Below are 72089 nucleotides of genomic sequence, written 5' to 3'. Positions count from 1 at the left end.
CTACAGCAGACTAAAAATGTTAAAAAAATTCTCAGATTATGAATCACTACAGTAATTTGTTCAAATAACTATGCAACATGTATCATAATTCTTAGATCTGAAATCTACAATCATCATTGGCATTTGTAGATCGTGTGAAGACCTTCGCAGGTCTGAATGAAAGTACACACTCAACATTTATTATGCTCATTGTCAAATAAAGTGCTGCATCAGGAAGTTTTTTGGAATGGAAGGTAACCTGTGTAACTGTGATGATGATATAGTAGTTTAAAAAAGAATGTATATTTTGAAAAGCCAGATGTCCTGCATATATAATAACTGAGCTGTGAGTGTCTCCCAAATCACTTCTTGGGGTGATTGACGCTCATATGCCAGGGCTACCCACATCCTCACACCAGCAGGGGGCAGTGTGTCCTCCTATCACTACTAGGGGTTCTAACTTCCCTACACCATGGATCTCCACATCATCACACCAGCAGGGGGCAGCAGGTCCTCCTATCACTTCTAGGGGTGACTAGAAGTTTATACACATCAAAAAACCTGGAGGAGGTCCATGTGTCCCATCTATATCACACCAATAGGAGCCATCACAAACTACTAGGAGTGACCGACTGTCCCATGTCCTTGGCCCCCCCATACATCACCTACAGTAGATGTGAGGCTCCAAGGTGGCAGACTTTTAGGACTGATAAAAGTCCAGAGCCTTGGATTGTGATGGTTAGGCCTGTTCTCACTGTCTTACTGTGCATCTAAACTGTTATTATACATACGTCCAAATTACATGGAGCTCAACTGCTGAATAACATACTGTATAAGCCTGGGGGTTTCTGGACTCTCCATGCTCATGCTCGGCTATCCTCACTCTGCCCCTTCTTTACATGGATCTATTCCATTAGGCAACTGGCCAAACGAGGCATTTGTCCTGGGTATTCATTCTTGAACGCAGGGCTACCCAGCCTCTTTGAGCTGTTCTGCATTCTTGACATCCAGGATCTGCAAGAATTGCATACCCCATGCTTATGGACTTGCTGTTGGAGAAGCTGACACCCTTGCTGGTTCAGCTGGATACCTCTCCTTTGCCTGCTGTACCCTGTCCTCCATCAAAACAAGAATCCAGACTCAAGTTCTCTCCCGGGTACCTATCCCAGCAACTGCTTCCAGTGAGAGCACACTGAGAGCTGTGGGAAGTTTAGTAACACCACGAGGTCAAGGGTTGGAGTGCATGGTCGCTTTCCTCTCCCGGACAAACTGGGTGCATCAAAGGAAACAGTGCAGGTTACCTTTCGGTAGAGGCGGTCTTGCCACCTCCCACATCTCCTGGCTGTTTTGCTAAGTGGTTTGGAAAGGGTTCCATTAATTCTCCTTTCCAACCCACATACCTTTCACTTATTGTAGCTCAGCAGCAGATTGCCCCAAGCACCATACGCTCCCCAACTTGCACACCTCCACTTATACTGACCAAGCCCTATCCGAGTCTGATAGTTATGACTCGGAGCAATGTTTTGGGCATCATAGCTTGGGGAGGTATGCCAGTAGGGGTCACGGCTGCACCAGTGCTGCTTGCTGCTAGGATATCCCTCAGCGCAGACGCCATTCACTGGCTGCATCACCATTATGTGGTAGTGGTTGCAGGTGTAGGCACCAGTCCCATTTATGTTCACACACGTGAGCCATAGGTGGTCTATGTATATACACGTACTCCCAATGCTCCTCATCCTCATCAAGCAGTGGACATAGCTGCTACCAAAGTATGTAACCCCATAGACAGCAGCATGCATCTCCTGTCGCTCCACCTCTGGTGATTGCCAGTGGACCTCAAGAGATTGTGCCACCAGTCGCTACACCCTAGGTCTTCACACCTACTGGTGAGTTAACTTCTTTTAATTCTTGGAAAAAAATCTTCTAGTGATGGTAGTAATGTAACCCTAAAGGTGGTTATAGCCAGCATGGAAGCAGATGCTTCTGTGCCTACCTACAAAAACTTTTGATAATTGGATTCAGGCCTTCGCTGTGCTTTCTAGTGACATTGCACAGTAGGAGGCCAGAATGTGCTTAGGACCTCTTCATCTAACTAGACATGATCTATACAGTCCATAAATTACATCTAAATTGAGTTTAAGTGCCGTCTAGGTGAGTTGGGTGTCAAAAGCAAAAGATGTTTAACTTTAGTTAATAGTGGCACAGAAACCGCAGTTGCTTTTGCTCTCATGTGCCGACTCTGGTTTTTAAACCGCGTTGGCTTCGAAACCAACGGGATTCATGCTGGTTGCCTGACAAAGGGCACTGAAAGCTCCCATTGGCCAATGGGGGAACTATTCCTGGGTATTTATTCTTGAATGCAGAACTAGTCCATCCTCTTTGTACTGTTCCATCCCTTTTATTAGCTTGGCCTATGGAAGAATCTTGATCCTCTCGCTCTTGACGTTAAAAACCTGACCAATTTTCTATTATATGCCCAAGCAGAGACAGGGCCTTGGCATTCAAGGTGACAAGGGTCATTTGGTACTTTATGTTGTTTTAAATAAAGCAGTGGCCATCCCCTACATTTATTGATGTCTTGTTTATTCAGCATGGGGTGAAGACATAATACCATGTGTTAACTACATTAGTACGACCAATCCATGGCTGAGATGCCATTAGATATACATCCACCTTACATTGAGCTGAGAATTCATTGTAGTATCAAAGCAGTTCAAGATCATGATTAATAGAATATAATCACGAGTAAAGATTCTTTCAATAAGAAAATGTCATCTATTCGAGGTATCAGCAAGTTATGTTACTCCAGGCAGCTGGATCAGAGTCAAAATAACTGATAGTGTGATTTAATTCCACAATGTTGTGGTGATATGTGACCCAGAGAGCTACACCCATCGTAAGGAATCCTGAAGATAAAAAAAATGTGATAATTAAGGTTTCAGGCACCGGAAAATGAATTATAATATAGAAATGACAACTTCTTTAGAGGCAAATTACAAAAACGACAAAACTTTAGCAAGCAGATAGTCGTTCCATTCCACTCTTTAACCTTGTAGATGCGTTACAGAAGCTTTATTCCAAAAGAGGTCACAGGACTCCAGTTTTTGTGATCAGAGAGGTCATTGCAGTAAAAGAAGCTCTAAAAAGTGTGAAAGGGAACCATTATAAAAAATAACATAAGACAAAAACACTAATTACGCAACAAATCTATGGTTTCAACTAATTCTTGTGGCTAAAGCTTAAATCCCCCCCCCCCCCGAATTAGTGGTCTACTCCCCATCAATCCATTCGACAAATGTACAAGAGCCACTTAGAAGAGCGGTCTGCCTTCTACAAACATAACCATGTCTCATACCTAAAAGTGTGGTCCAGTTGGTTGGAATACCTTAAATCTACAGGCACAACCATCGTAATTCCTAATTTCCCCTTCTTGACCTACTTCCTGCCATATTCCCTCTCACCCTCATCCTAGCCCTTTTAGGTTGTCCATCCCTGTCTATCCTAAATTATTACTTACCCTCTTTACTATAATGGGTGCGGACACTATTCGAGGACTTTACTCCACTTCTTCCACTTCCTCCATCTACGAATATTAATGTGTTTCTTACTACCCAATACTAGTTCTCCTGGATATAACCCTTAAGCTCAATTCAGACTTCCGTGTGGACAAACATGAACCGTGACCCGGAAGCCAAGTGGAAATGGGAAGGGTGAGCTCTGCACGTTAATGGAAGCCATAGTATACGGCTGACATATACTGACGTGTAAATGGGGCATTATATTGAATTTCAACTGCATGCATCATTACGTAGACCAAGTATGTGGATACATTGTAATTGTTTTTCAACAATTTTGTTTATTGTTGTTTTATCTCATTCAAAAATATTACGAAAAATATTTAAAATAAATAAATAACAATGGAAAATTTATAGAAAAGAAGAATCAGCAAAACAAGAAAAAATATGTCAGGCATCTGTTAGGGAATGGACAATAGGATGGAAACAGAATGGACATAGATGGACAGTGGGGCCTAAACCTAGACCCACTTAGCTGTGCATGACATTCTCTTCTTATTCCAAAGTGAAAACACAGAGACAAAAACAGGACTAACAAACACAGAAGAATGGTGATACAAATATTGGTCAAAACCAAGAGGACAATGTGGTACAGAATCAAGAGACAGATGGATGGTGAGAAGTCAAGCAAGGGACAGGAGATCAGAAATACAGAAAAATACAGAAATAAATATGTCAGGCTGCTATCAGGGAATTGACAATAGGATGGACAGTGAGCCATAAATTTAGACCTACTTAGCTGTGCATGACATTCTCTTTTTGTGCCAAAGTGAAAACACAGAGATAAAAACAGGACTAACAAACACAGAAGAATGGTGATACAAATATTGGTCAAAACCAAGAGGACAATGTGGTACATAATCAAGAGACAGATGGATGGTGAGAAGTCAAGCAAGGGTCAGGAGATCAAAGAAACAGAAATACAGAAGAAGATATCAAGCTTCAAAAAAGACTTACAGCAAACACTGGGAAGTGCCAGAAAAAACTCCTATGAGATATCAGAGTCCCAGTCCATAAGGTGATTGGACATGCCCTTTGACATCCAGACAAACCAAACTAGCAGTGGAGGAATGTGAATAGAGGAGGCATCTGTGCATCATAGCTAGATTAACTGATTGCAGCCCAGAACAAAGTCAGCAGGAGACAGACAGATGTAGTGGAAATTAATGAAGACATCCAGGTGAAATAAAGCAGTGTTCAGACTGGTGCAGGACAGAATGCCAACTAAGTAAAAAATCACAGTCAGCATTGATTCTTCTGCAGTACTTTACGGCAGAGTATGGCACTGAAGCCCGAACAGGCACAGATGTTACAACTGAAAATTGTAAATGATACATCGCCCATTGAGTTTTTAATGTCAGGAGCAGAAGTATAATCAATGAGCAATCGGTCTTGGTACCCTTAATCAGCAGCAATAATTCACATGATGCTGAAATCCCACACACTCTTCTGTAACTATAAATTATTTCGGGTTAGCAGCAGAAGATCTTGCCGACCCAATGCCGATTTTGTTCTGTGTGTCTCCGGCATGAAACCTTTTAATGTTCCTAAAATCATAGATTTTGGGGAAAGGAAAGGAGGCGGAATTCACCCCCCTCACTGTATTTTGCGGGTCTCTGTTGAAAAATAATCTATTGTCCTATTAGAAAAAGAAAAATGAAAGAAAATAGGATTTTTCACATATTTTACTTCCAATCTTTTCTGAATCGGATTTGGTGACGTTATGACTGGAGGCATCAGATTTCTCCCGCAGGATTTTATAGAGTGACCTTTATCCTTATAAAAATATTATTGTCAAACCTTACAGCGAAAAGTGGTGAAGCAGCCGAGGGAGGAGCCGAATGAACATATATCATCTTATACATAGACATATACTCATACCCGCACATACACTTACATATCCATGAACGTATAGAAAATACAGTTAACATACAACAACATATACATAAATACAATATAAACTTCTAATACAGGCGGTTCCCTTTCTTAAGGACACCTGACTTACAGGCGACCCCTAGTTACAGACGGATCCATCTGTCCCTGTGACCTCTGGTTAAGTCTCTGGATGCTTTACTATAGTTCCAGGCAGCAATGATGAGCTGTAAGGTGTCTGTAATGAAGCTTTACTGATAATCCTTCGTCCAATTACAACAAAAAATGTCAAAACCCCAATTGTCACTGGGCCAAAAACAAAATGTTTGTCTGGAACTACAATAGTAAAATATACAGTTTTGACTTACATACAGATTCAACTTAAGAACAAACCTACGGAACTTATCTTGTACGTATCCCGGGACTGCGTAGCCCCCTGTAGTATACATCCAGTCAGGCTCCTGTGGTATATAGCCAGCCCCTGTAGTATTCTGCCAGCCCCATGTTGTATACAGCCAGCCCCCTGTACGGACCTAAGGAACCTATCTTGTACGTAACCCTGGGACTGCGCGTATATGATATCCATTAACCCCAAGGGATTCCCATGAAAAAAAACGGCCAATAAGTTGAGCAACTTATTCAAATTTAAAAGAAAAATACTGATATTGTTGTTAGTATTGTCCTAATATTTCATATCTGCATCAGTTTCTTTCTCTTTCCTTGGTGTCCTCTCCCGGCGCCCCTCCCCTGTGTACCATTCTCTATGGACCTCACTACACCTGTTCTTCAGGTATGCAGCCCATTGGCTTCTGCCCTGGTAAGGAGAGTATATAAGGCAGGAGATGTGTGTGTATGACATATCCCGGGCAGCCTGCAGGTATGTTATCTGGTGTGCGCTGTATAGATGTAGCAGAGCCCAAGTGTAATGATTACCCAGCACAAGCCAGGGGGAGAAAACTACGCAGCCTGTAGCTTTACATGGGACTGCACTAACTGGGCACCTGTAGCTTTACATGGGACTGCACTATATGGGCACTTGTAGCTTTACCTGGGACTGCACTAACTGGGCTCCTGTAGCTTTACCTGGGACTGCACTAACTGGGCTCCTGTAGCTTTACATGGGACTGCACTAACTGGGCGCCTGTAGCTTTACATGGGACTGCACTAACTGGGCTCTGCTACATTTGTACATGTCACATCTAATATAGATTTTCCTTCAGTTATTCCTTAAACTGTAATATAGAGTAATGATATTTTAGTTAAATCCTGTATTTATGATATAAAAATATTGTTGTCAGGTTTTTTTTTTGTCTTGTACATTTTTTTTTGCAGTTGTTCTTCTTATATTTTACAATTATGTGTGTGTATTTTTTATCTGTCGCAAGAATTTTTTTTTTCAGGGTGGGTTTGGGGTTAATTTTGAAGTCCTATAGAAATATGCTTAAAACCCATCCTAGTTCTTTTCAGTGTTTGCTACAATGTGTCAGTGCATCACATCCTCTTGTTTTGTTTACACATTGGAACCCATCATCAGAAATTGACCTAATAAACCACTACCAGTAGGTTGCTGAGCACCTTCCAGGTTGTGTTTGTTTCCTAACCCAGTGTAGTGACATCACCCAAAAAATCAACTTTGAAGTGACATGTAAATTGGTTGTATAAGAGATTTTAACGCTGAAGTCAAGCTCTCCCTTCCTCAGAAAGCCCCTCCATTGTCATTGATGGTCCTGCATCCAGAGACATCACTACCCAGATCTCCAGAAGTCGGGTGCATGATGTCAATCCCAATGGAGGAGGAGTTCAGATCTCCCAAACTTCACTTCAGTGTTATAATCTCCGCCTCCTTGACTTTATACAACTAATTTACATCTCACTTCAAAGTTGAGTTTCCGGATGATGCCATCAACATGGGCCATGAAAGAAACAAAAACTACAAGGTGTTACACTGCCTGATAATATACTGGTAGTGGTTTATTAGGTCAGTTGCTGATGACAGGTTCCCTATCAGTACCAGTCCTGACTAGAGATGAGCAGTCCCTATGGTCAAGTTTGAGTTTAAGAAATGGGTTCGGCCGCCTGACTCGGACACACTGGTGGACCGGTGTCTGAACAGCCAATGAGGCAAATTGCTGACCCCAGCAACCTTCCATGGCTATGATTGGTCAGGGGGTATGAATCTGACCAATCATACCCATCGCTAGTTGCTAAGGGCCTTGGCTGTTTGGACACCAATCCGGCAATAAGTCCGGGTCAGACGGCCGATCCCAACCCTCAGGTCCGCTTATCTATAGTCCTGACTATTGGTCACAGTGAGAAAGTCTGTAAAAGAGACTGTGCTGAGATTATTCTACTACAATGAAAACTGTTGTAAAAAATTCCAAAATGGGCTGTTATTTTTTTGTGTTTTTCTATGTTGCCCACTTATGGCTATCGACATTTATTACCAGTTGAAGATCGAGGGTCAAATTGAGGAGTTGAGGAATTTTGATGGAATTTGATAAATCAGTGAATCAACTTTTTTAATCAATTTCCATTGGTCATCATTGACCAAATTGTAAAAAACCATTAGACCCCCCCCAGAAAACTTAGTCCTCATGCCCAAAAAATTGCTTTTACATGTGTGCTAGCTGTTGTTTCTACGACTAGCACACATCCCCATGTATTTCTATGGACTCCTGCACATGGTTTCCACAGCTCCGTGTAACAGCCTACAGCCCACCAGCCAAATTCATAGCAGGTCCTATTCTATCCTGTGTTTGTGGCTCAAGCCACAGTCTTTATTGGGGTCCTTGTCAAGTGAGTGGACCTGATGATCACTGTTATCCTAAAGTATTGCTGCAGCTCCTTGCATCATATTTAACTATGATGCTTGGAATCCCATCTCCGCCATCGTGTTCGGTCCCTGAAGTCCGGCCATGACTTAGCCCAGGATGCAGATTGTGTGTTTTAGCCCCCTAAAATAAATAAAAAAATAAAAACACACAAAAAACCTTAATGTGCTATAAAGGGAAAGATATCTGAATGCTGGGGTTGGCCACTTTATGTCATTTTTTTTGTAATGTGTGTGTAAGTGTATGTGGGGGGGGGGGTATGAGGTAATTTATCAATATACATCTAGTAATAGTTCTATTCTGATTTCTTGATATGTAAAGTGAAGCCTCCTGTCTTTTAAAACAGCTGCAGATGGAAGGTCCTAAGTGTCCATGACCAATCTACCTTCCAGGACTAGAGATGAGCGAGTATACTCGTCCGAGTATTTGGTACTCGAAACGGCTCGTTGCTCGGACGAGTACTTCGGCCGCTCGAGAAAATGCTCGAGTCAAGGCAAATTGTCTAAGTTAGCAGATGTATGGAAACATCTGCAATGTGTTCTTCACACATAATGGGGGGCATTTACTAAGGGCCCGATTCGCGGTTTCCCGACTTGTTACCCGAATATTTCCGATTTGCGACGATTTTCCCTGTATTGCCCCGGGTTTTTGGCGCACGCAATCGGATTGTGGCGAATCGGCGCTGGCATGCACGCAACGGAAATCTGGGAGTGTGGCCGAGCGAAAACCCGACGGATTCGGAAAAACCGCCGCATTTATAAAAAAAAATGTGTCACGGAGCTTGCACTTACATTCACTCAGCCCGGCTCGGTGAACTCCAGCGTATTCCGATGCTTTTCAGAGCAGCAGCGCCACCTGGTGGACTTTGGAGGAACTACCTTAATGAATCCCGCCAGGACCCGAATCCACTGCAGAGAACGCACCACTGGATCGCGAATGGACCGGGTAAGTAATCTGCCCCATTGTTCTTCACATACTATTGTGAATAACACCGTTCTGCACTGGTGTCTTCCGATAAGTTAGCAGATGTACGGAAACATCTGCAATGTGTTCTTCAGTGAAGAATAGATTGCAGATGTTTGCATACATCTGCTAACTTATTAGAAGACATTCTTTCTCAATAAAATAACACATTTTATTCCTGAACCATGGTCCCCTTGAAAAATGCTCGGGTCTCCCATTGACTTCAATGGGGTTCGTTATTCGAGACGAGCACTCGAGCATCGGGAAAACTTTGTCTCGAATAACGAGCACCCGAGCATTTTAGTGCTCGCTCATCTCTATCCAGGACCTTATAATCGTATACATAAATACAATTATAAGTCCTGGAAGGTAGATTGGTCATGGATAACTTAAGATCACATGTCTCCATCTGTGTCATGTCAGTAATTGCAGCTGATGAGATAAAAGACATTTCTGAACCAGGGACTTTACTTTACATATCAAGTTAGCGGAGCAGAACTTTACATAGATGTATATTGTTAAATCACTTAAAATCCTGCCTCACACATAACTGAAAACTGGAGGTATAGTAGCCAATCCCTTTATCCATAAAGGTACCTCACCATGTTCAGGCATTAGGCATAGTCTTTTTTACTTTTAGACTTCTTTCACATGGTCAGTATGTGATCAGTATTTTCCATCAGTATTCAAAGCAAAAAACAGAAAACTTCTCAGAGGAAAGATGATGAAAAGATCGGAATTTCCGGTTTACAAATAGACCCATAATTGCAGTTGGGGCTTGGTGATCGGGTTCTGCTGTGCTACCCTGACGTATTGCCAGATTAGGGGAACAGTCTGGTCAATCATGGCTACCGGCAATCGGCGTTCATTTGTCGAATTGACTGTTTGGCTGGCGATTTGTCTGGGTCGCACGGTTGCAACTGCATTGAAACTAGTGGTCCTGTCATCTCTACTTACAAATACTGATGTAAAATACTTAACAAACACTGAATGGGGCAGATTTACTTACCCGGTCCATTCGCGATCCAGCGGCGTTCTCTGTGGTGGATTCGGGTCCGGCCGGGATTCATCAAGGCAGTTCCTCCGACGTCCACCGGGTGGCGCTGCTGCGCTGAAGTTCCCCGGAACACTATGGAATACACTGAGCCGGGCTGAGAGAAGGTAAGTGCAAGCTCCGCGACACATTTTTTTTTTTAAATGCGGCGTTTTTTCCGAATCCGCCGGGTTTGCGTTCGGCCACGCCCCCCAATTTCCGTTGCGTGCATGCCAGCGCCGATGCGCCACAATCCGATTGCGTGCACCAAAATCCCGAGGCAATTCAGGGGAAATCGGCGCAAATCGGAAATATTCGGGTAACACGTCGGGAAAACGTGAATCGGGCCCTTAGTAAATGACCCCCATTGTGTGAAAGTGGACTTGGGCTACATGCACATAAATGTTGTTCTAATGTATGTGCCATCTGTTTTTAATACGGTTGACAATATGTCCTTCAGTACCATGGAAATGCACATGTACGTGTTTTTCATAGATCCGCTGTAGAATACTCAAAGCAGGTCCTGCCTGTGTATCCAGTTTGGACCTCCCCATAAAAGTCTATGAGAACGTGAAACATATCAGTAGTTTGCCGGCTCAGGTTCATGGAAAGCAGATGAGCCTATGGATAACTGTTAGGGATGAGCAGACCCGCAATGTTCAGGTCTGTGCCCACATGATGGGTGTTCCGGAAACGAAAACTGGACTTAAGCAAGGAGTCCGAGTTGGGATCCATTGTGTAAAATGGTACCAGCAAAATTTCCTCCATTCAAATGCCGGAGCCACAATCACAAGATCTACGACGTCTATGAAAATGGCGGCACTGCTGGGATCATTAAAAGGGTCCCACCCATGATTTGTTCCAGCAGGTGGTACCGGTGGGGATGAGTACACCAGTGGGCGTGAACCTAGACTTGACCCAAACTTTCAGGATCCAGTTCAGCCAAACTTAGTGAACACAAACCCAAAGTGTCTGCTCATCCCTACTCACTGTCGGTGGTCCTCCCTTCCAACCTGTAGGTCTCCAGTTCAAATCCCATCACTGACAAACTAAAAGAAAAGGATATCAACACATAGATCTTGTATGAGGAGGACGACTGTCCAGTCCACTGATGGGAAACTACCTGGGTTATGGGATAAGAGAGAAACCGGACATCCCAAGAACAGAACCGCGTCCTTCTCCCCTCCCGTAGGACCGATGTAATATGTATCACACAGGGAGGTGATTGTAGGGAACGCTCCACTATCAGATCAATGTTTTACAACCTGTTAAGGAAAAGATAAAAAAAATATAACCCATTAGTTTCCCATCAATGATTAACTAGTTGTTTGCCGTAGAAAGTTTTATAGATAATAGAGGCTTTGTATCATGGGGTATTTTTGTGCTTGGTTGTAATTAATTGAGTAATCATCATCATAAACCCATCAGATGTGTAACTTTTAGGGCCAGTTTGGTCGAGGGAGCTAACAAACTAAATTTAAGCAGTCTTACATTATTACAGGAGAAGAGCCAAGTGTGGCAGGTCCCATTGCTGGTTGGTGTCTATGCATTACATAAATGGTGTACGGTTACAGCGGGTGCCATATTATCCCTTATATTACATCAAAATCCATCATGATAACCCAGGGGCACTAACTTTAACATACAGGCACCGTGATTGTGGTCATTTTCTTAAATAGGGCAGCACTGTGGCTCAGTGGTAAGCGCTACAGCCTTGCAGCACTGGGGTCCAGGGTTCAAGTCCCACCAAGGGTCAACATCTGCAAAGAGTTTGTATGTTCATTCCGTGTTTGCATGGGTTTACTTCGGGTCCTCCAGTTTCCTCCCACACTCCAAAACATAGTGGTAGGTGATTAGATTGTGAGCCCCATGGGGACAGGGACTGATTTGACAAGCTCTGTGCAGCGCAGCGTAATCTGTGTGCGCTATATAAATAAAGGAAATATTATTCTTATATTTGTTATCCATGGCCTCCTTCCTCCTCAAGTCAACTTTTATTGATCATGCTAATCGATTCCATAAATTATGCTAAGGAGCCATGGGGGCATTATCAGAGCCCATTCGTGCTGTAACTTTCCCCCATCACTGTGTATATACTCGAGTATAAGCCAACCCAAGTATAAGCCGAGGCCCCTAATTTTACCACAAAAATCTAATAAAACATATATTTTTTTTCTCGAGTATAAATCGAGTTTGGGTTTTCAGCACATTTTCTTGTGCTGAAAAACTAGGCTTATACTCGAGTATATATGGCAGGCAGAGGAGGAAGAGAGAAGTGCTGAGGAAGCAGCTTGAGGGGGGGGGGGCAATGTAACAGCTTGTTAAGCCTTTTTATGGTGGCCCTTCTGGCTTTTTTGATGCAACTTTTAAAAGTTGGTTTGAGAATGAAGGAGGCCATGGATAACACATAGAAGGACATTTCCACAGTTCCGGTGCCTGGATCTATGAGAAAGTGTCCGCGGTTTGTCATGATGGTTTTTGATGGTAGATTTCCTTTAATAGAACAGAAGCATCGGAACCGTTTCAAACTCAGATCTGCTGCAGCTTTGGATGTGTATGGAGAACACAAATTAATTGATCATAGTTAATATAAAACTTTATAATAGGTATTAATGTCTTGCCCTCCTCTCTCGGCAGCCATGGGTACGGTGACGGTCCTGCAGCTGTGGGCCCTCCTGGCCTTCCTATGTGGTGAGTACATACAGTTATTATACAATATCTCTCAGTTGATAATAAATCTGTCATCCAGTCCATGTCAAATATTAGTCTATGCCTCACGCCTCCTTCTGTCCACAAATAGCGCCCCCTCGTAGTGCAGGAACAATGCTGGTCCTATGAAATCTACAGATAAGAGCTGAACTCAGGACGGCAATAAACTATTAATGATACAAAAGGGAAAATGACGGATCTGATTCCTCAGCAAGTAATGCCTGAGGGGCCTATATTCTATGTTATGTTTGAAAAATGGCTTCCATCTTGATAGCGGCCATATTGGATCAGGGGCAAATTCTGTCCAATAGGCAGATGGTCATGTAACATATCAAAGAAGATCAGAATTATCTCAGAAACCAATTACAACAATCAGATTTACAATATCTCTTTGGTTGTAAAGTTCTCAACACAGAAATTTGCATCAACAACCAGGGAAGTGAACCCCCCCATAACATTGGACACATCTTTTATTAAAATCTATACAATAGTGGTAGTGGTAAAGTGTGATGTATGATGTGGGCACAAGTTTGACTTCAAAGTTTATTTCTTCCCTGTTTCTTTTGTTGTTTTCACTAATCTTGTGTCCATTGAATTCGTATTTTGAATTTTAAATTTTTTGTCCATGAGCACCTCTCCTGCAGACCCCTGTATAACTCAATGGGAGAGATTCATTTAGACTAGTGTTATAATGCCAGCTTTAAAACGCCTTCCTCCGGCGGTTTGGCGTCCACATATACACTAAGAGGCTCCAATCGCTTAGTGAATATGGGCTTAAACTTCACCAGTTCCGATATTTAGACCAGATCTGAAATTGTTGCTAGTTTTCTGGAGACTATAGTAACCATAAATACTGGCTGGCACTAGCTCTGGGCATACCAGGGGTCCAAAGCTGCTGGGGGGCCACATGAAGCTTTATAAAAAATAACCATGAGGGGGCTGTAAATAAAATAACCATGAGGGGACTGATTGGTACAATGTACTAGGGAATATTTTAGGGAATAGGAAACTGTTTTAGTTTCGGAATTTTTAATTCCGCCACGTGATCTCACTGCAAAGGGGTCCACTGAGGCTCTGTCGCCCAGGGGCCTACTGAAACCTGGAGCCGATCCTGCATGAAGGCCCAGTCCGCCCTCCACTTGCCCCGCTCCCCACCCAGTCTCGTCTACAACATGCCACGCACGGGTCGGAGAAACTCTGAAAACGGAAGAGAGAGGTAGATTCACATGGTTTGAAAGCCATAATGAATCTATCCTGGTGAGTAGACCCCCTAGGTAAAAGTTGCTCCTGCTGAATAATATATCACTTAGTTATATTAGTACAGTTTAGTTTCTCTTCAGCTTCTTCTTTTCCTTGGTTACTTATATCACTCTACATATTGGGGCACATTTACTTACCCGTCCATGCACGTTCCCCCATCCGGAATGTCTGCCGGAATGCACATCTGCCGCGGTTCATTGAGATCATGCGCCCGATATCCTGCATGTGCCACTTCCCTGCTCAGGTCCACCAGAGTTCACCATCTTCATCCCGGTGTATGTAAGTGCATGGCTAGCGACACAATATTTAAGTTAAATCCTGCGGTTTGTCTGAATCCGTCAGATCGTCCTACGGCCGCCGCCCAATTTGTGTCGCATGAAAGGTGCCAAAATCTGATCACGTGCAACACAATCACCTGCTAAATCCCTGTCCCAATGGCGCGATCCCCCAAAACCCGACGGGAATGCGGGTGCGGGACCCTTAGTAAATAAGCCAATTATGTGTTAGCTGTGGTTTCTGGAATTATAGGATTAGGCTAAGAGAGGTCACTTGGTTTTACCCGATTAAACTACTACCCCCCTTCAGGTAGGGGTATGAAATGTCCTTTTTTCAAATTCCCTTTTCTTTGTTAACTCTCACCCATTTACCTTAAAAAAAGAATAACTCTGTAATTATGTGATAATGAGCCAAAAATAGTCTTATTTGTCTGAGATAAGGCCAGTTAACCTAAATATTAGTTTTTCCCAGCCCCTCCAGTTTATTATGCCTAAAAATTTTAAATGGTACCATCTGTATCACTCATCTAGATCATATATGAGTAGCACAGTCATATCACTGCCTATATACTGTAATTATACCATCTATAGCTCCCATGTTGTTACCCCTTTACTCCTACTCTGATGCAGTACTTGGTGCTCGGCTTTGGCTTGGGACATATGCATACATTACTAGAAGGCTGCTATGTACCCTGCAGTTATTAGGATCATAGGAGACTTCTAGGGAAATGATCGGATTGTTGTCTCTTGAGATATTTTAGATTTGGCCGCCATTCACTGTTTCCGAGCAATGAAGCAGAACCAGATCTGAGAGTCTTATCACCAGGTTCATTGAAGGGTGAAGTGAATATTTGCTTAGCAAGTTACAGATAGAGTAAAACCTCTATGTAGCTTGTGCTTCAGAAGTTAAAGGGAACCTGTCACCATGCGACCCATTTTTAGCACTTCCTCCAGTCTCCACAGAGCATAGTACATACACTGCCAAAGAGTTTTTGTATATAAAAATAGGCTACATTCACCGTGCCGTTGCCCGCTATACCGTAGCAGGGCGGGCACACAGCAGTGACGGGGAGCGGAAGAGGGGAGAGCGCCGCTCGCCCCCGCCCCTCTCCATAGAAGTATACGTCGCATGGCACCGTATTCCCGAGAAAGATAGTACATTTCCTATCTTTCTACGGGGTACGGAGTGGTACAGTGCTGCATGTGTGGGGCACCATACCGTTCCCGTTGGGCACAGTGCGCCCATTCCATCTATGGGGGACGTATATCACCCCCCATACGGCACTGTGAATGTAGCCTTATATAGGACTTTCCATGCAATGGGCTCATGACTAGGCATTAGGAACCTGGAAGTGGCTGTAATGGAGTAGTCCCACCCCACCCCCCTTGGGATACCGCTCCTTCATGTGTCCTTTTCAAATATATGAAAATGCCCATCACTTGACTTAGTGACACCCCCAGTCTGACCCCTCGTCGCTCCGTCAGACTAATGGAGCAGAAACCTGCACATGACCATTCTGCTCTATTAATCTCTATGGACCTATGGATCTCCGACAGCCCCATAGAGATTAATGAAGCAGAACGGTTATGCGTGGCCATCTTCTCCATTAGTATAACGGAGAGACGAGGGGTCCGTCAGAGGAACGCAGACCCCATTGTTTTTGTGATCTGTGGGGGTCTCATCGCTAAGACCCACACAGTTCAGCAAGTTAGGCCCTATCCACAGAACTTGTATTCGTGGTTAAACGCCTTTAAAGTCTATTCTGCCAGGGAGGTGTGTATACCGTACCCGCACTTATATTCAATATAAAAGTGGTAGCCTGAAGATCCCTTGATGAAGCTACATATTTGTTGAGGACAGTAACGCATGAAATGCAACTGCAGGGATATTTTATGGCTTCCCATTACCTGTGCTCTGTGCAAAGTCAATGCAGTTTTATCTTATGTCACATTGAAAACAGCTACACAAAATTTCTTTATTTCACCTTAGGCAAAAAATGTTCAGTCTGGTTACAACGCCAGCTACTTCAATTGAGTAATTACACGGCAAGATTCTGGGCGGGGGGAGTTGGGGAGACAAGGCTTTCGGCAAAATATAAAGATTTGTAGAGATGAGACATAATGTTGCTAGTTTGTAAAAAAAAAAAAAACACCTTCGTAAAGTTCATGAAAGTTTACTGGCTGTAGCCCATACACACTGGCCCAACCCCACGTAGCTCTGCCTAATGCCGGCTCTACCCTGTGTTGGTTCACTTAGCCTTTGGCCTTGCCTACCCTTCATGCCTCTCCACACCAAGTAAAGGGGGAAATAATTACTGGCTATAACAATAAACCCCCCACATCTCCGGCACCACAGGAGGCTCCAGCCTCTTGCTGTATGCAGCAGAAGGGCTGCACCAGAGTATGATTCTACACCGGGGCCCACCTGGAGTAGAATGACATTGCAGCCTATGAACTTCCGCTTATGAAAGTTTGCTGGCTGTAGCTCATACACATGGGCTCATCCCCACATGGCTATGACCTAAGTTGGTTCACTCTGCCAATGGCCGTGACCCCCCTTCATGCCTCTACACTCCAAGTAAAGCTGGAAATAATTGTAATTAGTGGCTATAACAATATTCGCCCCATTTTCCGGCACCAACAGATACATCAGGAGGCTCTAACCTCTTGTTGTATGCAGCAGATGGGCTGCACTGGAGTACGATTCTACACCGGGCCCACCTGGAGTAGAATTACACCACAGCCTATGGACTTCCGCTTATGAAAGTTTGCTGACCGAAACATCCCATGCCGGTCCATTACACCTTTGTCCACACCCCCCCTCATGCCCCTCCACACCAAATAAAGGGGGAAATAATTACAATTACTATCTATCCGACAATAATTTTGATTATTTCAGGGATTTTATGCCTCAAAACCAGCCTACAAGCCCTGATCAATATCCCCTATTATTGTTTCTGAATACCGGCTTTCCAACACTGACAGTGGGTAATCCCCATGATCTGCTGTGCTAAGCCTTTTCAGTGATTGTATGACAATGTATGAGTGATTGAAATCTCTACAAATTAATACACAATATTGAGTGATTTGTAGCTGTATATAGACAAGAATTTAACTTATCTCGCATGGTGTTTGTATAATCTTTACACCCTTCATTCCTCTGTATGTATAAATACATTACTTTTTAAATATTTTCACTTTGTGTACTCAGGGTTGTCCCTCGAAGCCAAATCCCTTTGGTTAACTGAGCACAACACTAAGACCAAGCTTAAATTATATTTGCTGTACCCGTGTCCTCAAAGAAAATCAAACAAACACTCCTAAATTGACCCAACTCTTGATTTGTCGGTAAAGTATTCAATATGGAATGGCAAACCCATTAATTACAGTAGAAGCTGAATTATTTCATAGACTAATATAGAAGAATAAGACTATTCTAAAAATAAGATGTAGTAATAGGGATTTACAACTTTCCGATAGGACTCCCGGTGCAACCAATAGAATTAACCAAATGGTTAGGGTCCTAATAATGATGAAAAAAAAATTACCTGTCTATGAATAATTTTCCAAGTTCTCTCTTCTGTAAGACATCAGAGAAGGCCATCCACAATGGTGGCGAAATTTCTCTAAGAATAAAAATTTTTCTCGATTACTCTTCGTTAGAAGGCACCTACATACATTAGATGGTTGGCACTTCCAACCAAAATTCAGTATCAAGAAGAGGCTCGAAACCCCCAAAAAATTTTCCATGGTGTCTTGTCAAAATAGAAAAGGTTCTTATAAATGTATGTGTTCTACCATGTTATATTGGATTGTAATATTCTCGTTTGTGCTCTTCTTGAAGGAACCTGTTTCGCTGGTCCACTGGGCAAGGAATTTGTTACCGTCTTTATGCAGAACTATCAGGTATCTTACAGCAAAGCCGACTTCCAACTTTTCATCACTGGGTACAATCCTTCTACCACTGTTACAATATGGATGAACAAGTCCAGCTTCAAACAGGTCTTGACTGTGAACGAGAGGTCAACGCTTACTGTCCAGATTCCTGGCAATGCAGAGTTAGGTGGTTCTACTAAATCTTGCAATGTGATTGGCATCAAATCTGATAAACCTGTTTCAGTCCTATCACTCAATTTTAAGTTCCAAAGTGCCGATACTAGCATTGTGTACCCCATTGAACAACTTGGTACAGATTACTATATAGTAACACCATTAGGTGGTCCTGATGATGGGTTCAAAGAGTTCTCTGTGGTAAGTTACGAAGAACCAACCAATGTTGATATCTTTCTGACCGGAGCAGTTACCTACCAAGAGAAGACCTATGCAGCAGGTAGCAAGCTCACTGTCCTCCTAGAACCATACAATGCCCTTCAACTCCTCAGCAAAGACAACTTATCTGGGACTCGCGTAGTATCTCAAAAACCTGTGGCTGTATTGAGTGGTCACACGTGTACATGGAAGAACTCCAAGTGCAACCATGTCTATGAGCAGCTCAGGCCTGTCAACAGTTGGGGTACCAGTTTTATCATCCCTCCAATATCCTTGCAGTTCAAATCTGATATTATATTTGTGGTAGCAGCTGTAAATACTAAAATTGATTACCAAATTGAAACCAAAGCTACAAGCAAGAACTTAAATGCGGGTGAAGTAATTCAGCTAGATGTTCCTGTAAAAACCCCCATTTTTCTTACTGCCAGTTCTGGAATTCAAGTGATCTACTACTGTACAGGTTGGCAAGACAAGTTTTTTTCACCATATGATCCAATTCTAATGACCATTCCCCCAGTGAGCAGCTACTGTTCCTCTTACTACATCTATGGTCAGAAAGAATTTGAAAACTATGGAACTCTCGTAGCAAAGAAAGCAGATATCTCAAAAGTCACCTATAATAAAGGTCCCATTACAGACTTGTCATGGAATGATATTCCAGGAACAGATTATTCCTGGGCAACTCAGAGATTAGGGAAAGGGTTTAGCTTCCAACTAGTGGAGAACCCATCTTCGCCCTTCATGTTGTTGTCCTATGGGTTTGTGAAACTGAACAGCTACGGATCTCCAGCCACATGTGTTGAAGGTACATTTCTGGATTTTTTTTCAATTGGTGTGAAGAGGGATTTGTTTTAACGATCACCTATTTCTAGATTACTCATATGTTGTTTTTCAGTCAACACAGGTCCATCTTGCAGCACGGTGAAATGCAGAGCTAAAGAGAAGTGCCAGATGTCCAATGGGAAACCAATATGTGTGCCAGACTCTGAAGCCTACTGCCATGCAGTTGGCGATCCCCACTATCGTACCTTTGATGGTTATTACTATGACTTCCAAGGCACTTGCACATACACTATTGCCAAGACCTGTGGCAGTGATAGCAGCCTCCCAACTTTCAATATTGAAGCCAAGAATGAAAATCGAGGAAATACTCGTGTGGCTTATGTCAGCTATGTTACCGTACAAGTCTATGATTACTCCATATCCCTAGTGAGATACGAATATGGATTTGTGAGGGTAAGTGTAAATGATTCTTCTATGTCTATTTCTGATAATAATACTACAGTATAACATTTACATACGATATACAATGTACCTTTATATGATATCTCTACAGGTAAACAACCAACGTCTCCGTCTCCCTATGAGTCTGAATGATGGTCAGGTCCGCTTGTATCAGTCTGGCGGCTCGGTGGTCATTGAAACAGACTTTACCTTAAAAGTTTACTATGATTGGAACTCTTTCTTAAAAGTATTCATCTCCAGTAGCTTCTTTCAAAGTGTTTGCGGATTGTGTGGAAACTATAATGGAAATCCTTCAGATGACCTGATGACACCAACTGGAACACTAGCTCCTAACTTGGTTGACTTTGGCAAAAGTTGGAAAGTTGATGATGGAGACAGGTTCTGTTGGCACAACTGTAATGGGGAATGCAAGACATGTCCTCTTGAAACTCAACAAACATACAAAAGTGAACAAAGCTGTGGGTTGATCTCTAAACTTCTAGATGGTCCATTCCGCCAGTGTCACTCCGTCATAGATCCCAAAACATACCTGGACAACTGTGTATATGATCTATGCATGAATGGAGGCTCTAAGCAGATCCTATGCCAGAGCTTAAAATCCTATGCTGATGCCTGTCAAAGAAGCAAAGTCTCAATTGGAGAATGGAGACAACTTTCTCGGTGTCGTAAGTTGAAATCTTAAATTGTTGTTTTGTCTCTTTATGCATACACACAATCATGGAAGGCTTAATTGTTGGCATTTCTTACATAGCTCCAAAAAAAGGATCACATTTTATCTTCAGTTGATATTTGAGACCATTTACTTTATTCATGGGCTGTGTCATGTGTTGATTATCCAATAAGTGTGCCACCCCTTTCCAAAGGCTTTGGCTAGTCCTATATGGAAACACAAGGCCGGATATTTTTTTTTGGCCCACTTACCATACACCGTACTTTACTCTATGTATATTATAAACATATAACAGGAATTCATCTTAGCACCTAAAATCATCTGCTGTGAAATTATATATTTATATATTATTTCTCCCCCAGCAATGTCATGTCCTGTGAACAGCGAGTACAAGCTCTGTGCACAAGCGTGTCCAGCCACCTGCAATGACGATGCAACACCCTCCGTATGTTCTGATTCATGTGTGGAGTCCTGTCAATGTAAGGCTGGATATGTCCTTGATGAGGGAAAATGTATCCCCAAGGCCAGTTGCGGATGTATTTACCAAGGCAAATTATATGCTCCCAATGAGAAGTTCTGGGGTGACAATAAGTGTGAGAAGCAGTGCACCTGTAACCCTTCCACCAAGAAAGTTGAATGTAAAGCCACCAAGTGTAAGTCTTCAGAACAATGCGCAGTTGTGAATGGAATCCAGAATTGTTACCCTGTATCTTATGGGACTTGCTCAGCATCAGGAGATCCCCACTATATGACATTTGATGGTATGAGATATGACTTCCAGGGCACATGTATCTACCAGTTTGCAGGAGTTTGCAAAAAGTCAGATGATTTGGTGGACTTCCAGGTCAATGTACAAAATGAAAACAGAGGAAGCAAAGTTGTTTCCTATGTCTCAGCAGTCCAAGTCAAGGTCTATGAATTTGATATTGTCATTGACAGAAAATACAAAAACAGAATTTTGGTGAGTTTTTTTTCTGTTTGGTCAAATCTTTTCATAATCTGTCTATAGGATTCCTAGTTGTAATTAACTGCTCATTTTTATCTTTCAGCTTAACGGAGTACTTACTAACCTTCCTTATGTCATTGATGTTGGAAGACTCTCAATCTACAAACAAGGTTTTCATGCCATTATCCAGACTAGTTTTGGTCTTCGTGTCTCCTACAACTGGGAAAGTCATGTTGCCGTCACCCTTCCAAGTAGTTACGCAGGAGCAGTCTGTGGTCTTTGTGGTAACTTTGATAATGACAAGAGCAATGAGTTCCTCATGAAAAATAACCAGTTGACCACAAAACCAACTCTCTTTGGAAACAGCTGGAAGGTGCAAAATGTCCCTGGTTGTTATGAAGAAGACAAAGGAGATTGCTTAAAGTTGGCAGAACTTGAACTTCGCCATAATAACAATAAAGAAGGATGTGGAATCATAAAAGATAAGAATGGACCTTTCCGTGAGTGCCATGCCAAGATAAACCCAGATGGACACTACAAGAGTTGTGTATATGACGCTTGCTTCTATGAAGGCAGAGAAGATGTACTATGCAAGATAATTGCCAGCTATGCCACCTTATGTCAAGATGCTGGAGTCACCATATACCCATGGAGAACCTCCAAGTTCTGCAGTAAGTTTAATGCAGACTATTGTCAAATGTTTTCATCCATATATTCTGCCTAATTTCCAGTAGATATTTAACCTTCATGATTTTTCAACCATAGGTAAAAATTGTCCAAAGAACAGCCACTATGAAGTATGTGCCTCTGGCTGTGCCCCCACTTGCCTCTCCCTTTCTCCGCCATTGGGATGCAAACCTGTATGTTCAGAGGGATGTGAATGTGATGATGGCTTTATCCTGAGTGGTGGAGACTGTGTTCCCATCTCCCAATGTGGCTGTCAATACAATGATAGATACTACAAGGCTGGTGAGGTATTTTTCCCCAGTGGTCTATGCAACCAGCAGTGCGTGTGCACAACCAGTGGAGCTGTCGAATGTAAAGCTTTCAGCTGTGGACCCAATGAAGAATGCAAAGTTATAGATGGAGTCCAGAAATGTCAGCCAGTTGGATCTGCTCAGTGTTCTGCTGCAGGCGATCCTCACTACATGTCTTTCGATGGTCTAGCCTTTGACTTCCAAGGCACCTGCACCTACACCCTCACGAAGACCATCACAAATCGGGAGAATTTGGTTCCTTTTGCCATTAATGTTAAAAATGAGAAATGGGGAAATGGAAAGGTTGCAGTCACAAAACTGGTCTCTTTTGAAGTTTATGGATACAACCTGATTCTTGAGTTTGAAGTTCGTGGTAAAATTTTGGTAAGTAATTCTTATTCCTGCTGGTTACCCCTAAATAGCACCCCCTGTATTTAGAAAATCAAACCTCCAATTCACCACATAAACAATAGCTCCAGATTCCTTTGCCCCCCTCCTTTTTTTTTCACTTAAGAGTCGGAATGGAGATTTGCAAATTTACAGACTATTTATGAGGTTTTAGCTTTGTTATATTCAATTATTCCGAATGAAGCAGCATTCAAGGCCCTAATAAAGAAGCCCTAAGTTATCAGACATTTACAGATTTTGAGGACAGTTACCTATTTTTGAAATTATTTCCAAGTTCCTTCATTTTTCCCCTCTCTTCCCTGGTGTAAAAGTAAGACGCTTAAAGCAATTCTAATATATTTCTTCAATTTCCCTCACAGGTTAATGGAGAGTACCGTAACCTCCCAGTAAACCTGGAAGATGGCAAAATCCGTGTCTATCAGCACGGAATAAGAGTTCTTATCGACACTGACTTTGGTGTTCAGGTCAATTATGATCTTGTCTACCATGTCATAGTCACTGTTCCTGGTAACTACAAGAACCAGTTGGGTGGCCTGTGTGGTAATTACAATGGGGACAGGAAAGATGATTTACAGTTACCTGACAAGACGGTGACTACAGATGCCACCAAATTTGGAGCCTCCTGGAAAGTCCAGATTCCTGGTGTAACGTGTGATGATGGTTGTGGAGGTAGTGGAAATCTTTGTCCAGCATGTGATGCAAAGAAGCAAGAAATCTTCAAGACTGAGAATTATTGTGGATTCATGAAGAAGTCCAGTGGTCCACTCAGTGCTTGCTATGCTAAAATTAACCCTGACACCTACTTCAACAACTGCATCTATGATCTGTGTGCTAACGAGGGTGATGGAAATATCTTGTGCCATAGCATTCATAGCTATGCGGCCGCATGCCAAGCAGCTGGGGTTACTATCCAACCATGGAGAACGGATTCCTTCTGCCGTAAGTCTTTTTATTTGCAGAAACATTATTTGAGGGGTTGTGCATAAGATTAACATACTGACCAACAGGTCTGGTGCAGGATTGTACATACCGGTACAGTATTATGCATAAAAAAAACGTATCAGAAACTCAGAATAGAACTTGTTCCCACTTATACCCCTCTTGTCCTAGGTTTCGCAACATTCTTCATATTGAGTTTTCACTCAGAGCTGCTGTTTCTATTCAATAACTTGCAACTAAAATAGTCCACTTTGGTGGACAGATTGCCCTAATCCAACCCTGGCATATTCCTACATTGAGTTAGAAAAAGAGAACTTCTATACTATGACAGTGACACCTTCCATGCGATTTGGCAATGTACTCTCACTAGGATTTCTAACTTTTTCGGACCTGGGACCAAAGAATTACTAAATACGAGTAGACATGGGTGAATGGTTTCCATGCCATGTAAATTAACTATTTACTTACATTTTTGTATATCTGTTTACATTTTAGCCTTGAAGTGTCCGGCCAACAGCCAATACAAAGCGTGTGCCGATGTCTGCTCTTCAACATGCGCTGGCGTCACCGATCCTGCCAAGTGTCCTGAAACTTGTTCTGAGGGCTGTGAGTGTAACGATGGCTTCTTCTTTGATGGAAAAGACTGTGTATCCATGGATCAATGTGGCTGCTTTGAAGATGGAAGATACTACCAGGTGATTAAGATTGTGTGGTTACGACTTCTTTAACCTTTCCATATTTTCCAATCTACAATTGACAATGTGTCCTGTAAGTGGCCTTTTGTGATGGAACTGTGAAGCAGTTATTGATAAGGAATGACCTAAGACCTAAAATGTCAATTTAAAATGCAAAGGTGAGCATTGCACAGAGGTCATCGGTCACATATTGACATGGTAACATGAAGCTGTAGGCCCCAGTGGGAATTTTGTAATGGGTTTTCCTACCTTACTGTCCATGTCTATTTGTGTACTGGGATAGATATAGTAGGAATATGAGATATTTGATATCTCAGGAACACAACACGTTTCGGAGTCAACCACGACCCCCTTCAGCATGGGTGAAGGGTTAATGACCCAGAGCTGACCTTGTTTGACCTTATTTGTGTACTGCTGTGGCAAATTAACCTTTGTTCCTCCGAGCAGTAGCTGCATCATCTTGTGGGTTTTCATGAATATTTTGGAGAAAAAAAATAATAAAACATTCTTTAACTTTTGTTTCCTTCCTTTTTTTTTTAACAGCCCAATGAAAAAGTTCTATCCAGTGACTGTAAACAAGCTTGCACCTGTAGCCCAATGGGTGGACTCATCTGTGAGGACACGGGGTGTGCGGCTGATGAGATCTGCAAGATTAAAGATGGTATTGTGGCCTGTATCAACAAAGGTAATATATGACGGATGGGTTAAATAATCTGATAAGATTTCAGTTGAAGGGAATGCCAACAAAATGTATCAACTGATCAGCTTATACTTTAGAAGTTGTTTTATGGGGCTCAGTTTTAAGTGGTATAAACATTTTGTAACTTTTAATGCATAAGTTACCTGGCCAAAAATTGTTGTAACACAGCTAGAGAGAGCCTCTGATTCAAATGATACCTACATCATACTGCTGGCTTCTTCCTAGCCTGAGATCCAGCCTGATAAATGTAACAGTCTTATCTGTGAAATACTCTCTAGCTTCCTGGTTGTGACATCAGCTAAAGGAACAGAGGCCAGAGCGGTTTCCCTCACTGCCCATAATACTGAGCTCTCCTCACATGCCCCAGCATAAGCAGCCCAGCCAATCAGGACACAGAATCTCAGGCTGGAGCCTCTCCTCTCCTTTACAGACATTTACAGAGCAGGGGAGAGCATAGTGCTGACAGCACTCATCACTGGATCCCTGCATCCAGCGCTGAGCAAACAGTAATTCACTAAAATAAGTATATCAAACATTCTAACAATGTGAAATCTACACTATAAAATTTGAATGAAGTAATACACATATATATCTCTCATTTACCCTCTTAAATACGTCCCCAGCACATATGTGGCCCTAACCTGTCAGATAAATTCAATGTCAGTTATACATAGTCACAAATATGTTAGGTGCATTTCAGTTACAGTGACCCATATACTCAGCTTATTACACACACTCACAGATATAAACCTATGCACTATGCACACAGAAATATTATCCAAATACTATACAGATTGTATATGGATACAGATATGGCTCAGAGTCTGCCCCTCAGAGTCACAGTGGGAAACCATCACTCTCCCCTCAGAACAGTGGGGGAGGAAGGAGAACAGAAAAGGATAAGCAAGCAGCTGCAGACATGCAAGAGAATGGAGAAGACACAGCACACACTGCAAAGTAAATGGATTAATCCTGTATATCATTTTGGTCTGCTGACCCTCCTCCCTCTCCACTGACCCTCCTCCCACCCCACTGACCCTCACTAGCCTAATCAAAGCCTAGATACACAGGAGGTTTGTAGAGCAGGTTGGTGGTTGATATTCTGTACATGCTTTAGTAGATTATTTATTAAATTGAGCAGCTGCAGGAGTAGGTGGTGGACTGTGTATGGGAACACAGGAGACAAACTGTATACAGGAAACAGGAGACATGTACCACAGCTCTTGGATACCTGCGAGCACATTATAAAACCCTGACCCTTCACCCACTGTTCACACTAGAGACCATTCTGCTATCTCCTGGTGCCTCTTGTACAGTTTCTTCTTGACAACCAGAGTGCAGGGCTGAAGGGAGAATGGGCGAGGCAGGCAAATAAGAGAGGTATCACAGCTGCAAAAAGGTAATTAATATAAATTTTGGTAAAATGTTAGATTTTAGCTATTACATCTATAGAAAAAACTTTACAAACATTTGTGTTACACTTTAAATATTTTTGCCTAGTTTTTCTGACTCTCTCTCATATGTCCAATTCTATAACCAACCGCCTAATCCACAACTTATTCTTTACAATTACAGATCCATGCAAAACCTTGCAGTGTAGGATCAAGGAAACTTGCAAGATCCAAAATGGAAATGCAGTCTGTGTTCCAGATTTCACAGGCACTTGCTGGGCCTGGGGCGACCCCCATTATCACACGTTTGATGGATACAACTACGACTTCCAGGGAACTTGCACATATGTCCTGGCTAAATATGGAGGAGGTGACCCTGGACTTGTTCCATTTACAATTGAGGAGAAGAATGATAATCGAGGAAGCCAAGCTGTTTCATTTGTGAGAACTGTGACTATCTCCCTCTACGGATACAAGATCGCCATTATGAAGGGGGAATTTGGTAAAGTTAGGGTAAGTTTAGAGGGTATTTCAATAAGTATGATATTGTATGTAAAGGGTTTTTCCGTCTGTGAGCATGTTATCCTAAAAAGAATTCATCAACATATACTGCAAAATTAAACTCTAGATCTGCACTCCCTAAAATGCTAGTGCAGTCACCTGTAGTCCTATATTATGTTACAGAGCTGCACTCACTATTCTGTTGGTGCAGTCACTGTGCAGATACATGACATTACTTATCCTGTACTGATCCTAAGACACATCCTGTATTATACTCCGGAGCTGCACTCACTATTCTGCTGCTGGTGCAGCCACTGTGTACATACACAACATTACTTATCCTGTACTGATCCTGAGTTACATCCTGTATTATACCCTAGAGCTGCACTCACTATTCTGCTGGTGCAGTCACTGTGTACATACATGACATTACTTATCCTGTACTGATCCTGAGTTACATCCTGTATTATACTCTAGAGCTGCACTCACTATTCTGCTGCTGGTGCAGTCACTGTGTACATACATGACATTACTTATCCTGTACTGATCCTGAGTTACATCCTGTATTATACCCCAGAGCTGCACTCACTATTCTGTTGGTGCAGTCACTGTGCACATACATGACATTACTTATCCTGTACTGATCCTAAGACACATCCTGTATTATACTCCGGAGCTGCACTCACTATTCTGCTGATGGTGCAGTCACTGTGTACATACACAACATTACTTATCCTGTACTGATCCTGAGTTACATCCTGTATTATACTCTAGAGCTGCACTCACTATTCTGCTGGTGCAGTCACTGTGTACATACATGACATTACTTATCCTGTACTGATCCTGAGTTACATCCTGTATTATACTCCAGAGATGCCCTCACTATTCTGCTGCTGGTGCAGTCACTGTGTACATACATGACATTACTTATCCTGTGCTGATCCTGAGTTACATCCTGTATTATACTCCAGAGCTGCACTCACTATTCTGCTGGTGCAGTTACTGTGTACATACATGATATTACTGTTGGTTGGCTCAATTATACTATAGAACTATAGATAGTTGTAATGGATGTGATGAAAAATGGATATCAACCTTGTGAGAGACACCTTTAAGTACCTAACTAATCCTTAGTAGAAGAGGAATATTTTCTACTTTATATTAAACTACACTGAACATATAAGAAATTAAGCATGGATTCAGTTTTGACACCTGTGGAATTGTGAACACTGCTCTGTTGTCTTCAACAGGTGAATGATGTCATTACGAATCTTCCAGTGACCTTGTTGGATGGAAAGATCTCGGCGAGTATCAGTGGTCTTAATGCTGTGATACGAACAGACTTTGGCCTTCAGGTGACCTATGAGTATAACTGGCACGTAGTAGTCACCCTCTCCAGCAGCTACTATGGCCTTACTAAAGGTCTTTGTGGAAACTTTAACCAAAATTTCAAGGATGAACTAATTACCGCAGACAACAAAGCAGTCACCTCCATTGTAGACTGGGCCAAGAGTTGGAAAGTCAATGACCGAGATCCCTTCTGCTTTGACTACTGTCCTGGACTTAACTGTCCAACTTGTAATGATGCCAAGAAGAGCCTGTATGGAGATGATAAGAGATGTGGTCTTATCAGTAAAGTTGGAGATGGACCTTTCAGGGAGTGTCATTCTAAAGTTAACCCAGACAATTTCTTTGATAGCTGTTTGTATGATGTCTGCATTAATAATGGCGCTAACCAATTCCTGTGTCCAGCCCTTAATGCCTATGCGGATACCTGCAGGAAACAAGGAGTCAAAATATATGACTGGAGAACCCCCTCAGGATGTGGTAAGTGAGGAGAACTGTAAGGGTACATTTGAAATTGTGGACGGGATCTGGCTGCACCAATTGCAGATAGATGACAGCCACAATTGCAGTCTATGGCTCTCTTTCATGGAGGGGGGTGGGGGGGGGATAGATACAGTTTTACTTTTGCCATAATAGTAAAGAATCAGAAGTGGGATTGGAGCATATGGAAGCAGATGTAGCATCTGAGACTGAATGCTGTGAGAGGGTAGAAAGAGCAGCAGTGCGGAGACAACTATTTAATTCTAATTTGTCTCATTCCTTGCCTATGAGACAACAAGGTGTGAAGGAGCACATTTTTGTAGTTTCCCTTTTTGTGTGCCCTGTTATAAAATCGGGAGAGGATGAACAGAATGTGATGAGCAGACTGATTGAGGTTCGTGATTTCGGCCAACCTTTGAACAAAAGTTCAGGTCTGGTACCCTAACTAAATGCGAACACTCACCGCTAACACCCATTTATCCAAATGTGAATGTACATTGGTAAAACCCATTGACCCTTTAACTGCTCCCAGCCTAGGGAAAATGCTAGCATGCACTCACCACCAGCATTTACAGGGTTAACATCCATGATCTGTGCCAGTAGCAGTTAACGGTGGGGGTAAGCTTTCTTGCAGAACCCAAAGTTCTGGCTGTCCCCTAATCATGACATAATTTAGAACTCAATTGGGTATATTTGGAAACCTGAACTATAGGAAGAATCAGGATTTCCAAACCCCATTCAACAATTCTGTGGGGGAGATATATTCATTGAGGAGAAATTGAGTGGAGCAAGTATCACACATTATATTCAATTCCACGTAGATGCTTAAGACAGTGTTTTTATGTCTTAATTTTATTCTTTTTCTCTAGTTTTGGCTTGTCCAGCAAACAGTCACTATGAGTTCTGCGGAAAGGCTTGTCCAGCTACTTGTATCGATCGTACTGCTCCATCAAGATGCACCGAGGCCTGTGTAGAGACCTGCCAGTGTAATGATGGCTTTGTCCTTAGTGGTGACAAATGTGTTCCAGTAGGACAATGTGGCTGCTCTTACAATGGTGCCTACTACCAAGCAAACCAAGAATTCTGGGAAGATGACAACTGCCGCAGACTCTGTAAATGTGATCCAACTCTTGGGATGGTAGTCTGCAAGGAGAGCAGCTGTAAATCCACTGAGAGGTGCATGGTAAATAATGGAGTAAGAAGCTGTCAACCTTTCAGCTTTTCCACATGTTCAGGATGGGGAGATCCACACTACACAACATTCGATGGCAAAAGATTTGATTTCATGGGTACCTGCGTATACCAACTTGTTGGTGTGACCTCCACCAACCCATCAATTCCAAAGTTTAAGGTCACAGTCCAGAACAACAATCGTGGTGGCAATAAAGCTGTATCATACACTAAAGTGGTAACCCTGGAGGTTTATGATATAACTGTGACTCTAAGCATGGACTTCCCCCGCCGTATTTTGGTGAGTATGAGGTGAAGGATATTTGGGTTTTCTAGAATTCTAGAATAGAGTAAAATTTTCTAATGTGGCTTGGATCTCAATGCTTATCATTCAGAAATGGCCAGTTCAGGGTATCTCTTAGATTGGTTTAATAAGGGTCATTAATTGGAATTATTTTTCAGGTTGATGGAGTGGTAACTTCTCTTCCGTTCTACTACCAAACCAACAAAGTTGTGGCCTACATCTCTGGTAGCCATGGAATCATTAAGACTGATTTTGAAATCACTGTCAAGTATGATTGGAATAGTTATGTGGAAGTGACCATACCCAGCACCTTTGCAAATGTTGTTGGTGGTTTGTGTGGCAATTTCAACAAGAATCCTAATGATGACTTCAATATGAAGAATGGAAATCCAGCTCCTAATGCCGTTCAATTTGGAAACAGTTGGAAAGTTGCTGATGTTCCTGGATGTACTCCAGAGTGTAGTGGAAGCTGTCCTCTGTGTTCTGAAGCCCAAAAGCAGGAGTACAAGACTGAGAAATACTGCGGACTGATCAATAAACCCAGTGGGCCATTCAGTCAATGTCATGCAGTTGTAGACCCAATCCCATTCTTTAACGATTGCATTTTTGATGCTTGCCAATACAAAGGTCACCCATCATCCTTCTGTAATGCCATCGGTCTGTATGTGGCTGCCTGCCAGGCAGCTGGGGTCAAATTACAGGAATGGAGATCTCCATCATTCTGCAGTAAGTAATTTTTATACATTTCATCATTTTCTCAATTTCTAAGTTTTCAGCAAACTGTTCCTGGAAGCAATAATGACTAAATTCCATTGATATTTTTTTCCCAGGTCTATCCTGCCCACCAAATACTCACTATGAATTGTGTGGAAACGCCTGTCCCGTCACATGCCATGGGTTGTCCTCACCAACTGGTTGTGAATCACCATGTAAAGAAGCTTGCTACTGTGACAATGGATATCTTTTGAGTGGCCATAAATGTGTTCCTATTGCCAGCTGTGGCTGTGTATACCAAGATAAATATTATCAGAAGAATGAGATCTTCTATCCAAAGGGTCAGTGCAGTGAGAAATGCCAATGTGGTGCCGATGGCATTGTCCGGTGTAAATCAGAAGCCTGTGGTCCCGAAGAAGAATGTAAATTGGTCAATGGAGCTTGGGGATGTCAACCAAAAGATTGTGGAAGATGTGTTGCTTCTGGAGATCCACACTACACCTCTTTTGATGGTCTCAGATTTGACTTCCAAGGTACTTGCACGTACATTCTTTCAAAGGTTGTAGCAGATGACTCTCAACTGCCAAAGTTCACCATTGTTGTTGAGAATGAAAGCTATGGAAATGGAAGAGTTGCTGTGACGAGGCTTGTCGTAGTGTCTGTATACGGTTACACTATAGCCATTGAAAGAAACATGAGATCAAAAGTCAAGGTTCGTATAATTGCAATAAAACATCACCCGCTTCCTTCAAGCTCTCAGTCCTGAGAATAGTAGTCATGATCTTTTCTTCATGTTGTTTTAGGTTGATGGAGAGCTCAACAATCTTCCACTTGTGTTGGACGATGACAATGTCATGGTGAATCAAGAAGGAAACAATGTTGTCTTGCAAACAGACTTTGGTCTAAAGATTCTTTATGATACCGTGTACCACGTACTCCTTAGCATTCCAAGTACTTATCGTGGTAAAGTGGGTGGCCTCTGTGGCAATTTTAATGGTGACAGAAATGATGAATTCCAGCTTCCCAACAAGCAGGTTGTCAAGAATGTAAATGATTTCGGGTTGTCCTGGAAGGTTAATATTGCCGGAGCCAAATGCAGTGATGGTTGTAAGGAGGGAGAATGCCCAGTATGTGCAGATGCCAAGCTTCAGCCATTTAAGGCCACATCCTCATGCGGTATGATCACAAACCCATCGGGGCCATTCAAGGCTTGTCATTCAAAGATCAACCCAGATGAATATTTCAACCACTGCATCTATGACGCTTGTGCTGTTGATGGAAAAGATGAAATTCTATGCAAGAGCCTCCAAGCCTATGCAGCTGCTTGTCATGCTATTGGGGTTACTATTAGTGCATGGAGAACACCAACATTCTGTCGTAAGTATAACCTGGAACTTTGTCCAGAGGTCCATATTTTGCAGAGAGATCTTTACTTCCCAAGCTTATGGGCCTAAATTGCTGATTTTTTCCTTCTAGCTCTGTCCTGCCCAGCAAACAGCCACTATGAACTCTGTACCAGAACTTGTGAACAAACTTGCTCTGGACTGACAGCACCAATGAAATGTACAAACCGATGCTTTGAAGGCTGTGAATGTAATGCAGGATATGTTTTGGATAGAGATACATGTGTCACTGCCGACAAGTGTGGATGTGCATTCAATGGAAAATACCTGAGTGTGAGTATCAACATGACATAAAGTAAGATGTGATTGAACTACGACAAAGAAGGTCTTTTATGACCTTGGACCTAGAAAGGTCAATAGGGTTATGGCCACTTTGGGTTTTTCTTGGAATTGTATAACGTAAAAACCTGCAACTTTGCTACGACTGTTTACTGTCCATAGTACAACTCTTTTTACTATGTCATACATGTAAAACCAAACTTTTGAATTTTTTCGTAGGAGGGAGAATCCTTTATTACAGCAGATTGTACCAGACAATGTAAATGCCAGGCCGGAGGTGTGACCTGTACTGCAGTACAATGTGGTGCTAAGGAACAATGTGGTATAGTGGATGGAGTTCGTGGTTGCTACAAAGAGGAAGGTGAATGCTCTGTGAGCTCTCAAAAATTGGTCACTTTTGATGGCCTTAAGGGAGGACCTATTGTAAATGGCCCCGTTGAGGTGGCATCTCTATGTGACAGCAAGGCTTCTGCATGGTTCCGAATTGTTGCTGATCTGCAGGGTTGTGAAAAGGCTTCAGCATCTGTGGCCAGACTTCACATCTTCCTTAAAAACTCCCTGGTAACCATCTCCAAAGACAAAGATGTATGGGTAAGTAATGTGTTTAAACTTAGAATCTAAACTTTACAAAATATATATATATATTTCATTATAGAAAACTTATCATGTCCCTTGTGTAGGTAAATGGACGCTTGGACAGTTTCCCCGTTGATTCTGATATACTGTCGGCTAATGCTGGGGACCACTCAGTTTCTATCCAGATCGGAGCGAGCTTGAGGATTGAGTTGACAAACAGTGGAAACCTTGTTCTTCGTGTCTCTGAAAAACTGTCTGAGCTGATCTGTGGAGCTTGTGGAAACTTCAATGGAGACATTTCTGATGACCTCAAGTCACCAGGAGGAAAGACTGCAACTGATGTTTTACATCTTATAGCATCTTGGAGAGCTTGGGATTTAACCAGTTGGTGAGTTTGAATGTATTTATTCACCTCAGGACTTTGCATACATGCCACAGATACACACTTTTGGGTGGAATTTATTATCCTTTCAAAAGGGAATTTTTTTTCCCCCTTACTGCGCCTCTTTCACCTTATTTATGAAGGGTTTTTGCCACAATTTTGGCGGTTTTCCAACACTCACGACTTCTTTTTTTGGGCACAAAATTGTGGGGCCTCTTGTGAATCCGTCACTTTTATGGCACGTCTATTGTTCCGACTCATTTGAGAAGCAGCTTTTGGTGCACAAATATAGGAGCTAAAAGCTGGTCTATGAAGTGCCCCAAATCATTAATCCAATGCACTACAAACTTAAATCTCACTCAAAAAAATAGCATGTATCGAGCTCCACCAAGCGCCCAAATTGATAAATGTCCCACTGTATGTCTAGATACAGTCTGGTATGCTAGCATTGCACAGAAGATGTCTATATGTTGAAGCAGATGAAAGAACGGTAACTACTGGGACATGTTGCCTATTAAAGGGTTTGTACATTTGGGACAACTCTTTACTATATACTAGGTTCAGATTCCCAGATAAAATACAAACATGAGTAGAACATATCAGTGATGGAGCCAGGATAAGACTAGGGTAGATTCTGGAAGGTGTCCCTAACAGACAAACCTGCAACTCTAGTGAATCTAAAGGTAACTGGGATACTGTTGTGCATTTGGAGGGCCCAATACACTGAAATGTGATGATTACAAATGCCAAGAAAATGGTTGCTAGAACATGTTCTTGGTGAAAGATACTAGTTACACCAACACTTGAGTCAAAAGTGCAAAACAAACGTTTCACAATTCCAGCAGTGTCACTGGAAGCACATTATTTGGTAGCCATCCTTCAAGACATATGGCACCTTAAGCTCATAAGAGAGTTCATAATGGAGTTATCCTTGTAGGGTATTCTTTACATTTCCAGGAGTATCTGTATTAGGAACCTGGGAAGGGGAGATACGTAGAGGTCTTAATAGTAGTCGAGTCATATTAGGTGTCAGAACATGCTGGGGCCTAGCTGGATCCAATGGCATCAGTGCTACCATTCTTATATCTTCCGTTGAGTAGTTCTGACCTGTCCTAAGTTTGGAAAGGCCAAGCGATTTGAACCGAGGGGTAGAAACAGTAGAAGCCTCTCATTGGTGGGTAGGGATTGTCCAACAGAGGGTTCACGTACCTAGTTGAAACATTTTGGACTTTATTGTCTTCTGGGAGATATTATGATGAACATCATACTGGAAAAAACCTATAACTGGTCTACACTACTCATCAACCAGTGGTCACAGGTCTTAGGCTTAACTGGTAACTAACTTGTTTGTACTATCACCTGTAGTTTGCATCTCCTTCCAGTGGATTTGATTTCTCTTGTGTTTTTATCTCAAATGCCCATGTTGCGCGGGCCTCACCCTCTCTTACTGTAGGCCCTGAGCCTGCATGTCCAGGGGAGTATCTGTGAATATAATATTTTTGATCAAGTATTTATATTATTTCACTTTTTTCTATTCCAGTAATGCATAAAACCAATGGGAAAATCCAGAAGCCCGTGCCAATATATGAAGGATGATGACGTGTTATATTCTTCACAATTTTTACTTGTTTTTTTTTTTTAAAGATTTTATTTTTCATTTTTCAAGAATACTTTACTTTTTAATACATGGGATAAAGAACTGCCAAACTGTATATGCAATGTTTTTGAGGACTGTTGACCATAATACAGAATTTTGAAACTGAAACTGTAGCGAACATCTCAACAAAATTCCTGGACCAACAGCTCAATGTGTAACTTTTCGAAAATCTTTTATATGGTTGAATTTCCTGCCCTATAAAAATCTTCCATTTAAAAAAAAAAAATTCTCAAGGTCAATAAAGTTTTTGCTGATACTTACTTTATACTGTGGTATTTATACTGTAGTTTTCATATTTCTAATCTTTCATAAGAGGTGACAGGAAATTAAAGGGTCGCAATTTCATCTTTTCGGTAACTCCTGCTTCAGATATGAAGCGGGAACAATAGAGTCAGCCAATGGGAACATGGTTTCCCATTAAAGACATGAAGGACACTGTCCAAAAAACAGGGGATAACTGTCTGATCTCAAGGAGATGCAATTCCTTATTAGTTCCCATATTTAGACTGTGATTTCTAGGATTGTCCGACTTACAGGAATGGCTTACAATAAGGCCTACTGAAGTTTTTATCTGTATAGGGCTTCTCTGAGGGAACCTGTTCTGCTATCCACAATTGTGTAAATAAGGGACATGCAGGCACCCTTGAGGTGTCACCATATGCTGCTGCTCTCTGGAAGGGATGGTAAGGCATGGTTCAACCCTTATAGGAAATAAGATCAGAGAATCCGGCTCTGCAGTGAACAGTTACCTTCTTTACTGAAGAAATTCAATCCTCCGTCGAGGATTCGGGTCTTCCGGCGATTCACTGAGGTAGTGCACCCGATGTCCACCAGGTGTCGCTGCTGCGCTGAAGTCCGCCGGAGTTCACCATCCTATCCTGGGTGCAGGTAAGCGCGTGTCAAGCGACACCTTTTTTTTAAAATACCGTGGTTTTTCCAAATCCATTGGGATTTCCGACGGCCACGCCCGCCCGATTTCCCGGGGGAGTTCGGTGCAAACTGGTCATTTCCGGGCAACCCGACGAAAAAGAGTGATTCGGGCCCTTAGTAAATGACCCCCAATGTGTTCTACACTGAGGAAAGGCCCTAGCTAGCTGTCCCTCTCTTCCTCGTAAGGCTGGTTCCCTGGTCAAAGGCTAAGAGTCCACGGTCAAAGGCAAAGTATCCTCATCCTACCTTCTTCTTGTTGTTAAGGTAGACTGACAGTCTTCTCCTCCAAGCTCTGTTCTCTAAGTGAAAGACACTAGGGACTGGAACTGTTCTCTTTATATAACTTCTATTTCAGCCCAAAAATGACAAAGCATCCTCCCATAGACATACTGTACATTGAGTCCCCATCATTGAATCCCGATACTATTCTCTGGCAGAAAGGTTCTAAAGTGGTAAACAACTTTCCAGACAGCACCTGTCATTCTAAAGCTCAGGTTGTCTGCTTTTCTGGCCAACGAGTCTGTTTTTCCCCTGCAAAAGTACTTTTTTCTATAGCTGTGGAGATACTTTAGTTAGAGATACACAGCCAGAAATGTCTCACAGTGTTCATTAACCCTTTCTTAAGGTCTATACAGACTCAATAATAATAAATGGAATGTCTCTAACAGATCACTATAGATTAATGCAAGTTAACTGTTAATGTAAAATAAAGTGCTGGGTTCGCATAGGGGAAATATTCTCCTCTGATCCAGGGCATACAGACTGCAGACACAGAGCCAGGTAATGAGAAATAAATTTATATAAAGTACTGAAATGATCGACATAGGAATTTTTAAAAGCAGCATAGGAGAGCCAATTGAAACCTGTCACCGTGTAAAGATGACATTCCTGGTAACAGGTTCACTTTAAGAGACATTTTGTGATATAATAAAAACAGCAACAACATTCTTACCGCTTTTTTCCGACGGAAAACCGGCCCAGCCAGAACCCTTCACACATAGAAAAAAATGTTTATTGACACGTTGAGAAATGAGTTGTGTAGTTACATTCAGGTATGAAAAAAGTCCACCCTATTTTAGCTTTATGATTTTATTAATCAGGACATAATATAGAAAATTCTGTTCATTACAAAGGAACGATGTCATGCAACAAGTGCTGGGGGCACATCGCGTTTTTTGTATATGCTAAGCGTATACGTGAGGAGAGCACCTTATGTATATGCTTAGTGTGTCAGGCTCCAGGGGTAGTGGACCCACCGCAGACGATGACACAAGCCAACACCGGTTTTCACCAGAGCCCGCCGCAAAGCGGGATGGACATGCTGTGGCGTGGTACCACTAGGTCGTTCCACAGGTGCGTCTATGTCAGCGGTGGCAGCCAAGGCGAGGTACAGAAACAGAAGGCAGGTTCGTGGTCATGGACAGGCAGGAGGTCAAGACAGGTGGCAGAGGTTCAGGGTCAAAGGTAGAACAGAGGATGAGGGCTGGCAGCGAAGGGGGAATAAACGGGAACAGGTCCGGGGTCACAACAGGAAATCACACTAATCTCTGAGGTCATCGGAATAAGCTTTTTCCAAGGCTGTAAGGCACAAAGATCCGGCAGGGTGTGCAGGAATAGGCTGGTATAAAAAGGATTCTGGGTATGGCCAGCGCCAATCAAATTTTCTAAAGCCGACACACATGCTAGCTAGGATATGGGGACACATGCGCACAGCCATCAGACCAGAAACAGGAGCGGAGACAGGTGAGTTGGAACTACGGGACACGGGGGCACACGGAGGAGCACGGGTAAGCCCACGGCCCGAGACATGGGTCGCGGGAGCACCCATGACATAGTGTATGCATTGACAAATAGTGGCAGACGGAGGCATGGTAAAAAGAGCAGGATGGAAAGACGGAACGAGCAACGTATGTGCTTAGCGAAGGCAATAGGTCGCTATGGGGAGCGGACGCAGCGGATTGCAGTCTTTCAGAACGCAGGAGGAAGAACCTGGCGATGTCGCTGTCCATATTAGGACTTTGCACTAGAAAGAACGTGCAAACCGTTTGCGCAGGTCCGTGGGTGCAATGTGCCGGACGCGTCACAAATTTCTGCAACAAAAGGGGGGTTCATGCAGTGTCCAAAAGAATCGTGTTCCAGGCTCTATGTTAAATGTGCACCAAAAAAATAATAGTGCACTTTAACGGAGCAGTGACATCGGATTACACAGGACACTGGCGCTGCACGGACATAACACAGATGAGTGACATCCACAAAGTCTCCATGCAGGTCAGCGTCAATCAGCAGCACCAAAAGCAACAGGTTCAGCCTGATCCCCTGGGATCTTATCACTAAAACCTTCTACATTCTCCATGACCTGGTGAAGAAACACTCCAAATCCGATTGCATCAACATCACAATAAATCTACAATTGTCATAGATAACACAGTGATATTTCTGAGTACAGATCATGTAGTGGATGTGTCCTGCAGTCCTATGTAACACCACAGATAACACAGTGATATCTCTGAGTACAGATCATGTAGTAGATGTGTCCTGCAGTCCTATGTAACACTACAGATAACACAGTGATATCTCTCTCAGTACAGATCATGTAGTAGATGTGTCCTGCAGTCCTATGTAACAGCACAGATAACACAGTGATATCTCTCTCAGTACAGATCATGTAGTAGATGTGTCCTGCAGTCCTATGTAACAGCACAGATAACACAGTGATATCTCTCTGAGTACAGATCATGTAGTAGATGTGTCCTGCAGTCCTATGTAACAACACAGATAACACAGTGATAACTCTCTGATTACAGATCATGTAGTAGATGTGTCCTGCAGTCCTATGTAACACTACAGATAACACAGTGATATCTCTCTCAGTACAGATCATGTAGTAGATGTGTCCTGCAGTCCTATGTAACAGCACAGATAACACAGTGATATCTCTGAGTACAGATCATGTAGTAGATGTGTCCTGCAGTCCTATGTAACACCACAGATAACACAGTGATATCTCTGAGTACAGATCATGTAGTAGATGTGTCCTGCAGTCCTATGTAACACCACAGATAACACAGTGATATCTCTCTGAGTACAGATCATGTACTAGATGTGTCCTGCAGTCCTATGTAAGGCTACATTCACACTACAGTATGGGGGACGTATATACGGCCGAGGTATATGCGGCCGATATACGTCCCCCATACACTTCTATGGGCTCACGGCACCCTACGGGAGCGGTACGGTGCAGCACACGTGCGGCACCGTACCGCTCGTAGCCCGGGAAAAGATAGGACATGTCCTATCTTTTCCCGTATTACGGCGCCGCGGCCATAGATCGCTATGGAGAGGGGCGGGGGTGAGCTGCGCTCACCTCCTCCTCCTCTCCCCGCGCTGCTGTGTCACCACCTAGGGGCAGGAGAATATAACTGCATGTAAAGAATTGCAGTTTCTTCAGAGTTTAGTTATTGAAATAACGTAAGTGCGCAGCGGCTTTGTCTCCGTTGACTTTTTAGGGGCTTTTTGAAAGCACACCATATAAAAAGTTTTGAAGCACATAAAAAAATGCATGAACGTCTGTAAAAAAAAATAACCCCACAAATCGGGAAATTCCCACGGCAGAGTCTAATGTGAGTCATTTATATCACAAATATGCGCAGAACTCGCTCGTTCAAAAAAGGGGCCTGAGGCTCCAGAGGACCTTCTTTTCTTTTGTTTCCAGCACCCGAAAACTAGACAAAGGCTCACATTTAATAAAGCAAATCTACCACCAGGATGAAGGATTGTAAATCACGCACTGACATTCTCTCTAAGCTTCCTGTGCCCTTGTTTTTAAGAAAGGAAAGGCTTTACAAATTATGCAAATGATTCTGAGAAGCTCCAGGCTCCATTAACGTTTATGGAGCATGGAGCCCCACAAACTAATTTGCATAATTTTAAGAGTCTTTTTTTGTTAAAACACAAGTTTAAGAAGCTACAAGAAGAGCAGATCCTGGCAGAGGGGGAGCACACCAGTATGTCAGTGTGCTTGGTTTACAATCCTTCATCCTGGTGGTAGATTTCCTTTAAAGCTCCTGCGCCAATTTTCTGTTGGACTTTGCCTTGCACGGGTATTTAAGAAGTGTCCGCGCCACTACTACGCGCAATTACTGACTTTTCTGGTGCACAATCGGACCGTGCGCCACATTTATCATGCAACGTCCGACAGAATCGTGCGCACGCCCTATGTTAATGGTCACACCAAAAATAGATTCATGAAGAATGTTCGCCAGAAATCCTAAACCCGGCGCCCCCTGCTCACTACACAAGACACTGCACGCCCTGAATTCTGCCCCATTATATTTTTAAAAAAAATCATGTCACTGTAGATTATATTTTTGGGTGTATGCAGCTTCTATTGTTTTGGAGGATAACAGACGAGGAGCCAGAGATGCACCAGCCATGAGGTGAGTTGAGCCTCTTGCCTCAGGGTGGCGGCACGCGTTTTTAACAGTTTTTAGGCTGTTTTTAAGCAGTCCGTTAAAAAACACATCCAAAAGGGGGACAGTCAGAGTTTACAGTGCACATTGAAGACCACATTAAGGGCTCCGAGGCCGAATTTTTCCATTTTGCGTCGAATTACACCGGGATTTTGGCGCTTGAGATCGGATTTTGGCGACGACTTTCACGCGACAGAAATCGGGGGGCATGGCCACCAGACAACCCGACAGATTCGGACAAACCGCAGAATTTAAAAACCGAAATGTGTCGCAAGATCAAGCACTCACATGCACCGGGAAGAAGCAGGTGAACCCCGGCGGACCGCGGCACAGCGGTGACACCTGGTGGATATCGGGTGCACGGACCTTAGTGAATCCCGGCAGAACCCGAATCCACGTCAGTAAGTAAATGAGCCCCACTGTGTGCTTCATTAATCCTCCAGGACTCTAGAGAACTCCTTGGAGGCATCTTACAGGAGGATCATGAAAAATATAAATGAAAGTGATTAGACGTGTGGATGGGCCTCTTGTACAGCTGGACAAGCTGAAGGACACTCTCCCACCCTGACCACCCGCTGGGGTTGCACTATGGGTTGGCTGGACCCTCACAGTTGTGGAGGTTCTAAGATGTCCATTTAAGATGTTTAAGAATAAAGATTTGGCCAGCCGTAGTTTTTCCACTTTAACCTTAAGTAGGGGTGAGCAGACCCAATTAAATTTAAAAGTTCTGTTTGGGTCGATATGGACTTTGCTGTTCGGACCCACTCTACACTACTTTTAATAGGTTATGTTAAGAGAAAAAGTGATTAAAGTTGAGTGCAGGACGGTGTCTCAGTGGTTAGCACTACAGCCTTACAGCATTGGGGTCCTGGGTGACTATTCAGTGTCGGACTGGCATGTGTTGGGCCTACCAGAGGTGGCGATCTTGGGGGCCCATCCTTCAACCATAAAAAAATGATATCATGTAGGATGCATCATCAAAAAATGTCTAATAATCTATAATATTGGAGATTGTCCTATATGAAATAGATCATAATATCCAATGATTACTCCATTCACTCTGATAAAGATCTTTGGGGCCCATTATAAAGTATAAGAACCTGGGGCCCACCGGAGGATTCTCTGATGCCCTGGTGGGCCAGTCCGACACAATTTTATCTGAAACCACATCAGCCGTCTTAGGCACAGTTCACACCTGCATCCCCCTACTGGTATCAGCCAGCAGAATTTATCTCCTTGTTTTTAGTTTCCATTATACTTGGAGATTATGATAGAAACTTCCAATGTACGTGTGAACTTAAGATACTTGTACACATCGAGGGGGATTTATCGGTGCTTCTACACCAGTTTCCTCATGGCCACCAAGGAAGTGGGTCAGAGCGGGTTTCCTGCATACTTTTTTAAAGCCTGAAACTGGCGCCCCCTGCACTATACACATGTAACTGCACATAGTACAAACTGCACTGTTCTTAGTAAATGTGGGCCAATGTGTGCAGGGGGCCTGAGAGCGCGGTCACACGTTGCGTTTTGGCCTATGTTTTCAATGCATTTGAATTGCATTACAAACACAGCTGAGGAGAAGTGATTTGCCTAGTTACATTACTGTTAACATTTGGGTTTACAAAACTCATCATAAACTTGATGTTAACGCATACATTAACAGTGCATTAACACATGCATTTTGTTAACACACATGTCAACATAACGTTCACAAATGTAAACAGTAATGTAATTAGGCAAATCCCCTCTCCTCAGCTGTTGTCATGCATTTCAAACGCAACGAAAACGCAGGCCAAGACGCAATGCGTGAAAGTGCCCTGAGGATTCACAGAATGAGCTGCGACGCATTTTTGATGCGTTTTTTGACACATTCCAAAGGGTGAAGACACACATGGCGTTTTACGGCCGTTTTTAGTTAGTGCGTTTTCAGATCGTTAAAAACGCATGCGTTTTTGACCAGTTTGGATTAAGATAATTGGTCAAACCTGTCAAAAACGCATGCGTTTTTAACTAAAAACGGCCCAAAAACGACCTAAAAACGCCATGTGTCTTCACCCAAAGGCTTCAGCCTTGATCACACGCTGAAGTTACATTGCTTTTTAGCAATTGCAATGGAAATAACGTAACACTAGCGGAACGCGTGAACGCGCCCTGAGGAGAGATAATTTACACTACGTTTTGTAAACGCAAATGTTAATAGTAATGTAATTAGACAAATCACCTCTCCACACATGTTGTACTGCGTTTCAAAACGCAAGGAAAATGCAACCAAAACGCAACGTGGGGCCACGCCCAGAAATGGGTTTTTGGATAAAGCGTCTTAACTTGGCATTTTATGATGCATTTTTCAAGGATGCAAAAAACGCAATGGAAAAAACGCCATGTGTGTCACCGGCATCACACAAGAAAATGCACCGTGTGAACGCGGCCTCACATCTCCTCGTGAGCTGGTGGACTTTTTCTCTGAGCTCTGCTGTGGCTGATGCTACACCTGTCCACAATTGCCTTCCAGCCTCCCAATGAGATGATATAAACCTGGGGATGTGGCTGGGAGGTGTATCCAGGGCAGCCTGCAGGTAGGATATCCAGAGGGCTCTGGGGATGTGGGTGTTTGGTGTATCCAGGGCAGCCTGCAGGTAGGTTATCCAGAGGGCTCTGGGGATGTGGGTGGGAGGTGTATCCAGGGCAGCCTGCAGGTAGGTTATCCAGAGGGCTCTGGGGATGTGGGTGTTAGGTGTATCCAGGGCAGCCTGCTGGTAGGTTATCCAGAGGGCTCTGGGGATGTGGGTGTATCCAGGGCAGCCTGCAGGTAGGTTATCCGGAGGGCTCTGGGGATGTGGGTGTATCCAGGGCAGCCTGCAGGTAGGTTATCCAGAGGGCTCTGGGGATGTGGGTGTTTGGTGTATCCAGGGCAGCCTGCAGGTAGGTTATCCGGAGGGCTCTGGGGATGTGGGTGTATCCAGGGCAGCCTGCAGGTAGGTTATCCAGAGGGCTCTGGGGATGTGGGTGTATCCAGGGCAGCCTGCAGGTAGGTTATCCAGAGGGCTCTGGGGATGTGGGTGTATCCAGGGCAGCCTGCAGGTAGGTTATCCGGAGGGCTCTGGGGATGTGGGTGTATCCAGGGCAGCCTGCAGGTAGGTTATCCGGAGGGCTCTGGGGATGTGGGTGTATCCAGGGCAGCCTGCAGGTAGGTTATCCGGAGGGCTCTGGGGATGTGGGTGTATCCAGGGCAGCCTGCAGGTAGGTTATCCGGAGGGCTCTGGGGATGTGGGTGTATCCAGGGCAGCCTGCAGGTAGGTTATCCGGAGGGCTCTGGGGATGTGGGTGTATCCAGGGCAGCCTGCAGGTAGGTTATCCGGAGGGCTCTGGGGATGTGGGTGTATCCAGGGCAGCCTGCAGGTAGGTTATCCGGAGGGCTCTGGGGATGTGGGTGTATCCAGGGCAGCCTGCAGGTAGGTTATCCGGAGGGCTCTGGGGATGTGGGTGTATCCAGGGCAGCCTGCAGGTAGGTTATCCGGAGGGCTCTGGGGATGTGGGTGTATCCAGGGCAGCCTGCAGGTAGGTTATCCGGAGGGCTCTGGGGATGTGGGTGTATCCAGGGCAGCCTGCAGGTAGGTTATCCAGAGGGCTCTGGGGATGTGGGTGTATCCAGGGCAGCCTGCAGGTAGGTTATCCAGAGGGCTCTGGGGATGTGGGTGTATCCAGGGCAGCCTGCAGGTAGGTTATCCAGAGGGCTCTGGGGATGTGGGTGTATCCAGGGCAGCCTGCAGGTAGGTTATCCAGAGGGCTCTGGGGATGTGGGTGTATCCAGGGCAGCCTGCAGGTAGGTTATCCAGAGGGCTCTGGGGATGTGGGTGTATCCAGGGCAGCCTGCAGGTAGGTTATCCAGAGGGCTCTGGGGATGTGGGTGTATCCAGGGCAGCCTGCAGGTAGGTTATCCAGAGGGCTCTGGGGATGTGGGTGTATCCAGGGCAGCCTGCAGGTAGGTTATCCAGAGGGCTCTGGGGATGTGGGTGTATCCAGGGCAGCCTGCAGGTAGGTTATCCAGAGGGCTCTGGGGATGTGGGTGTATCCAGGGCAGCCTGCAGGTAGGTTATCCAGAGGGCTCTGGGGATGTGGGTGTATCCAGGGCAGCCTGCAGGTAGGTTATCCAGAGGGCTCTGGGGATGTGGGTGTATCCAGGGCAGCCTGCAGGTAGGTTATCCAGAGGGCTCTGGGGATGTGGGTGTATCCAGGGCAGCCTGCAGGTAGGTTATCCAGAGGGCTCTGGGGATGTGGGTGTATCCAGGGCAGCCTGCAGGTAGGTTATCCAGAGGGCTCTGGGGATGTGGGTGTATCCAGGGCAGCCTGCAGGTAGGTTATCCAGAGGGCTCTGGGGATGTGGGTGTATCCAGGGCAGCCTGCAGGTAGGTTATCCAGAGGGCTCTGGGGATGTGGGTGTATCCAGGGCAGCCTGCAGGTAGGTTATCCAGAGGGCTCTGGGGATGTGGGTGTATCCAGGGCAGCCTGCAGGTAGGTTATCCAGAGGGCTCTGGGGATGTGGGTGTATCCAGGGCAGCCTGCAGGTAGGTTATCCAGAGGGCTCTGGGGATGTGGGTGTATCCAGGGCAGCCTGCAGGTAGGTTATCCAGAGGGCTCTGGGGATGTGGGTGTATCCAGGGCAGCCTGCAGGTAGGTTATCCAGAGGGCTCTGGGGATGTGGGTGTATCCAGGGCAGCCTGCAGGTAGGTTATCCAGAGGGCTCTGGGGATGTGGGTGTATCCAGGGCAGCCTGCAGGTAGGTTATCCAGAGGGCTCTGGGGATGTGGGTGTATCCAGGGCAGCCTGCAGGTAGGTTATCCAGAGGGCTCTGGGGATGTGGGTGTATCCAGGGCAGCCTGCAGGTAGGTTATCCAGAGGGCTCTGGGGATGTGGGTGTATCCAGGGCAGCCTGCAGGTAGGTTATCCAGAGGGCTCTGGGGATGTGGGTGTATCCAGGGCAGCCTGCAGGTAGGTTATCCAGAGGGCTCTGGGGATGTGGGTGTATCCAGGGCAGCCTGCAGGTAGGTTATCCAGAGGGCTCTGAGGATGTGGGAGGTGTATCCAGGGCAGCCTGCAGGTAGGTTATCCAGAGGGCTCTGGGGATGTGACCCCCCCCCCCCCTTTTTTTTTTTTTTTTTTTTTTTTTTTCCAATGGGCTTTTTTTACACTTAAGCTTTTTCTCCAATGGTCTGTGGTCAGAGGAAAAAAACTGTAGAACCTGAACTTTTTTTTTGTTCTACAACCTTGGATCATTGGTGAAATACTGAAGTGTGAAAAAGCCCATTGAAAAGTCTGGTTCAGTAATACAGCAGTGACGATCACTAAGGCCAAGAGAATCCCAGTCTGTACGTGTCCATAAGGGTGATGGCGGACGTGCCGTCTTGGCTGTTAATGCAAAGCACCGGCGGCTTGTTCCTGATCGCAGGCGTTTCCATAAAAACACTGATGTGATCGGGCCACAGCCCGCCCTAGTGGGTGCGCCTTGGTTTTGCGTTTGCAAACGTAGCCAAGACAGCTCGTCTGCCATCACTCTTAGGGTGATGCCACACATGGTGTTTTGAAACCGTTTTTGGTCCGATTTTTAAGCATTGTGTTAAACCTCATCCGTTTTCAATTGCACAAATTTGGAAAACCTGTCAAAAATGGATGCGTTTTTAACAGATTGCTTAAAAACGGACCAAAAACTGTTTAAAAATGCCATGTGTGGCATCACCCTTAGGGTTTGTTCAGATGGGCTTTTCTGCTGCATGTCTGTATGCAGTCCTTATTGTATCTGTTATTTTATTTTTTTTGGACCCATTAGGTTACTTCCACCCTAGACAGTCTGATTGTTCCTACCAAATACTGCGCTACTACTGTATGCGGTATATGGCATTTATACATGTGATTTCTCACAATGTGTCACTGGCCTCGGGTGGGCTCATGCACTAGTCTGTGGTCAGTGTGTGTACAAGTCCATAGAAGTAAATGGGTTAAGTATGTGAGAATCGAGACAAGGTTTGCCACACATGTGTCTTATAAAATGAGATGGGAACCAGACCTAATATGAAGTACAGGCATTTGTACCAAAACTGAGGTATTAACCAGCTCATTGTCCTCCTCTCTCCTTAGCCATGGGTACAGTGACTGCTTTGTGGCTGTGGGCCACCTTGGCTTATCTATGTGGTGAGTACATGCTAATTATACTATGTCTTCCCATTATTCTAACCCTTCTAGAATCTGTCCACTTGCACTTGTTGGCAAATTGGACTGTGAAAAATTAATTTTTTTTTTTTATCGACAAATTGTATCAGGTTGGTTTCCTTTTTGGATTCTTCTCCCTTTTTTTTTTTTTTTGGACACTCTACATAATTTGCGTAGTTGAAAGCAGATGTATGTCCAAGTTCAAACAAAATTTAAATCCATCTGGCTATAGATAAAAATGATTTCTAGATCCATTAAATTGACTTTAACAAAATCGACCATTACAATCCATGTTAAATCAGGGCACTTACTCATTGATCCAGGCACCGGGACTGTGGCCATCTTCTTATATCCTTCTTATATCCACTAATGCTTATTATAAGAATTGTGCTGGTAGAGCCCCTCCGTGCTGAAGCCTCACAGCCTGTTACAGGAGCCTCCCTCATCCCTGTAAGATTACAGAAGGAAGCTGGGCAATGGAGAGTGGCTTGGGTTATGGAATCCAAGTATAAGATTACCACAGTCAGTGACTGGTTCTATGAGTAAGTGCTCCTGGTTTATCATTACGACTTTTGATAGACTTCATTTAATGTAAACGCTTAAGTGGATCCTTACAGCCACCATTTGTTGCCGGCAGCAATCGGTTGTAAAGTTCAGTTCTCTTGTTTCTTTTGGACTTATTGGGGGTTATAAAGTCACGTATGAGACATGAAAGTTGGAATTTTTGGCACTCAGACAAAGGAATAGGTGATGAGATGAACCGTAACTAATAACCACAAGAAAATGGAACCTACATTCCATGATCTTACCAAATGCCCATTTTGGAAACCCTTCTATTGCACCATAAGAACATCCATTTGCTGCTCATTTTTTGGTACAATGGGCGAGAATGTTTTACTGACTTTAAGTTTCCTGTGACCCATAAATTGTTGGCATCTCCACAGCTGCACCAGCATCAAAGTTCGTTGAGTTGCTAAGATTTTACGTTTTAAAGCTGTGAATGACTTTCCATACTTTGGCCAAATCAAACCTCTTGGCTTTTCGAGGTGATTGGGTGCGCCTAAACAAATCTGACACTAGGCTTCCATTCATCTATCCTTTTCACAAGGTTTAAAGAACCCGATCACTTGATTATAAATTACTTTTTCCACTCAAACATTTGTTGGTTGTGAACCAGTTCTAACCTTCTGTATGCGTGAGATGAACTCCTAGCAGAGAAGGAAACTGAAATGGTAAATGTCTACAAAGTGTTAGGTTTTAATTCATGTTCTGCACTTTTTTTTTAGGGACCTGTTCAGCTGGACCTCTGGGCACAGATTTTATAACAGTCTTTGTACAGAACTATGAGTTCACTTATGGAACCGGCAACTTCAAGCTCTTCCTCACTGGATATAATTGGAACACCAATGTTACTGTAACCATAAACCAGAATTCCTCCTACAAAAGGGTTCTCAATACATCAACAGTTTCTATCCAGATTCCTGCCAAAACGGAGTTGCGTGGCGCTAGTAAATCTTCCTATGTAATTGTCCTCCAAGCTAATAAACCGATCTCAGTTATGTCACTCAGTCACATGGTGCGAAGCGCTGATACTAGCCTTGTCTATCCCATTGAAGACCTTGGCACAGATTATTATGTGGTAACCCCTACAGGTGGTACTGTTGAGTATAAAGAGGTCTCTGTGGTAAGTTATAAAGAACCTACCAATGTTGATATTTTCCTGACTGGAGAAGTTACCTACCAAGGCAAAAACTATGCAGCTGGTAGCAAGCTCACTGTCCTCCTAGAACCATACAGCGATCTCCAGCTCCTCAGTAAGGATGACTTGTCTGGTACTCACATAGTATCTCAAAAGCCTGTGGCAGTATTAAGTGGTTACACATGTACATTTGAGAATAACCGATGCAACCATGTCTACGAGCAGCTCTTGCCTGTGTCGACCTGGGGTAACAGTTTCATTATCCCACCAATACATATACAATTAAAAGCTGATATTCTATTTGTGGTGGCTGCTGTGAATACAAAATTAGAATATCAAATCCAAACCACAAGGTCAAGCCAGAACTTAAATGCGGGTCAAGTATTTCAGCTGGAGGTCCCTGTCAGAACCCCTATCTATCTCTCTGCTAGTGCTGGAATCCAGGTTCTCTACTACTGTACTGGATGGCAAGACAACTCTTTTACACAGTTTGACCCCACTCTTATAACCATCGCTCCAGTGAGCAGCTACTGTTCTTCTTACAACATAATATCTCAGGAAGAAGTGGAAAACTATGGCAACCTAGTAGTAAAGAAGGAGGATGTCTTAAAAATCAGAATTAATAAAAATCCAGCTGCAGGCTTGACGTGGAAAGAAATACCAGGAACTGATTATTCTTGGGCAACTCTAAAATTGGCGAGAGAATTTGGCTTCAAAACTGTGGCGAACCCATCCTCACCCTTCTTGTTGTTGTCCTATGGCTTTGACAAACTGTTCAGCTATGGATCTTCAGCTGCTTGTATTGATGGTAAGTTTCAAGTGGTATTGGGGTAGGAGGAATCTTGAGGCTAATTTACTAAATGTCCAATTTGTTTTGTTCCTTAGCAAACGCTGATCCGTCTTGTAGCACTGTAAAATGTCGTAATAAGGAGAGGTGTGAAATGTCCAACGAGAAGCCACGATGTTTGCCTGACTCTGTAGCCTACTGCCATGTGACTGGTGATCCCCACTATCGCACCTTTGATGGTTATTACTATGACTTCCAAGGTACTTGCACATACACTATTGCCAAGACCTGTGGCAGTGATAGCAGCCTCCCAGCTTTCAACATTGAGACCAAGAATGAAAATCGTGGAAATACTCAGGTGTCTTATGTCGGTTATGTTACTGTACAAGTCTACAACTATTCAATATCCATTGTGAGAAATGAGTATGGATTTGTGAGGGTAAGTTATTATGAATGTGTGTGTGTATATAGTGTAGATGAGGTATAATCTAATATACATGTATTTTCTGCAAATATATATATCTTTTTGCGTCTCTTCAGGTGAACAACCAACATCTCCGTCTCCCTATGAACCTTAATGAAGGCCGGGTGTACTTGTATCAATCTGGTGATTCTGTGGTCATTGAAACAGACTTTGCCCTAAAAGTTTACTATGATTGGAACTTTGTCTTAAAAGTATCCATCTCCAGTAGCTTCTTTCAAAGAGTTTGCGGGTTGTGTGGAAACTATAATGGAAATTCTTCAGATGACCTGATGACACCAACTGGAACACTAGCTCCTAACTTGGTTGAGTTTGGCAGAAGTTGGAAAGTTGATGACGGAGACAGGGTTTGTTGGCACAACTGCAATGGGGAATGCAAGCCATGTCCTCTTGAAATTCAAAGAACATACGCAAGTGAGAAAAGCTGTGGTTTGATCTCCAAGGTCGTAGATGGTCCATTCAGTCAGTGTCACTCTGTCATAGATCCCAAGCCATACCTGGACAATTGTGTATATGATCTGTGCATGAATGATGGCTCCAAACAAATCCTGTGCCAAAGCTTAAAAACCTATGCTGATGCCTGTCAAAGGAACAAGTCTTCGATTGGGGACTGGCGCCAACTTTCTGGATGTTGTAAGTTACCTACATAAAGCACTGAATTGTCATTTTAGCATTATTTTGTTGCAAGGATAAGTGTGATGGACATGCTGTCAAACCATAGGAACCCTTTACCTAAGGTTGGGCCAGCTGCAAACAAACTTGCTCCGTTCATGGATTATATGTCCTGTCAATTCAGAAAATTGCTCATTGTAAGCAGTTCCCCTCCCTATCTCTGAGTTTGCTAAATATGGGACTACTGAGCTTGGATTTGCAGGAATCAATCATCCACTGTCTTTGATCATGAATATTAAATTTGTAAACAAAGACTATTACTTGGCAAAAAAATGCTTTTGGATCGCAGTCAATCTGTTTTCAATGTCACATTACATTTATCTACATTAAACTTCATCAGGCACTTCTCCAGCCATTCAAGCAGTTGCCACTAATCTATGTAATGTTAAACTATTCTCTTCTGTATTACACTACTTTGTAAACCCTAAGGTTATAAAAAAAAAAAAAAAAATGTTAATGGGACCCTTGTGGCACCAGCTAGTAATTTCAACCCATATTGGGTACCATTACTTGCCAGGGGAAAAGCTATGTATTTGTATTGCCCTGTTATGACCTACAGTATTAAATGCCTTGGCAAATTCCACATACACAACATCCAATCTTACCTAGGTCCAGACTTGAACTTAACTCCTAACTTTTTGTCTTAGTAGTAAGTGCAATGGGGGGGCAGTCATTGACTTGCTGCCTTCCCTTGTTGCAACAAATTTTTATGAAGGGTCAGCATAACAATATTGGGTTTTTTTTTGTTTTTTTTAATAGCATGATTTGTTCACCGAAAACAGACCGTGCTACAATTGATAGATGCTCCACTTTTTTTTAACAAGTTGCTTATTCTTGGCATTCATATAACTCTGATAGATACTACAATAAAGTACATACTATACATAAAATATACTTGATATTAACTAGATCGTCTCTCCCTCAGCTATGTCGTGTCCTGAGAACAGCGAGTACAAGCTCTGTGCACAAGCGTGTCCAGCCACCTGCAATGATGATGCAAAACCTTCCATATGTTCAGAATCGTGTGTGGAGTCCTGTCAATGTAAGGCTGGATATGTCCTTGATGAGGGAAAATGTATCCCCAAGGCCAGTTGTGGATGTATTTACCAAGGCAAATTATATGCTCCCAATGAGAAGTTCTGGGATGATAGGAAGTGTGAGAAGCAGTGCATCTGTAACCCTTCCACCAAGAAAGTTGAATGTAAAGCCACCAAGTGTAAGTCTTCAGAACAATGTGCAGTTACTAATGGAATCCAGAACTGTTACCCTGTATCGTATGGGACCTGCTCAGCATCAGGAGATCCCCATTATGTCACCTTTGATGGGGTAAAATATGACTTTCAGGGCACATGCATTTACCAGTTTGCAGGACTTTGTAAGAAGTCAGATGATTTGGTGGACTTCCAGGTCAATGTCCAAAACGAAAATCGAGGAAGTAAAGTTGTGTCGTATGTCTCTGTAGTCCAAGTCAAGGTCTGCAATTTTGATATTGTCATTGATAGGAACTACAAGAACAGGATTCTGGTGAGTTTTCTTCTTGACCTTTAAAATATTTGTGGCAATGTTTCATAGTAATGGGTCTGAAATTTATTAAATTTTTTTTCCAGCTTAATGGAGTCCTAACAAACCTTCCTTATGCCAATGATAATGGGAAACTCTCAATGTACAAACAAGGTTTTCATGCCATTATCCAGACTAGTTTTGGTCTTCGTGTTTCCTACAACTGGGAAAGTCATGTTGCTGTCACCCTTCCAAGTAGTTACGCCGGAGCAGTCTGTGGTCTCTGTGCTAACTTTGATAATGACAAGAGTAATGATTTCCTCATGAAGAACAACCAGTTGGCCACAAAGCCAACTCTCTTTGCAAACAGCTGGAAGGTGCAAAATGTACCAGGTTGTTATGAGGAAGAAGGGGGCATCTGCTCAAAGTTGGAAGAACTGGAACTTCACCATAACAATAACGAAGGCTGTGGAATCATTAAAGATAAGAATGGTCCTTTCCGTGAGTGCCATGCCAAGATACACCCAGAAGGGTACTTCAAAAGTTGTGTATATGATGCCTGCTTCTATGAAGGCAGACAGGAGGTACTATGCAAGATGATAGCCAGCTATGCCACTTTATGTCAAGAGGCTGGATTCAATGTATCCTCCTGGAGGACTTCAAAATTCTGTGGTGAGTAACATGTAGATACATTAATATGGTGGATATACAGACTAAAAGATTCTACTACTTTTCACTTCCCTTATATTTTTTCATCACTATAGGTCCAGTTTGTCCAAAGAACTGCCACTATGAAGTATGTGCCTCTGGCTGTGCCCCCACTTGCCTCTCCCTTTCTCCGCCATTGGGATGCAAACCTGGATGCTCGGAGGGATGTGAATGTGATGATGGCTTTATCCTGAGTGGTGGAGACTGTGTTCCCATCTCCCAATGTGGTTGTAAATACAATGATAAATATTACAAGCCTGGTGAGGTATTTTTCCCCAGTGATCTATGCAACCAGCAGTGTGAATGCACAACCAGTGGGTCTGTCGAATGTAAAGCTTTAATATGTGGACCCAATGAAGAATGCAAAGTCATGGATGGCGTCCAGAAATGTCTGCCAGTTGGATCTGCCCAGTGTTCTGCTTCAGGCGATCCTCACTACATGTCTTTCGATGGTCTGGCTTACGATTTCCAAGGCACCTGCACCTACACCCTCACGAAGACCATCACAAAGGGGGAGAATTTGATTCCTTTTCTCATTAATGTTAAAAATGAGAAATGGGGAAATGGAAAGGTTTCGGTCACAAAACTGGTCTCTTTTGAAGTTTATGGATACAAACTCATTCTTGAGTATGAAGTCCCCAGTAAAATCAAGGTATGTGTTTTTGTATTCTGTTTATCAGTACTTAAGATATCATGTCACATCTGAAGTCTTAAGAATTTTAGAACAAGTAAATCAAACTTTATCATATACACAAATAAAAGCTTCTTGGCCCCAAAAAAATATCTTCTACGTAAACCACTTTGTAGAACATCTTCCCACTTGGCCATCTTCAATAGATGCATAAACTTTGGCAAAAACTACCACCTAAGTAGTGTCAATACTTCTCATTGGAGATGTTAAGGATAAAAACCCAGCTAAAAAGTTAGTGGCACAACTTAACGGTCCTTAAAAATAACCCCAAACCTGACATTATCTAGATGGCCTTTCTCACAATGGGCATTGATCTATTAACGGTTCTAGTGCTACAGCCATAATAGGTTAAAATTGAGTAATCTAGCCAAATCAATTTTTCTCACTTATTCCCCTCTCTCCCACAGGTTAATGAAGAGTACCATAACCTGCCAGTAAACCTGGGAGATGGCAAAATCCGTGTGTATCAGCATGGGATTCGAGTCCTTATCGACACTGACTTTGGTGTTCAGGTCAATTATGATCTTGTCTACCATGTCATAGTCACTGTTCCTGGTAACTACAAGGACCAGTTGGGTGGCCTGTGTGGAAATTATAATGGGGACAGCAAAGATGATTTCCAGTTACCTAACAAGACGGTGACCACAGATGTTACTGAATTTGGAGCCTCCTGGAAGGTGCAGATTCCCGGTATAACTTGTGATGATGGTTGTGGTGGAATTTGGAATCCTTGTCCCTTATGTGATCCAAAGAAGCAAGAAATCTTCAAGACTGAGAACTATTGTGGATTCCTGAAGAAACCTGATGGTCCGCTCAGTGCTTGCTTTTCTACTATTAACCTTGATCCCTACTTCAACAACTGCATCTATGATCTGTGTGCTAACGAGGGTGATGAGGATATTCTATGCCAGAGCATTCATAGCTACGTGGCCACCTGCCAAGCTGCTGGGATTATTGTCCAAGCATGGAGGACGGATTCCTTTTGTCGTAAGTGTTAACTTTATCTGTAGAAAAATGCCAAACTAATACTAGTTTCAACGTACAGTGGTTTGACCTGTCCTCCTACTGTATGTGGCTATTAAGTGCTTTAACACATTATGCGTACATGTACGTTGTAATGAGTTTGTTTTTAGGGGTTTGGCTCTCCAAACATGGTAGGTGTGGTGGCAGGAAAATGTAGATGCCACTATGTGTATGTGACTCAGGACCTGTCATTAGGCAGTGGATCAAAAATAAAACTTCTGGAATGTGCCTTGCAATATCATAAATCTGCTATAGGATTCATTAATGTAACAAGGAACAGAATGTCAAAGTTGGATTATTTAATGGGGGGGGGGGGGTTTGAGTACAAAATCAATGATGTGGGGGGGGGGGGCAGAAGGAATTGGACTTTACTCAATACTTATTTTATTTTTTAAAGCCTTAATGTGTCCAGCTAACAGCGCATACAAATTATGCGCGAAGGTTTGTGAATTGACATGCGCCAGTGTTTCTGATCCTACAAAGTGTCCTGTAACCTGCTCTGAGGGCTGTGAGTGTGACGGTGGCTTTTTCTATAATGGAAAGGAGTGCGTGTCCATAGATCTCTGTGGACCTGTAAATGATGGAGAATACTGCCAGGTGGGTAATCTACTAATGTGTATTGAGCCCTAATGGGATGGGAACATTGCAGTGGGCATAATTGGCCTTTTTGGTAATTTTAAGGTTTGTTTTAATTATGTACAATCCTAGTAAAGTCAGTCTAAAAACTCAAACACAAGTCAAAAATGTAATGCATCAGGTGGAGAGGTCCATGTAACCCAATGTGGGTAATGGAGCTTTTCTCCTAAAAGGGGTTATAAGGGTGTCTCCTGTTAACAATCATTTTGCATTTAATGTTTCGTTCTCTTAACAGCTCAATGAAAAAACACTGTCCGCTGACTGTAAACAAGTTTGCACCTGTACCCCAGATGGCAAAGTTTGTGAGAATACCACATGTGCGGACAACGAGATCTGCAAGATTAAAGATGGTGCTGTGGCTTGTATTAGGAAAGGTAATTTTAGCATGGGTTAAATATGACTAAACATAGACTAGTTTTGATTCTCTCCTAAACCCCAAACCCTCTCCACCCCCCCCCCCCCCAACACTAACCTGGTCTTGCTCTGAATTTGTTTCATGGATTTCCAAAACTTTTCATCATTTCCTAATGCAAAGATCCTAAAGTAATTCTCTATGGATTCATCTCTAACATTTGCCTTCTCCAACTACAGATCCATGCAAGTCTGTGAGATGTGGGAACAAGGAAATTTGTAAGATCCAAGATGGAAATGCAGTCTGCGTTTCAGATTACACAGGCACTTGCTGGGCTTGGGGCGACCCCCATTATCGCACATTTGATGAATACAACTACGACTTCCAGGGAACCTGCACATATGTCTTGGCTACATATGGAGGTGATAATCCTGGACTTGTTCCGTTCAAAATTGAGGAGAAGAATGATAATCGAGGAAGCCCAACTGTGTCCTATGTTAAAACTGTGACCATCTACATCTATGGATACAAGATCGCTATTATGAAGGGTGAATTTGGAAAAGTTAGGGTAAGTTCATATCCCTAGAAGTTTTTGTACTGATCTGTAGAAATTTCTAGACTTCGTTGATCCTGAGCTACACTCTGAACAGTGCCTACAGCCCCAGAATATAATGCAAATGGTTGCCTTGAAATGGATTGCTGTGGGCGGTACCAAAGTTTATCAGTGCAAGGGAAATCTACTTAAATACTTCTTGTAAGGGGTTTCAACACTTACATTCAACATGATTGTATAGATTGCGGGCATAATACAGCCAGTTGAAGTAATTGCTTCCCAATTTGTCTCTATCAGGTCAATGATGTCATTACCAATCTTCCAGTGACGTTACTAAATGGAAAGATCTCGGCCAGGATCAGTGGTCTTGATGCTGTGGTACGAACAGACTCTGGCCTTGAGGTTACCTATGAGTATAACAGTAGGGTTATGGTCGCCCTCCCCAGCAGCTACTATGGCCTTACTAAAGGTCTTTGTGGTAACTTTAACCAAAATATCAAGGATGAGCTAATTACCTCAGACGATGAAATGGTCACCTCAATCATAGACTGGGCCAAGAGCTGGAAAACATATGACCGAGATCGTTTCTGCTTTGATGTCTGTTCCGAACTGAACTGTCCAACTTGTGTTGAAGAGAAGAAGAGCCTGTATGAAGATGAGAAGAAATGTGGCTTCATTAAAGTTTTAAATGGACCCTTCAGCGAGTGCCATCCAAAACTTGATCCAGCCAATTTCTTTGATAGCTGTTTGTACGATGTCTGCATGAATGGTGGTGCAAACCAGATCCTGTGCCAAGCCCTCGGTGCCTACGCCAACACCTGCAGGAAACTAGGAGCTCAAATATTTGATTGGAGATCCTCCTCAGGATGTGGTAAGTGAGAAGCAATGTATGTAATACTGAACGTCTTACTCCATCCTCTAATAGAAAATCAAATATTTGGGATGGTTGTGTAACTGCAGTTTAGTGTAGATACCTGCTGCCCATACTGTCTTGACCTTTTGAATGAAGTTGTCCCCTTTGCTCTTATCCCAAGGGGGAAAAATCCCAACAGGAAATTATTAATTTTGGGATGCATATACAACTAGAAATAAAAGGATTGGGGGACTTAATTTGGTGTTCATTTGCCACAGTTTAAAAGTTCTTTCGCACTGTGGTGGACATTTTAAAGTCTATAGAGGAGTAAGTGGCTCCAACTTTATGGAAATTGTATATTAATGTCTGCCTTTTGCCCTAGTTCTGCCATGTCCAGCAAACAGTCACTACGAGTTCTGTGGAAACGCTTGTCCAGCTACTTGCACTGATCGTACTGCTCCATCACGATGTACCCAGGCCTGTGTAGAGACCTGCCAGTGTAATGATGGCTTTGTCCTTAGTGGTGACAAATGTGTTCCCATAGCAGAGTGTGGATGTTCATACAAGGGTGCCTACTACCAAGCTAACCAAGAATTCTGGGATGACGACAAATGCCGAAGACTTTGTAAATGTGATCCAAGTGTTGGCCTTGTAACCTGCAAGGAGAGCAGCTGTAAATCCAGTGAGAGATGCTTTGTAATTAATGGAGTAAGACGTTGTCAACCTACCAGCTTCTCCACCTGTACAGGCAGTGGGGATCCACACTACACAACATTTGATGGCAAGAGATTTGACTTCATGGGTACCTGCATATACCAACTTGTTGGTGTGACCTCCACCAACCCATCAATTCCTCGTTTCATGGTGACAGTCCAGAATTACAATCGTGGTGGCAATGCAGCCGTATCATACACTAAAGTGGTTAACCTGGAGGTTTACAATATGGTTTTGTCTTTAAGCCTGGACTTTCCCCGGCATATTTTGGTAGGTATGATGGATGTTTCCAAACTGAAAAGTGGGGGTTTTGTTCTGCAGCAAAAAAAGGGCAAGTGGAAGAATCTGTAATGTAGCTTGAGATATGATGGATGGCTAGTTGATACATGACCAGTTTAAGTTTCCTGATTGTAAGAAATGATTTTTCATTTGGGTTTATATTTCAGGTTGATGGAGTGGTTACTTCTCTTCCTTTCTACTACCAAACTAACAAAGTTGTAGCTTTCATCAGTGGAGGCCAGGGAATCATCAAGACTGATTTTGAGGTCACTGTCACCTTTGAATGGAATAATTATATGGCAGTGAGAATTCCCAGCACCTATGAAAATGCAATTGGTGGTTTGTGTGGCAATTTCAACAAAAATCCTGAAGATGACTTCAAAATGATTAATGGAACCTCGGCTCTGAATCCGGTTCAGTTTGGAAACAGTTGGAAAGTTGGTGATATTCCAGGATGTTCTCCAGAGTATACTGGTAACTGTGTTGTCCAGTGTTCTGAAGCCCAAAAACTGGAGTACAAGACCGATAAATATTGTGGGCTGATCACTAATCCCAATGGGCCATTCAGTCAATGTTATCCAGCTGTTGACCCAACCCCATTCTTTAATGATTGTATTTTTGATGCTTGCCAATACAAAGGTCACCCATCATCCTTCTGTAATTCCATAAGTCTGTATGTGGCTGCTTGTCAGGTCGCTGGCATCAAATTACAGGAATGGAGATCTCAATCTTTCTGTAGTAAGTTCTTTCATTTTTATAGACTGACTGATCACTTGTCTATGTCTAGTACATTCTTCCAGTAAGCAATACTGACTGACTTGTCACATTTCCCTCTAGGTCTATCCTGCCCACCAAATACTCACTATGAATTATGTGGAAACGCCTGTCCTGTCACATGCCATGGATTGTCCCCACCAACTGGTTGTGACTCCCCATGTAAAGAAGCTTGCTACTGTGACAATGGATACGTCTTGAGTGGCCATAAATGTGTTCCTATTGCCAGCTGTGGCTGTGTATACCAAGATAAATATTATCAGCAGAATGAGATCTTCTATCCCAAGGGTCAGTGCAGTGAGAAATGCCAGTGTGATGCTGATGGCATTGTCAGGTGTAATTCAGAAGCCTGTGGACCAGAGGAAGAATGTAAATTGGCCAATGGAGCTTGGGGATGTCAACCAAAAGAGTACAAGAGATGTGTGGTCTCTGGAGATGCACACTACATCTCTTTTGATGGTCTCAGATATGACTTCCATGGTACTTGTACGTACATTCTTTCAAAAGTTGTAGCAGATGATGCTCTCCTGGTAAGGTTTTCTATCGCTGTTGAAAATGAAAGCTATGGAAATGGAAAGTTTTCCATGACCAGGATCGTGTTGGTGTCTTTATATAACTACACTGTAGCCCTAGAGAGGGGCATGAGATCAAAAGTCAAGGTTTGTATCAATAACAAAATGGTGGCCAAAAACCTTCACGATCTCTTCTTTGAGTATAACGTCTTCTTCTTCCTCCCGCTATGTTTCAGGTTAATGACGAGCTCAACAGTCTTCCACTTGTGTTGGACAATGGCAATATCCTTGTAAATCAAGAAGGAAACAATGTCATCTTGCAGACAGATTTTGGTTTGAAGGTTCTCTATGATGCTGTTTACCACGTGATCCTTGTTGTTCCAAGTACTTACCATGGCAAACTGGGTGGCCTCTGTGGCAATTACAATGGTGACAGAAATGATGACTTCCAGCTTCCCAACAAAGAGGTGGTCAAGAATGTAAATGATTTTGGGTTGACCTGGAAGGTTAACATTGCCAAAACCAAGTGCAGTGATGGATGTAAGGAGGGAGAATGCCCATTATGTGCAGATGCAAAGCTTAAACCATTTAAGGCAAAATCTTCATGCGGTATGATGACAAACCCATCGGGGCCATTCAAGGCTTGTCATTCAAAGATCAACCCAGACGATTATTTCAACCACTGCATCTATGACGCTTGTGCTGTTGATGGAAAAGATGAAATCCTGTGCAAGATCCTCCAAGCCTATGCAGCTGCTTGTCAGGCTGTTGGGGTTATGATTGATTCCTGGAGAACCTCAACTTTCTGTTGTAAGTATGAAATTAAAGATATTTATACCAGTATCCTGTTGTGACTAGCACTTGTGATTGGCACATTAATGTGCTTAATGGCTAAAAATGCTCTTCCTTCTAGATCTGCCCTGCTCAGCAAACAGCCACTATGAACTCTGTACCAGAACTTGTGAACAAACTTGCTCTGGACTTTTGGCACCAATGAAGTGTACAGATCAATGCTTTGAAGGCTGTGAATGTAACATGGGCTATGTGCTGGATGGAAATAAATGTGTCACTGCAGACAAATGTGGATGTGTTATCGATGGAAGATACCTGAGTGTGAGTATTGCCAGAATGTAAAACTTTTACAGTCAGATTTATGCTGTAATCCATAGAACGGTGTTGGATCATATCCTTGGCCCACTAACAGGTGTTCAAATGCCTTTTAGATGTGGGCACTGCTTGGGACCTATACAGTGGACAGATGCTGTGTAAAACTGTATTTGCTCAGACGCGCAAAATACAAGTCCTAGTATAATTTTTAGCAGGTAAGTTGTGCAGAACAAAAGCCAAATCACTGAAAGGTCAGGTGATTTTCAGGTTCCCACTATAACAATGTTGGGCATGACCTAATTAGAAAATAAGATTTCACATGGCTTGCTTAAGAACTTGACCCATAGGTAGAAGGGTCTTGGTGTCCCTTTTTACTCGTAGCTGAAAATCCCATAACTTAAGATGGATCACAACTCCTTGACATGTCAGAGAAGCCATAACATTGGCATTGGATCCAATAGCACCTCCATGTTTAGAGACTAACAAAGCTTTGGTACTATGTTTCTACCTTAAGTTCTGAATCTCCACACCCTACCATACATAACCAGCATGTGGCTAGAACTACTTCTGAAATTATGCTTTGCAGTAGGGATGTCTTTCCCATAAAATAGCCCTGGTTCCAGCTGATGCTAAAGAGATAATTCTAAGCTTTTGAAGACCGACCACCCACTGAGCCAAATGTCCTGTCTCCAACTAATTTTTTTTTAACAAATCATTTGATGAATCTTCCACAAATGCTAAACATACTATCTGCACTACAGTGCTTCCTAGTAAATCAGAAGTTAATTTTTCAATATTTCTTTGTCCTTTAGGAAGGAGAGTCCTTTATCACAGCAGACTGTACTAGACGGTGTTCATGCCAAGTTGGAGGTGTAACCTGCACTGAAGTACAATGTGTTAAGGAAGAATGTGGCCTACGGAAAGGGGTCCGTGGTTGCTACAAGGTGGAAGGTGAATGCTTTATGAATGAGCTAACGTTTGTCTCTTTTGATGGACTTGTTGGAGAACCTCTTGGAAATGGATTTCATGAGCTGGTGTCTCTATGTGACGAAAAGGCTACTGAATGGTTTAGAGTTGTTGCTGATATCCAGAGTTGTGGAAAGACAACGGCACCTGTGTCTAAACTTCACATATTTCTTGGTTGTTCCATGGTAACAATCTCCAAAGACAAGGATGTGTGGGTAGGTAATGTGTGTACATTTAAGTGTGGTATTAACATTGTAATGGGGGGACTAAAAATGTTAACCTTTGTTTATGTAGGTAAATGGACGTCTGAACAGTTTCCCTGTTGATTCTGGTATTCTGTCGGCCAATGCTGGGGACGGCTCAGTTTTAATCCAGATTGGATCCAATTTGAGGATTGAGTTGATTGACAATGGTGACCTTCTTCTATATATCTCTAAAGAATTGTCTGGGCTGACTTGTGGAGCATGTGGAAACTTCAATAACGACATTACAGATGACCCGAAGTATCCAGGAGGAAAGTCTACAACTGCAGTCTCTCCTCTTCTAACCTCGTAGAGGACTTTGATGTTGGCCATCAGTCTTCTGTCCCACGTCCTTTGGCAAATACCATATTTAACTGCACTGTATACCAATAAAGATTCCATAACTTTCCATAACTTCCTGCAGGTTTTTCTGCTTTGTATTGTATTTGGCTGATATACAATAAAATAAGATTTTTACCACTTGAGAAGTGTATTCTAGAAGTTTTATTAACTTTTGAGAAGAGGTGATCAATATGTTTTTCACTAGTCTAGAGGGGTCGCTAGGAATTAAAGACCCTTAAAGGACCTTTACCACCAGATTTACTGATGGACATGACACTGACTAACATTACCTTTGGCATGTGGGTGCACTTTTCTTGCATCTTGACGCATCCACAAGGAAAGTTCTCACATGGTCAAGACTTGCAGACAACCAATTGATGTCACTGCTGTCTGCAATCAAGGGGAGGTACCATGGGGTGAATATTGAGTAGAAGGGTGCATAATTTTAATCAGACCACCTCTGGCTCGCTTACATATTTCGATAAGTGTTTTTCTCGGTTATACGGATGCTGCAAAATACAAGAAAAGTGTACACGCCCAAGGTAAAAGACTGGATGGTCTACCATTAGTAAATCTGGAGGTAGAAGTCTTTAATACATTGTGTAGGCTCCCACCTTATTGCCCAGTCATGTGTTATAGTGCCTTGTTGTAAACCTAAAATGTTTAAGACCATCATGGGCCCTGGGAGGTAAAGATCTTATTACCTCCCCAACAGTCCAGTTTGTAAATTATCTGACATGTAGTGCATATAAAAACTAAAACTTGTTGCATGAACTATAAAACGACTAAATGGATTACAATGTTCTGGCCCGGTTTGTATATCCCCCCCTACAAGGACTACAGAAGAGATGGGGCAGAATTGTGTGCCTAGGTAGTACAATATCTTGCAGGAAGTCTGACCCACATCACTAGAACGCTTATTTTTATATGCTTGCTAAATGCTGAAACTAAGATGCTCAACTGTGGATGAAGATCGATAAACGTGTGCTAACACACACCTGTGCAGTGAAAAAAATGTGGAGTTTGGCTGATTTACTATATCAATTCCAGGAAAAAATACTATTGGTTCTAGGATGCCCATGTGATTTACTAACCAATGGACTGTTAGGGTTGGGTAACACAAGACAGGGGATAGTGTGCCCTGAGCTTGCCCCAACCTCTGTCCCTTCCTATAGCCCCCCCACGCTAAACCGTGGGGCGACTACTTGAAGACTTGAACATAAAACACAAAAGAATGGTAAACTAGCCGGAATGACAACGAGAGGGTACATCTAACAGTCAGAAGGCAAAACGTCAATGTCAAAAACTAGCCGAGGTAACAAAGATACAGATACAGAGCGAGTCACACCTAATGCAGCGAGCGAGTGCTGAAGGGTTTTCAAACACTGGCACAGGTGACTAGTGAAGCTGCAATTTATGTAGCCAGAACTCCACCTCCAGAACCTGATAGGAGCTGGACAGCTTCTGGGAATTAACCCCTCATGGTGCAGAACAACCAGGCATCATGCAGAGGTACCACAAGTCCCAGCAGTTCCGAACAGAATTCCTAGACAGCGCAAGATCTTAGCAGCTGCTGCCCGGGACGAGAGGTGGAGTTTGCTCGGATACGCACCGGGGGTCGGAGAACGCTGCTGGCACCAGTAGAAGTCCCAGCATTCTCCCTAGCGACCCCGACAGTAACCCCCTTCCCTGACGGGGGGCCTTCGGACCCCTAGATCTTAAAGATGGCTTCTGAGGATAGGCCTGATGAAATAACCTGAGTAACCGCGGAGCATGAACATCCCTAGCCGGAACTCAGGACCAAAACCTTTCCATCTGGAATTCACAACTTTTTCCACCTCAAATTCCAGATTCCCCTCCACAATAGATGGAGAAGGAGGGTCAGGAAGAGGCAAAACAGGCTCAACATAGCGCTTCAGAAGACTCTTATGGAAAGTGTCTTATCTTGAAGGGTTAACAATTTCAGTAACAACAAATGGACCTACAAACCTGGGCGCAAACTTCAGAGAGGGGACCTTCAATTTAAGGTTTTTTGTTGATAACCACACTTTATCCCCCACCACAAACGTATTGGAGTTAGTGCGCCTTCTTTCAGCCTGTTGGACCATAGAATTTTGTGCCCTCTGAATATTCTCCTGAACTTGTGACCAGAGCGTGCGCAACTTGGATGTAATAGCTTCCGCCCGAGGAATATTAGAGACAGGCACAGAAGAAAAGGAGAAACGAGGATGAAAACCATAATTGCAGAAAAACGGAGAAACCTGAGTGGAAGAACTACAGTGATTATTAATAGCAAATTCTGCCAACGGAAGGAATTTCACCCACTGGTCCTGACTGTCCGAGACAAAGAGTCGCAGATATTGAATCATCTCCTGATTCATTCTCTTGGACTGACCATTAGACTCAGGGTGAAACGCCGACGAGAACGACAAATTAACTTCCAGTCTAGAACAAAATGCTCGCCAAAATCTGGAAACAAATTGTACGCCCCTATCTGACACAATATCATCTGGTATACCATGGAGGCGTACAATATTCTGTATAAACAATTCAGCCAACTCCTCAGCTGAAGGTAACTTTTTTAATGGAACAAAGTGTCCCAGCTTAGAGAAACGGTCCACTACCACCCAAATAACTGTATAGCCTTGAGATGCTGGCAGATCAGTGACAAAATCCATAGACACTTTAGACCAGTGATGGCTAACCTATGGCACTGGTGCCAGAGGTGGCACTCGGAGCCCTTTCTGTGGGCACTCAGGCCATCACCACAGATGACTCCAGGTATCTTCCTGCAGTCCCAGACAGCCCAGGACTTGCTGTGCACAGAGGTATATTAAAGTGACAGCTGTACCAGGGACTATTTTCTGCTTTATTGGTGTCCTCAGGGGCTGGTATCAATGAAATCTGTGACAGAGAAGGGAGTATAAATCACAAATTAAATTTCTGTGTTGGCACTTTGCGATAAATAAGCGGGTCTTTGTCGTAGTTTGGGCACTCGGCCTCTAAAAGGTTTGCCATCACTGCTTTAGACCATGGCCTGGTGGGAACTGGAAGTGGAAGAAGAGGCCCCTCCGGACGTCTCCTGGGAGTCTTTCCTCGCGCACAGACCTGACAGGCTTGGACAAATGCGTGCACATCATTAGTCATGTGAGGCCACCAGTAACTTCTTTTTAAGAGATTCAAGGTACTCCGCATTCCCGGATGACCTGCCAATACCGAGCAATGCATCTTATTCGATGTTGCTTCCGCTGTGCAGGAGAGATGCTATCCAGCTTCATGGATTCCAATTCTTGACGGCCTGGAGACAGACTGGCCGTTGGCTGACAGTCAGGGGACACCCGAGGTGATCGCCTGGATCTTAGGCGACGATCAACTCGGACGACCAGAGTCATAGCTTCATCTAATGTCTGTGGCTCGGCATAAGCTAAGACTAATTCCTGTACTCGGTCTGACAGTCCGGACATAAATTGGTCTTTTAGGGCGCAGTCATTCCATTGCGAGTCAGTCACATACTGTCTGAATTGGGCACAATAATCTTCCGCCGTCAATTTTCCCTGACACAGAGATCTAAGGTAGGAAACTGCCAGTGCCCGGCAGTCAGGTTCATCATAAATCTGGCCTAATGCAGAAAACAAAGCGTCAAGAGAAGAGGGGGATGGAGAGTCAGGTGGGAGAGAAAAGGCCCAATTTTGCGGAGCACCGTGCAAAAGAGAAATGACCACGCCCACCCTTTGTGTCTCGGTGCCCGATGAGTGAGGGCGTAAAGAAAAATAAAGTTTACATCCCTCCCTAAATGAAAAAAATGTCTTGCGGTCACCAAAAAAACAAGTCAGGGAGAGGAACCTTAGGTTCTGGTACAGGTGTTGGTGGAGCCTGCGGTGTTGTCTGCCCCGAATCCTGCATTTGAAGATGGGCAGACAGACTCTGAACATGCTGAGTTAAGGTCTGGACCTGAGCGACCACAGCTGACAAAGTCTCCATGGAAGGAGTGAATGTAGCAGGTTATATACAGGATGCAGACCTATGTGTGTGGCCAGTGTTTCTGTTAGGGTTGGGTAACACAGAAGATGGGGGATAGTGTGCTCTGAGCTTGTCCCAACCTCTGTCCCTTCCTATAGCCCCCCCACGCTAAACCATGGGGCGACTACTTGAAGACTCGGAATACACTGGATAAGTGTGGGAAGGGAAACACAAACAGACTGACAAACATAAAACACAAAAGAATGGTAAACTAGCCGGAATCACAACGAGAGGGTACATCAATAGCAAAGTCAGAAGGCAAAACGTCAATGTCAAAAACTAGCCGAGGTCACAACGATACAGATACAGATACAGTGCGAGTCACACCTAATGCAGCGAGCGAGTGCTGAAGGGATTTCAAACACTGGCACAGGTGACTAGTGAAGCTGCAATTTATGCAGGCAGAACTCCACCTCCAGAACCTGATAGGAGCTGGACAGCATCTGGGAATTAACCCCTCATGGTGCAGAACAACCAGGCATCATGCAGAGGTACCACAAGTCCCAGCAGTTCCGAACACAACTCCTAGACAGCGCGAGATCTTAGCAGCCGCTGCCCGGGACGATAGGTGGAGTTTGCTCGGATACGCCCCGGGGGTCGGAGAACGCTGCTGGCACCAGCAGAAGAACCAGAAGTCCCAGCATTTTCCCTAGCGACCCTGACATGGACACTACTAATCTTTAACTAACCAGGTCCTGCCTCACTAAGTTCTGTATAATTTGTGACGCAAATAAAGCATCTGCCTAGTCTTGCATGGCATCAATGCTCCACAGAGTTTGAGATATTATACCATACTTTTGTCTTGGCGTGATTTCTTTTGAGCTCACTCTGAATTTTATTAGTCGTTAGCGAACCTGAGGTTGTGTGAACAGGTGCAGAACTTGACATTTCATCATTTTTTACATAATTTATAGGTCGCACTTCCTGCACAATCTCTATTGATCTTCAGAACCCACTTATTTTTTTAATGACTTGGTTCAGACTGAAAATTGCAATATCTTCCAACTGACTTGGCTTCATAGTAAAGAGGAGAATCTACTGTTAACATCAGTTTGTGGCACCTAGAAGGACAATCTTGTATCTAGTTGGTCAATGGTGTGAGCTGCATTTGAAAATTCCTGTCTGTTGACTTGCAAGAGGTTACTTTTTTTTGTGGCACCCAGAAACCTAATGCTTGTGTTAAACGGGTAATCTTTTTAACCCCATTGACTGCCATACGGCAATAAACGGCCTACTTGCACATGTCCCCTGCAGAGAGGACATTTATAAACTTCTTGACAGGGACCAACTTGAAACAATATCTCCTGAACCCTGGCACATAAAAACATTTTTGTCATTTTAAATAAGCCACCATACACAATATAATATCTCAAAGGGGAGATTTTTTTTAACAACCAGAGATATACACTGTTAGTTGTGCCAAAAATAAATGACCTTATCTACAGTTTTTATATTCCTGATTTGTAACTTTAAAGAACGGCTCTCTGGTTCTCCTAAGCATCATGCACAATCCATATATCATGATAGACTTTCCTGTTTATGACACCAGAATTGTGTTTCTAGGTGCCAGGGATCAGAAGCTATAGACATTTGAAATGTCCGCCCCCTCCAGAATATAGTAGAAGCTGCTTTGGACTTTCACTTTGTAGAAGTACATGCACCCTCATCTGTAGATGAACCTGGAAAATGGGGATGGAATAATGTTGTACATATATATAAGATTTTGGTAAAAAGTACTTAAACGTTAATTGGAAAAATGTCAAAGCTTTTTTTTTTTTTCCCATTTAGTCAACTATTGGCAAATTTTCTGAAACTATCCTATCAAGTTAGTCTCACAAACCATAAAAAAAAAAGTTAAAAATTAGGTGTAAAACTTTTCCAGAGATTTAGGCATTTAAAGAATCTACAGTCAGTCAAGAGTTTGAGCTGTATTTGAAAATTATACTCCCGACTTACATTATACTCCAGCTTACAAGTGGATCTTTTTTGGTAGCACCCAGAAACATTATGCTTGTGTTAGATGGGTGATTTTTTTTTTTTTTTCTCGGCGTGACACTGCTTTAGTTCTTCATATATCCTGTACTTCCTTGTCTCCTATCTTGTCATGTAGAATGTATCTCCAATAGCAAAGGCTATTGAAACGTGTCACCAGCTATAAGTGACATTTATGGTGACAATTTCACTGGAAAAGCAAAAATGCCCCTGTCTTGAGGTGAAGAGACTTTGAAAACCTCATGGAAGGTCCTTTAGTCACTGGAAAAGGCTTATAGAACAATCACAAACGGGTAAAGAAAAATATTTCCGGAACTGTAAGGTAAAGCTCACAGAGCAACGTAGATAAGTCAAGATACCTTCTGTATAGAGGTAGTCTCGTGTCTAATATCTAGAATATATCACCAGAAATATGATCGCTATGGATCCTACTGTCACCAGGGACCTCATTTTCACTAAAGACAGGTTACAGAAGCCCATGACACCTGCAGTGCAAATATGTCTTTCTGCCTTTTATAAGCATTTGCATTACAATATAATTGTGTTATAAGTTACCTTGCATCCTGAGAAAAGCATGGGGTAGTCACAGGGGTTGGGATCTAAAAAAACATGTGAATTGTCTGTTACTCACTCCTCAGATCTCAGCCCCCCCCCCCCCATTGTGCTTGTGTACAGCTCCCCTCTCCTGCTCCTTCACAGAGCTTAGAGCCTGGAGAGCTGACATCAGTGGGGGAGGGAGGAACTGTACAGGAGCACAAAGGAGGCACAAGTCACATGTTGTTTTTTTGACATGCATGCAAACCAAAACCCAACCCCTGTGACTACCCCAGGATTTTGTAAGGGTGCAAGATATGTTACAACACACAATTATATTGTAATGCAAATGATTATAAAAAGAAGGTAGTCATTTTTGCACTGCAGGTGTCATGGGCTTTTACATCCTGTCTTTAGTGAAAATGAGGTCTCTGCTGACAGGTTCCCTTTAAGAGTTTAGCTGCTTGTATCAAAAGGATTGCCAAGTTAGACTTGAGGAATTCGTTTAACAACTAACTTGAGACCAATAGCAGCAGACCAGCAATTTAACATAATGTAGCAGCGAACGAGCAAGACCAACAAAATGTGTGAATGTTCTCCACAGCTTAAAGCATCCCCAATACTGTCATAACTAAAGCATCCATGTTACATTGGGTACGCCAGGAGAGGCTGAGGATTCCTAAGGGTGGCTGCAATATCCCTAAATGGATAATACTTACCAGGCTTGGCATCGGCATAGGAGGAAAACAACCATTTATTACACAGTAAAGAGCAGCTTTTGGGAAAGGAAGTTGGGGGGGAGGGGTTCGTTAGTTCATGAAACCAACTGGGATCTTTGGGGAACAGTGTAGTCTTTTGGGTTTTTTTTGTATTAAGCCCAAACACTATTACAGTTCTAAAGCAAGGACAAATAGAAGCTGCTCTGGCCTGTCACGTAAGAAGGACCAGACACAAAAAATAGAGGTTCTGGTATGTAGACAGGGTCACACATCAATTAGTCAGTAGTAAAGTTAGGTAGCTTATATTGTGTGATCATTCTACATCAGACATAACTTTTCACTCTGTGCCATTAGATGCTGTGTGCTGACAATGTGTTTAGATTATCAGGGTAGAGGTTTATATACTCTTTTATTTAGCCTCTGAACATTCTACTAGTATCTGACACACAGAGATGTTGAGATCCATGAGATGCATATAACACATGACATTCTCAGATCTGCTATAACAGCAAAAGCATGCACATAGCTCTGCTATATGCCTCCATCCCCTGGATAAAGATATTATCTGTCTGTAACATGTGGATTTATTCTCCTCATGATGTGTTGCTTGTTGGCAGGAAGTCTGTGTGTGTGTGTGTGTGTGTGGTGTCTTGGAATGCAAGGGTGGGCAGAGAGCCGCTCAGTGCAGCATCAGACAGGAGAACAATATGTCCTCCCAACCCCGAAGGCAGAATATTCACAGTTGGATCCCAGGGCAGCCGAAATTGTGTATATCAGGACTGATAGAGACATGTTGTGCTTATAGCTTTGAAATTCTGTATTTTTGTTAATAACAATTGAATTAGAGTGTGTTAATTTGTTTTCTTGAGTATATTTAAGAATCTTGCCTTTGTGAGAATACCCCTTTAAGGTATAATAAAGGCTTTCAACAACTTTTTATGCAGAGATCCCTGGCTGGTGGTAAGTGGGGTGCCCTTGGCTTTAGGCAGGGATTACACGGAGACAAGAGATGTCAACCATAATGGCAACGGCAACAACATCGGGAACAGTATAGCAGGTTCAAGGTTGCTGGTTGGATGGTGTTTGGCAGAGGTTCCTCACAGCCTGGTATAGGTATTTTCAGGCTGGAGGTGAATGGCTGCTTCAGCAGGATAATGTAGGCTCTGGTATATGGTTCAGAGCTGAAGAGGCCTGATGGTGAGAAGTGCTGAGCTTCTACACCCTCCCGACTCTCACGGGAGAGACCTCAGGAGAAAAGGGTGAGAGGAATAATATGCACAAAAATTTCAAACATTAATAAACAATTTTTATTAGTCAAAAATTCATAGTAAAATTACATGTTTTAAAAGGTGGCTTCAGGAAAGTAGAAATTCACATATGCAACAGCCATGATACATGATTGAATTTCTACTTTCCTGAAGCCACCTTTTAAAACATGTAATTTTACTATGAATTTTTGACTAATAAAAATTGTTTATTAATGTTTGAAATTTTTGTGCATATTATTCCTCTCACATGTCCTTTCTTTTGTTGTGCTAGTGAACCCTTTAATTAGGTGAGAGGAGCACTTTGTGTCCCTCAACAAAAACTTTACTAAAGTTTGTTCATGATCTAAATAGTGTGTATTTATTGTTCTCAGGAGAAAAGACCCAGAACTTTCCACCCAAAGGGCTTTGGGAGTATCCAGCTCATTATCCAACCAGCATCTTTCTTACATAGGTGATTAACAGTACATTCTATTGGTCAATAATAATATTCCTTCCCAGGCAGGTATTTACCAGCTGCTTTACCATTTATAGAGACTTGAGGTCTCACTGAGGTGATCAAGCTCAAAGATTCCCATTGCATCTATAGGGAGTTTAGTTTTGCAACAGACTGCATTGGCAGGGGTGTTGCACATGCCAATCCTAAGACACAAGTGTGACAACATGATAATACCATACATACATGGTCATATTTCTGGCAAGTCCTAATCAACTTCAGGGTTTAATATTTGCCCAAGCCGCCTGGCATGCTGAAGCACGAGTCATTTTCATGAAGGTTAAAGTGGCAGAGGAGTAGTATGGGCAGCAGCACTAACTCTGCTGCCGAAAGGACTACAATCTACAACAGCAAAGAGTTGGCAATCGATAACCATACTGTTGGTGCCAAGATAGTTTGTGGACAAGGATTTTCAGTACGTGTACATGGCTCCGTGCACTTTAGGGATTCTCCTGACCCACACCTCTGACCACACGAAAGTCTATAATGCAACACAAGCTATTGTTTTGGGCCCCAGAGATCAAGGTGTCCCACAATGTTGTAGTAGAATGCAGTCACTCCTTCCAGACAAGGGCCGTTTAAGCACCAATCGCGGGTGTTAGAAGTAAGGGTTTGCTACATGATGGGGCAAACAGCCATCTTGTATGAAGAGGTCTCAGCACACGAGCCCCTTTCATATCCACTTAACAATGCAATGACATACCATACTGTCAAGGGTGATTAAAAGGTCAAACAGTCCTAAAAAAATTTTGTACAGGAGGTTTTAACTTTTTTAAATGTATGAAAACAATATAAAACCTATACAAATTTGTTATCCCCGTAATCACAGCAACCCAAAGAATAAAGTAGACCTATCATTTGGGACGCACAGTGAAATCCGTATAATCCAAGCCCACAAGAATACGACACAAATGCGTTTTTTTACCAATTTCTCTGCATTTGGAATTTTTTTTCCCGCTTCCCAGTACACGACATGGAAAAATAAATACCACCATTTTGTGCAATTTGTTACGCTGAAA

At 43.1% G+C, this 72089-nt stretch overlaps 1 protein-coding gene across 1 annotated transcript; it reads left to right on the top strand.

Moving 5' to 3' along the window:
• Window positions 1-12863: 12863 nt before the first annotated feature.
• Window positions 12864-35815, top strand: LOC140134646 (IgGFc-binding protein-like). The gene is made up of 20 exons (XM_072155110.1): window positions 12864-12944; window positions 18342-19571; window positions 19662-20002; window positions 20103-20676; window positions 21044-21642; window positions 21731-22298; window positions 22393-22988; window positions 23372-23951; window positions 24447-24646; window positions 25190-25331; window positions 26922-27250; window positions 28489-29065; window positions 29935-30536; window positions 30698-31265; window positions 31370-31965; window positions 32057-32630; window positions 32730-32929; window positions 33155-33526; window positions 33616-33899; window positions 35434-35815. Exons 1-20 carry the CDS (start codon window positions 12866-12868, stop codon window positions 35441-35443), a joined length of 9021 nt encoding a protein of 3006 aa, XP_072011211.1. The 5' UTR covers window positions 12864-12865; the 3' UTR covers window positions 35444-35815.
• The last annotated feature ends 36274 nt before the right edge of the window (window positions 35816-72089 follow it).

Source organism: Engystomops pustulosus, chromosome 6 (assembly GCF_040894005.1).
Source record: "Engystomops pustulosus chromosome 6, aEngPut4.maternal, whole genome shotgun sequence".
Lineage (NCBI taxonomy): Eukaryota > Metazoa > Chordata > Amphibia > Anura > Leptodactylidae > Engystomops > Engystomops pustulosus.
This window is presented reverse-complemented; position numbering and strand designations above follow the sequence as displayed.

Excerpts from the sequence above, each read along its gene's own strand:
- LOC140134646 (XM_072155110.1), top strand. The coding sequence starts at position 12,866 with ATGTCTTGCCCTCCTCTCTCGGCAGCCATGGGTACGGTGACGGTCCTG. Across the intron at positions 21,643-21,730 it reads AATACAAAAACAGAATTTTG|CTTAACGGAGTACTTACTAA; the intron begins GTGAGTTTTTTT and ends TTTATCTTTCAG. Across the intron at positions 24,647-25,189 it reads AAGATGGAAGATACTACCAG|CCCAATGAAAAAGTTCTATC; the intron begins GTGATTAAGATT and ends TTTTTTTAACAG.